Here is a 72,089-nt window from a genome sequence, read left to right as displayed (position 1 = left end):
CTTCTGATTTCCTTCCCCTGAGAGGGAGGACTCTGAAAAGTCACCGATGGTACTTACGGTTTGCTCCTGCTCCCATTGAACACAATGGCAAAACTTACCTTTCCATCAGGGATGAAGGATCAGAAGGCAAACTGAAAGGTCCCAAACTTTATTTTAAATATCTTGCGATTTTTAAGCCAGGGATAATGATGTGGGGGCCTGATTCATGATTTTTGAACACTTGGACTAAGCATATTGAGACTGTTCCTTTCACCATACCTCCTGTACTGGTAAAAATCAAAGGCTGGTTTATCTGTCATGAATCTCCATGATACGCGGATACTCATTTCAGTTCAGAAGTGTGTGCTTAAAAACGAAGAGGGGGGGAGGAAGAGGGAGAGACACACAGAGACAGACACACACACAGCAGGCTGACTCTTCAAACTCTGGGCCTGAACCTACTTCCATTGAATATAGCAGCAAAATGCTCCATGCGGTGTCCTTTGCTGGTCTAAATCCATGGAGCTATGCTGAAGTCAATGGAGCTACAGCAATTCATATTAGCTGAAGATCTGGTGCTGGCTGATTTCAATGGGAGCACGACTGAGCCTTCTGTTTTTAATTCCATTATCAAAAGGCTCATAGCAATTCAGACCCTTGGCCCTTTGCATGTGAGGGAATCCTTAGATGGCATCCAGAGGGAATCCAGCATGAGTTAAATTCAAATAATTTCATCAGCACCAATGAGGCAGGTGTGGATCAGGTCCATGGTATCCAGAGAGAGAGAGAGAGAGAGAGAGAGAGAGAGAGTTGTTTTACTAATGGAACCCTCTCATGAAAGAAACAGCTGTTTTAACTAATTTTGAACTAGTTAACTTTTTTCTCTATTGATCCAATTCTAAAATGCCTTTCATCAGCACATAGGGGTCCAATTCATCTTGAACGGCGTGTGTTACCTGTTTGTCAGAAAAAGGATAAATACTTTGGAGAACCTGCATGGAGGATTCTAACCCCATTCAAAAATACAGCTCACTGTGCTGGATCTCTACACAGCAATGAAGTCATATCAGGAACCTGGCCAGCAGGTGAGCGCGCAGTTTGGACATGCATGGCCAAAAGAGAACACTGGAGGGAAGCCTCAAGCGGTGGCTTCTGTTTTTCTCTTTTCACACCCAAGGAGTTATGACTGTGTGGATGGCTCTACTCTTTTTACCAATTTTGGGGTGTGGATTCTGGTCCCATCAGCTTACTCGTAAATTCTTCAGGTAAAGGCCTTTCCTAAGGCATATTGGTATCTGACACTTCAAAGTCATGTAAAAATCACTGTGGATTTGTACATGGGCTCTGTAGACTCACTTTTGACTCACTGCCCATCCCCAACAACGCACTCTGACCCTGAGTCAGAGACCAACTTGTACCCTATCTGGAGTTTGGCTTATGTTATTGTTTTCACATTATATATAAACAAACTGAAATCTCAGCATAAGCTCGTCCTCTGAGTTGGGACAGTCTGAGTCCCACAAAGAATTTGGCTCCAATCCATAAAGGAATTTTGGTGCCTAAACCCCAGACTGAAGCACCTACATGTGGAATGTAGGCCCCTAAGTCCCAGTTTTGATCAACTATGATCCACAAAACTTCTGTTGAACCTTGTAGCCCCCTAACTCGGACACCTATCTCTCACCTAATCCCCAGAGCAATGCACAAACTGGGGAAAGGTAGGTGGACAAACGCCTGCCTCATGTATGGGGCCTGATCATACAGGTGTGCTCAGAGGCCACCTACTGGATCAGGTCCCATTCAAAATCTAGCTGAGGAGGAGATGGTGGTACCCATCTCATAACATTTACCCATGTGGTTAAAGATCTCCCCTGGGATGTGGGAGATCCAGGAGACTTTTCAGTTGGAAGTGACAGAGGAGAAGAAAGACTTGGGTGTGCTGGTCAATCACAAGATGCTGCCATGAAAAAGGCTAATGCAATCCTAAGATTTCCAGTAAAAGCACCAGTACATGGCACTAGAAAGACCTCATCTGGAATACTGTGTGCGATTCTGGTCTGCCATGTTAAACAAAGATGAATTCAAACTGGAATAGGTGCAGAGAAGGGCTACTAGGATGATCAGAGGAATGCAGATCCTGCTTTACAAAAGGGGATTTAAAGAGCTTGGCTTGTTTAGCCTAACAAAATGAAGGCTGGGGGAAGATATGATTGCTCTCTGTAACTACATGACGGGGCAAACACCAGGGAAGGAGCGGAGTTATTTAAGCTAAGCACCAGTGTGGACACAAGGACAAGTGGACATAAATTGGACAACAAGTTTAGGCTTGAAATTAGATGAAGGTTTCTAACCATCTGTGATGATGTGATTCTGGCAGGACCCAACTGAGAGTGCCAGTTCAGGACCAATTGCTTAAACTGGGCAGTTACAGCCCTAGGCTGGGGGTTTTCCACCTCTAAGGTAAACCAAACCAGCCAGACAAAAAGAGGACCCTGGTTTCACCCCACTGGCTAACCACAAGTCACACAAGCAATGTCCTTAGGCACTCCAGTCTCCCAGTATCACCACCAGTCCCACCTGTCCTGGGGAAGAATGGTTATGAAAACCAACACCCCAATAAAAGAAACAGGTTCTCTCGATCCCAAAGGACCAAGCCCCAGACCCAAGTCAATATACACATCAGATCTTACCCACAAATCATGCTGTTGCCAATCCTTTAGAATCTAAAATCCAAAGGTTTATTCATAAAGGGAAAAAGATAGAGATGAGAGCTAGAATTGGTTACATGGAATCAATTACATACAATAACAACAAAGTTCTTGGTTCAGGCTTGTAGCAGTGACGGAATAAACTGCAGGTTCAAATTAAGTCTCTGGATCCCCCGCTGGGATGGGTCATCAGCTCCTTGTGTAGAGTTTCAGTTGTAGCAAAGTCCCTCCAGAGGTAAGAAGCAGGATTGAAGACAAGATGGAGATGAGGCATCAGCCTTATATAGGCTCTTCCAGGTGTAAGAACACTTCTTTGTTCTTACTGTGGAAAATTACAGCAAAATGGAGTCTGCAGTCACATGGGCAAGTTCCTGCACACCCTACTGAACTACAAGGCGTATCTGCCTCCTCTCAGTGGGTCAATTGTGTAGCTGATGGTCCTTAATGGGCCATCAAGCAGGCTAGGCAGAGCTAACACCCACTTGTCTGGGATTTTTTCCAGAAATATAGCACAAATTTGAAATACAGACAGTATACAGCCAATACTCATAACTTCAACTACAAAATGATACAGACAGCATAATCATAACCAGTAACCCATAACCTGGTCTTAGACACCTTATATGACCCCCTTTACATAAGATTTGGTGCCACTATAGGAGCTGGGTTGCAAACCATGTTCTATATGGTCCCAGTTTATATCAATAACGTCACACCATCAGAGGAGTGAAGTCCTGGAACAGCCTTCCAAGCGGGATCGTGGGGACAAAAAAAACCTAACTGGTTTCAAGAGTGTTTGATAAATGTATGGAGGGGATGGTCTGGTGAGACTGCCTACAATGGCATGTGGCCCATCTGCAACTGCTACTAGCAATTATCCCCAGCAGGCAGTGATGGGACACTAGATGGGGAGGACTCTGATTTACTACAGAAGATTCTTTCCCAGATGTCTGATGGGGATGGATTGCCATAACTGGGGATGGATAGGAATTTTCCCCCATGTCAGGTTGTATGTAGAGACCCTGGGTGGTTGTTGTTTGTTTGCTTGCCTTCCTCTGCAGCATGGGGCATGGGTCACTTGCAGGTTTAAACTAGTGTAAATGGTGGATTCTCTGTAACTTGAAATCAAGATTTGAAGATTTCAGTAACTCCACCAGAGGTTTTGGGTCTATTACAGGAGTTGGTGGGTGAGGTTCTATGGCCTGCAATGTGCAAGAGATCAGGCTAGATGATCCTTTCTGACCTTAAAGTCAATGAGTATATGAGGTTCAACTTCCCCCTCTCTGCCTGATTGGGAGAAAAGATTTGAACAGGGGTCTCCCACCTTTTAGGATAGTGCCATAGCCACTGACCTATGGACTCCCTTAATCTCTCTCATTGAAGCCAATCCACTGTGGATAAATAATGAAAGAGTGATTGGAGCAGGGAGACTGAACCTCTCAGCTTAGTGTCCTAACCACTGGGCTACAGAGACAAAGTCATTTTTTCTCAGTCTCTTTGGCCCAGTGACTATTCCACTGAGAATAAATAGTCACTTGGCCAAAGACAGGGAGATAGCAAGCTAAAAGTTATAAGGTGAGCACCACAAACATCTCCTTAATGGTTTCCTCCACTCCCATTTTGTGTGGAGCAAGGCAAGTACCCATTTATTCCTACAGGAAACTGCAGAGGTGTTCCATTTGTCAAGCACGAAGAAGAGCTAGATGCCTCCCTGCAGCCTGGACTTAGACACCTAGCTCTATGAGAGGGTGGGGCTTAGCACACACTCCTGTCCTCAGCATCTCTGATTGGCCAGCTTAGGCAATGGAGTCTATGGATCACATTCTAAGGCACTTCTCTCTCCCCATGCATTGTATAGGTAGCCTAGGTACCTAACTCAGCTTTGAGCATCACAGCTTTGTTCCAGGGATTTTCTAGGCACCTAAAAGTGGATCTGGGTTGCCAAATTCTACTTTTCTTATTCACTCACATAGTCTCCATTAAGTCAATAGGACTACTCATGTAATTAAAAAAACCCGGATATGGCCATAAATTGCTCCCAAAACAAGAAAAGAGAGAAATAGTCTACACATGTAGGTACTGCACAAAAGAGGCAAAGAGATGAAGAGAAAATTGTGATTCATTATCCTTGTTAAGAGAAACATAATTACTGGTAATATGTTTTTCTAGGCCACTGACATGATGTACCACAGATAATAAGTGCCTAGATGATCTGTTCTTCAGTGCAGAAACTAGTTAAACTGAAAGCTAATTAAGAATGATCATCCTGTGAAAATCATCAATAAGATGATTAAAGCATTCCAGATATTGGTCATCTAGCTGTAGGTATTGAAAGGACTTCATTAAGATTTACCCTTGTGATACTACTTACAAGCAGAATTGGTCACATTAAAAAAAGAACTTTACCCTATCTCTAAAGAAATCTGGAGTGAAACTAAAACTTTAATCAAAGGAGTTTGTTTGTGTTATGGCTTATTTAGAATGAGAGTTCTAAACAAGAGGTATTTTGTTAAGAGTATGTAAAAGGAAAACATTTCACAGGCAAGTTTGAAAAAAGAGGAGTTCAAAATGTCATAGCTAAGAAACATCCCCATTAGGAAAGGATTAGCCTTTGAGACGGTGAAGTTAAAATTAAATATTATTCATCTTCCCTCCTCACTTCAGAGCTCCCAGGTGTAGTTTTATTGATCTTAAGGAGTGGAACAAGATGGGAGCAGGAATATAGGGGAAACATCATCTTTGGGGCAGAAACTCTCCCAAGCCCTGGTCTGCACATCCCCGAACTGGAGAGAAAGTGTAAGGGGATTCATTCACCGCTGTGGCACCTCCTGCTGGCTGTCCTGGGGAGGAGCTCTGTTTGCCAACGCACCCTCTTCTAGTGGTGCCTCACTGCCATCACTTTTGTTCCAGGACCTGCTCCTTTCCAAGGCCTATGGCATCTTCTTCAGCGACACAGCCCTCTGGCCATGCCACACACTGTACTCCCCCCTTCCGGGGGACCTGCAGTCCACAGTTCAGCCACTTCCCTCTGTGGCTACTGCAGCAACTTATCTGGCCACTTTCTCGTGGCCACAGCATCCTCTTTGCCCTTGTCTCAGGGCCTCAGCCTGCAAACCCCAGGAGCCAGCCACGAGCTATCTTGCTCCCCGGTCCCTGCTCGCAGCACTGTTCTGTCCAGGTTGCTGGCAGTTCTCTCAGCCCTCCAGAGACAGAGTCCTTCCTCCCTGGGCTCCCAGCAGAGAACTGCCCTTCTCAGCCTGCAGGTCCCTTTTTCTATGGGCCTGCTTGGCCCTGATTGGCTGCTCTGTTCAGCCCCTCTCCGATTGACTTCCTCCTGTGCAGTCTCCCTAGGGTTCTATTAACCTCTTAGACTCCACTGTAGTGCAGTCACCCCATCACAGACAGAAATAATGATATGTATCAGGACAACAAAACTAGATCAAGACCTTGTATAGGAAATTTCCAAGACTTGGGCCCTGATTTAGCAAAGCACCGAAGAGTATGCTTAACTTAAAGCATGGGAGTTGTTCCAGTTAAATCAACGGGACTTAAGCACATGATTAAGGTTGAAAATGTACTTAAATGCTTGGCTGAACAAAAATGGAGGTAAGCACATGTTAAGTCTGTACTAAAGTGCTTTGCTAGATCAGGACCGAAGTTCTGAATTTCATTAGCCATGGTTGATTTACAAGGTAGGGAAAAGTAGTCTGAGCAGATTCCACATGATCTGGTGCCCTCTCTCATAGGAAAATGGGAGCCTATTTACAAATAAATGATGGTTTAAAACCACAAATCATAGGATACAAATAGCAAACAAACAATAAAAAATACCCACATTATTGTAGGGGATGATGTTGCCATTAATCAAAACTGGAAACCAGAATGATGACTGTCATTCAACCTTGCAAGTGTTTTCTTCCATTAACAACAACAAATGTAATGATCATGGAAATGAATTCAAAGATTATTCTTTGAAAATAATCTGGTTTTGCATTTCCAGGCTATGGAATAACTGTTTTTTACTTGCAAAGGCAGGAGAAAATCACCAGTGGCCACTGATACACATTTCTCTTAAAACAAAACACTTACCTCATGTGCCAGAAAAGCAAGAACTCTTCCTCAGTGTGGTCTCTCTCATATGCAACAATTCAATTCTTTTTATAATAGGACATTTTAGTTCATAGTGTTAACTCTATCAGAATGGTGTACTGTTGCAGTCAAAATAAAGCTTTCTCTATAACTGGCAATTCATAATTTTCTTTTTCTGCTTGCAGAATGTCCAATCAGATCACAATTTTCTTAAAAATTATATGGAAAATGTGTTGACAATATTTTTACCATTATTCATTGCTTCTGAACAGATTGCCGTGAGTATTTGGTACTCATGAGCAGTTTCTTGGTTCTGGCTGTTCTGCATGCAGGGAAGAGCAATTATGTGGGTTGTGCAAGAGTGGCATGAAGAGACATAACTATGCCAACCTACCCCTACTGTAGACAGCACTCCAGCTCTTGGGGAGGTGGATTAACTACAGCAATGGGAAAACCCCTCCCATCACTGTAGTGAGTATCTACACTGAAGTGGCGCAACTGTGCTGCTGTAGCATTTTTAAGTGTAGACATATCCAAAGTCTAGGATTTACAACTGCTTTGGCTTTACTAGGATTATAACACAGGTGAGTTTAATATGAATTAAAAATGTATCTTTTATTCCTAGTGAGGATACACTTTAAAATCCTAGTCTAAACAAGACCTGTGAAGCTCAAACTTATCAAGTGTTACTTATTTAAAGTTACCTCCAGACCACACAAATTTAGAGTTCCATCTCCTTTATTGTCAAATTATTTACATGACTAAGACTCTACCTGAATCACGGGATGATTGTCCAAAAATTGCAGCTGAGTTGCAGACAAGCCATGGAAAATCACAAAAAAGTAATAACAGGCCTTATTATTTGCTGCAATTTTCTGCTGTCAGCCACCCAGAGCTGAGAGTGGGAGTCACCTGGGGCTGAGAGCAGGAGCTCGGCCAGACTGGGGTTCCCACCGCCAAAATTGCAGTGGAAGCCTACTATTGCAGGATCAGCAATTTCCTCAATATTGCAAATTAAGTAGGACCTTATACATGAGAAATTACACACACAAAAATCCTGACATTGAGGTTACAGAAATAGTTATTTTCATTAAAGGAATGAAGCTGACAACATTTTTAAGTTTCCTCCATGAATAATTATTTATGTCCCTCATTTTGGCTCTTTGTCACACATTTGAGCCTTGGCAGGTAGACCAGTTCAGCAGTCTAGCCCATCTCTATTCATAACACACTGTAATGAAAAAATTACTAAACCAAATCTATTCAAGAGAGAGATTTCTCACAGAAGGTTTACATTTTCAAACCATTATCGGATACTGACCCAACCCACTAGCAGGCCTTTAAATGAGCAATGTAAACTACTGATACCACTCTGTCTCCCTGAGTGAGAGCTCAGAGCACCCATTGTCTCAAGGGCAGAGATTCCTCTGAACTGCAAGGATGGCTTCCTTTAGTCTAATAGTACAGATACATGTGCTCTATTCCAAGGCTAGGGGGAATATCGATAGACACCTGGGCTGCTTGACTGGCAAGGGTGGTGCGGGGTGATCTTTAAGGCTTGACTACAAGAAAAAAATGTAAAACTTCCAAAATGGTAAAGCTTTAACCATATCAAAATAGCCAAATAGTTAAATCAGTACAACCCCAGAGTGCAGATATAGTTATTATTCCCACAAGCTGTACCAGCATAAGGCATCTTTATACCAGTATAACTGCACCCACAGTAGGGGGTTGTACTGATTTACTGATTTGGTAAAATGTCACATTCCTCACTGAAATAGTCATATTGGTACCAAAACTGCACACTCCAGATGGAAGGACAGGAAGGGCAGCGGTGATAATAGAAAGGATTTAAGTGTGTGTGCCAGGAAATTAAATAGATAAAACCAACTGGAAATTGAGAGTTTCCTTCACGGTTCTGATTAATATTTTGTATCTGACTGCCATTGTAATTGCTTACTGCATCCTCTGTGTAAAAACCTGGGACAAATGCTGATTTCATTTACATGGATGTGAATCTGGACTAAGTCCTGCGAAGTATATTTCTTCTGCAGCCTTAGAAGGTGCACTGAGCTGTAGAAAGAGGTTGAGCAGGGAGCCCTTGCATCACTCTGCAGGCCTTGAAAGGTGAAAAGCATTTGAAAGAATGCTGTAAGATGTGCACAGGAGCTCTGAGCTCAATCCTTGCACATCTTAGAAGGCACACAGTAGTGGTTCTGCTCTTCTTTGGCCCACAAAGGTCTTCAGAAGAACAGGAAAGCTTCTCTCCTACAAACCTTAAAAGGTGAGGGGACATAGAAAAGGAGCTCCTACAACTGGAAACCTCCTATTTTTATGCAAAAAGCCTGGATATATTATTTGAGAAATAGTATGTGATTACATGATTTAAAGACTATATCACAATCCATATAGACTAGACAGTAGGGTTTTGGTAGCACATACATAATGATCTGGAGGATGGCGTGGATTGCACCCTTGGCATGTTTGCAGATGACACTAAACTGGGAAGAGTTGTAGATACGCTGGAGGGTAGGGATAGGATACTGAGGGACCTAAACAAATTAGAGGATTGGGCCAAAAGAAACCTGATGAGGTTCAACAAGGACACGTTCAGAGTCCTGCACTTAGGACGGAATAATCCCATACACTGCTACAGACTAGGGACCAAGTGGCTAGGCAGCAGTTCTGCAGAAAAGGACCTACGGGTTATAGTGGACAAGAAGCTGGGTATGAGTCGACAGTGTGCCCTTGTTGCCAAGAAGGGTAACAGCATTTTGGGCTGTAAAAGTAGGAACATTGCCAGCAGATCGAGGGACGTGATCATTCCCCTCTATTCAGCATTGGTGAGGCCTCATCTAGAGTACTGTGTCCAGTTTTGGGCCCCACACTACAAGAAGAATGTTGAAAAATTGGAAAGAGTTCAGTGGATGGCAACAAAAATGATTAGGGGGCTGGAGCACATGACTTATGAGGAGAGACTGAGGAAACTGGGATTGTTTAGTCTGCAGAAGAGAAGAAAGAGGAGGAATTTGATAGCTGCTTTCAACTACCTAAAAGGAGGTTCCAACGAGGATGGATCTAGACTGTTCTCTGTGATAGCAGATGGGAGAACAAGGAGTAATGGTCTCAAGTTGCAGTGGGGGAGGTTTAGGTTGAATATTAGGAAAAGCTTTTTCACTAGTTGGGTAGTGAAGCACTGGAATGGGTTACCTAGGGAGGTGGTGGAATCAGGGCCGGTGCAACCATTTAGGCGACCTAGGTGGTTGCCTAGAGTGCTGGCATTTGGAGGGCGCCATTTTCTTTGGCAGCGACCGTGGCAGCTGGATCTTTGGCTGCCCCGGTTGCCGCTGGCATTTAGGCAGATGGAGCTGGGGCAGGGGAGTGCGGGTAGGGCCGCCTGCAGCAAGTAAAGGGGGGGGTGGCACACAGGGGAACTCCCTGCCCCAGCTCATCCCTGCCCCGCCTCCCCCCCGAGCATGTCTTGGCTGCTTCACTTCTTCCGCCTCCCAAGGCATGCGGCGCCTAAGCTGATTGGTGCCACAAGCCTGGCAGGCAGAAGAAGTGAAGCGGTCACAGCGTGCTTGGGGAGGAGGTGGGACAGGAGTGAGCCTCTTCACTTCTCCCACCTCCCAGGTTTGTGGTGCCAATCACCTTAGGCGCCGCAAGCCTGGGAAGTGGGAGGAGTGAAGCAGCGATGGCGTGCGCGGGGTGCTCGTGCTCGTGCGTGGAGTAGGGGTGAGCTGGGGCAGGGGTGGTGCTTCAGGGCAGAGCATGGGGAACTGCCTCAAGAGGTGTGCCTCAGGGCGGAGCGGGGGAGCTGCCATGAGGGGGTGCCTCAGAGTGGGGGTGAGGGGGGGGAGGGCACAAGGTGGAAGTTTCGCCTAGAGCACGAAACATCCTTGCACCGGCCCTGGGTGGAATCTCCTTCCTTAGAGGTATTTAAGGTCAGGCTTGACAAAGCACTGGCTGGGATTAGTCAGTTGGGGATTGGTCCTGCTTTGAGCAGGGGGTTGGACTAGATGATCTCCCGAGGTCCCTTCCAACCCTGATATTCTATGATTCTATGATTCTATGCAATCCTTACTCTGTTAGTCCCTAACCTGGGAGTGCTTAGCCATGTATACTTTCCTTGAATGTAGCTTTTTGCTTGGAACAAAATATTACATCTCAAAACTGGAGCGGCAACAGCAGCAGAAATGGCATCTCATATGCTAAACCAGAATGCATTCCTCAGAAAGCTACAACATTTAAATAAGTCATAGGTGGACATGGATGTGCAGGGGCATCAGCCTTTCCTTCTAGTTGGCTGCTTCCCATCCAGTCATAGCTACCTTCAAATATCAGAAAGCTGCTACATTAAAATATAACAAACTTTAAATATAGAATGAGGAACACTCAATGAGAGAAGAAAGCACGGGTCAGATGGCATGTGCATTCTAATGTTCTTAACAGCCAAGGTTTGTATACTGTTCCATACTTCCATGGTTACTAAAGCAAGGAACTCAAATTAGGCTTGCTTTGTAGACCATACTGAGAAGATAAGTCTAGCTGCTATAGGCTGAAGGCTTAATTTCTCTTACATATTTTCCTATTACACAAAAGTGGATAGCATTGTTCTGATAGAGAGCCTCAGTGGCACATACCCAGAGGTTCATAACTTTTATTCCACAATCATGTTTTTTGCAATTTTGAAGACTTTTATACTTCATGTCAAGTTTCATCTTCTAAGTTTAGCTATTTTTTATTTAGCCTTCACAGAAAAGACAGTGAGGACAATTGCAATGAGAAGAAATGTACCTTTTTCATTCTTACTTAACTCAAAAAAGAATGAGGGTTTGTGCATATTTTCCAAACCAAGATCGAGATGGGAACATTTCAGTCCAAAAGGTGAAAGTTTCAAAATTATGGGTCAGATCCTGAACCCACTGGACAGGCTCACACTGACTTCAGTGGACTTTAGATCAAGCCCTATGACCTCAATTCAGCAAAGCACTTAAGCATGTCCTTAAAGTCAAGCATTTCCATAAGTGCTTTGCTGAATAGGGATGGTTTGATGGACCTAAATAAGCATCTGAAATTGGGAAGATCTATCTGCTCTATGCCTCCAATAGTGTAATATATGAGCACCTCCTTATTTGAATGCCTCGAACTATAACCTTAGCTGTAGCAGCTATTGTCTGCACAACCTATAAGTGTAAAACATATCAACTGACATTAAATGGGTTATTTAACAGAATCAAAATTATAATGTAATTCTACAGTGTTTACAGTATTAATTTACAACTTTTAATAAGCAGTGTTAAAGTTGATGCCCTCTCATCTATAGTCATTTTTCTGTACAGAAAAGTTACCAATCAGTTTATTTACAACTAAATAAATAACTGGTGTGCTCAAGAATGAACAGCAATAACAACTAACAATCAAGTTACCTTTCAATAACATAAATTCTTAGTGTAAGGGAAGTGAAACAAACTTCAGAGAGTCTGTTTCTTTGTTAGTCAGCCTTATGAGAAAGCTCAGATGTGATAATCTCAGCAAGTTACAGTCCCCAGGAAAGATTATAAAACTCCTTCAGGACTAAATCAATCACCAGGCCACAAAGACTCTGCTGAATGCCCCAGGTGTATTTTTGCATTGTTTCATTTAGATAAACCAAAGAGCATGTAATTAGCCCTGTCATGGTATAATTCCCCACTCTGAACCTTAGCGTCCAAAAGATGGGGTACCAGCATGAATTCCTCTAAGCTTAATTACCAGCTTAGTACTTGTAGGGCTGCCACCAACCAGGAATTCCAGTGCCTGGTACACTCTGGTCCCCCCAAAACCTTGCCCAGGGAACCCCAAGACCCAGATCCTCTGGATCTTACCAGAAGGAAAGTAAACCCTTTCCCCCACTGTTGCCTCTCCCAGGCTTCCCCTCCCTGGAAGATTACTGTGATTCAAACTCCTTGAATCACAAAACAGAGAGAAAATTCACCTTCCTCCTTCCTTCTCTCTCCCTCTCCCAGACTCTGCCTGAGAGGAAGTAATCCTGACACAGAGAGAAATTAGCCTCTCTCTCCCCCTTCCCTCCTTTCTCCCCACCAATTCCCTGGTGGATCCAGACCAGTCCCCTGAGGTCTCACCAGAATTAAAAAACAATCAGGTTCTTAAACAAGAAAGCTTTTAATTAAAGAAGGAAAACAGTAAAAATTATTCTTGTAATTTAAGGTGGAATATGTACAGGGTTTTCAGCTATAGACACTGGGAATACCCTCCAGCTAAGTATACAAGTACAAATTAAAATCTTCAGCAAAATACAAATTTGAACTCCTTCAGCCAAATACACAATTAAACTCCTTCCAGCCAAATGCACATTTGCAATAAAGAAAACAAACATAAGCCTAATCTCGCCTTAATTAGCTAGTACATCACTATTTTAAACTTATAAGATCCTGTATCGGAGAGATTGGAGAGAAATCTGGTTGCACGTCTGGTCACTCTCAGAACCCAGAGAGAACAACAATGAAATTCTAACAGCACACACAAAAACTTCCCTCCCTCAAGATTTGAAAGTATCCTGTCCCCTGATTGATCCTCTGGTCAGGTGACAGCCAGGCTCACTGAACTTGTTAACCCTTTACAGTCAAAAGAGATATAAAGTACTTCTGTTCTATTAACTCCTACTATCTGTTTATGACAAACCCAAAGGAAAGAGCGCTTTTAAAATATGTTCACGTGAGTCAGGCAAATGGATTCTTCATTTGCAAATGTACCATCTTCGGGACCCTGGAGGATTGCACACTTTGTCATTAAAAAGGAAGTCTTTGTTGTTGCTTCTGTGCATGTTCCTTACTTTATTGGTGTCACAGTGATATCTGAGGAACAAGAGAAAATTTTATTTGGAAATACACTGGGGGAAACCACTGCAGTAACTTTCAACTCTAAATAATTTCCCTATCATTTGAGGCGATTTTCACTTTTTTCCGTGTGTCTACTGAAATGCAGCAAGAAATGATCAGACATGAAAAGAAACTGGTTTCTTTCCCAGTTGTTGGCCATGTACACAGAGCCTAAACCTTGTGAGGTGCTGAGCATCACCTGCTGGTTATGAAGTACCCTCCATTCCCATTGGTTTCAGTGGGAGGTTAGACAGGATCAGGCCAGCGTTTATTGTTCTCATGGAAGTAAATCACTGCTATTATCCCATTTAAATTAGACAGGGGATTGTCTCTGAGAAGAGAGGTAAATATTTAACTACAGAAAAATTCTGTGCTTTCATGAAAATGCCTGCTTTATTGCATGACAAATGTACACAGGGAGAATGTGAAATTTCATATGGCACTAAACATGACATAAAACAAGCATGGCTGAAAATCTGTCTTTTATGTTTGCGAGATGTAAAAGATTCTTCTCTGCAGAGAATAAGGTTTGATGAAGAGAGCAAACTTTCACAATGAAATCCAAACTTACTCAGTTACAAATCTGGTTTGCCATGGCTGTGTGAACCCTTACAGGAAAACTGAGTTTAGTTTTGAGTGAACTTGGGCTGAATTTCAGGGAATAGGAATTATGCCTTGGAATCAAAACCACTCCATGGTTTTTGTGCTGAAATCAGAAGAAATTGCTGTATAAACAATTTCCTCTGAGATTTTCCATTAGAACCCAGAGCTTGCAGTGAAATTCAAGAGGCAGCATTTAATCATGTACAAAGGAAACAAAAGAAGTTGTTCATGCAGCTGAATTTCACACAGCTCTGTTTATAAGGCACATTAATTTCATTTCCTGAAGGATCACTGTGTTTTCATTATGGATGTTTTTCTGTAACGACTGGCCTACAAAAGAAAACTGCACCCATATAATTTAAGGTGTGAATTTAAACAGACATGTATCAGAGGGGTAGCCGTGTTAGTCTGGATCTGTAAAAAGCGACAAAGTGTTCTGTGGCACCTTATCGACTAACAGACATATTGGAACCTAACTCAGAAACCAATCCATGCAACAAACCTCGATGCCAACTCTGCTCACATATCTATACCAGCGACATCATCACAGGACCTAACCAGATTAGCCACAACATCACCGGTTCATTCACCTGCATATCCACCACTGTAATATATGCCATCATGTGCCAGCAATGCCCCTCTGCTATGTACATCAGCCAAACTGGACAGTCACTATGTAAAAGTCAGATATTAGGAATGGCAATATACAAAAACCTGAAGGAGAACACTTCAATCTCTCTGGAAAACACAATAGCAGATTTAAAGGTAGCCAAAAAAACTTCAGGACCAGACTCCAAAAAGAAACTTCTGAGCTTCAGTTCATTTGCAAATTTGACACCATCAGCTCAGGATTAAACAAAGACTGTGAATGGCTTGCCAACTGCAAAACCAGTTTCTCCTCCCTTGGTGTTCACACCTCAACTGCTAGAAGAGGACCTCATCCTCACTGATTGAACTAACCTTGTTATCTCTAGACTGATTCTTGCCTGCATATTTATACCTGCCTCTGGAAATTTCCATTACATGCATCTGATGAAGTGGGTATTCACTCACGAAAGCTTATGCTCCAATACGTCTGTTAGTTCATGGGTATGTCTACATTATGAAATTAGGTCGAATTTATAGAAGTCGTTTTTTTAGAAATCATTTTTATACAGTCAGTTGTGTGTGTCCCCACACAAAGTGCTCTAAGTTCATTAAGTTGGCAGACTGCGTCCACAGTACCGAGGCTAGCGTCGACTTGCAGAGCGTTGCACTGTGGGTAGCTGTGAGTAGCTATTCCACGGTTCCAGCAGTCTCTGCTGCCCATTGGAATTCTGGGTTGAGATCCCAATGCCTGATGGGGCAAAATCAGTGTCGCGGGTGGTTCTGGGTACATGTCATCAGGCCCCCCTCTCCCTCCCTCCCTCCGTGAAAGCAACGGCAGACAATCGTTTCATGCCTTTTTCCTGGGTTACTTGAGCAGATGCCATACCACGGCAAGCATGGAGTCCGCTCAGCTCACCTTCACCATACGTCTCCTAGGTGCTGATAGATGTGGGACTGCACTGCTACACAGCAGTAGCTCATTGCCTTTTGGCAGCAGATGGTGCATTACTATTGGTAGCCATCATCATCTTATTCCTGTGTACTGTTTTAGCTGACCTTGGTGAGATCAGTCAGGGGAACCTGGACAGACATGGGAGTGACTCAGCCAGGTCATTCCCATCTTCTGCTGAGCACCCAGGAGATGACGATGGCTAGCAGTCGTACTGCACCGTCTTCTGCCGAGCACCCAGGAGATGATGATGGCTAGCAGTCGTACTGCACCATCTGCTGCCAACCTAAGATGTAAAAGATAGATGGATCAAAACAAGAAATTGACCCAATTTGTTTTGTGAAATCAATGGCCTGCTAAACCCAAGGTTTTAAGTTCAATCCTTGAGGGGGCCATTCTGTGTGACAGTTGCTCGTGTTTCTCCTTGATGCAAAACCACCCCTTTTGTTGATTTTAATTCCCTGTAAGCCATGTCATCAGTCGCCTCTCCCTCCATCAGAGCAACAGCAGACAATTGTTTCGCACAAAACCAGGCGAGGAGGCAACGAGAGCATGGTGATGAAAGGGACATGGTCATAGACTTCTCACAGAGTACGGGCTGGGCAATGTGCCCTGGCAATGTGCACATCATGCTGATGAGCTCTGGATGAGCTCTGCAAACACGCTGGCCAAACAGGAAATTAAATTTAAAAGTTTGCGGGCCTTTTCCTGTTTACCTGGCCAGTGCATCTGAGTTGAGTGCGCTGTCCAGAGCGGTCACAATGGAGCACTCTGGGATAGCTCTCGGAGGCCAATACCACACTATCCCAAATTCGACCTGGCAAGGCCGACTTCAGCGCTAATCCCCTTGTCAAAGATGGAGTAAAGAAATCTATTTAAAGAGCCCTTGAAGTCAGAAAAAAGGGCTTCATTGTGTGGCCGGGTCCAGGGTTAAATTGGGGTAATGCTGCTAAATTCAACCTAAAGTCAGAGTGTAGACCAGGCCTTAAATTGGCTGGGAACTGATATAAGCTAAGCCAAAGTAAACAAGTTTTGTATCAAACTAAATGTGGCCGCACAGCCCTTTTGTACCTGTTTAACGATATCTTTTTTAAAAGCCAATTCAAGTTGTATCAGTACAACTGTCTTGAGTAGATGAGGCCTCAGAAACAACTGGGGGGGTGTAAGGAATAACGAAGGGAATATACAGGAATGTGGAATCTCTTATGCCCACGAATGTACACTGGTGTTGGGGTGGAGGGCACTAAGCTTTGTATTAACCTCTCTTTAACAGTGTGCATCCGTCTCTCCTCCTTTCATCTGAAGAATGGGTGAACTCATGTCTACTCCTACTGCCAGCTGTACTCACAATCCCAGACAGATATAGAAGCTTATATATGTTGTTTAGCCTTTTGGCAGATTTATCGTCTGACAGCCAATCAGAGACAAATATGTAAAGATGCTACTGTCATTGTCAGGCTTTTGAATAAGAGGAGCCATGGGGAGAGTCCAAGTGCAACAACATCTGTCGTATTCCAGTTTTACTGACATCACATCTGAGTGTAGGGATACTGGCAGGGCCGGCTCCAGGCTTTTGGTCACCCCAAGCAAAAAAAAAGAAAGAAAAACAAAACAAGCAGCCTGTTGCTGTATTCAGATCCTCTGTGGGTCTCGTTAACTGTCGGAAATTATGCAAAGACATAGGCAGTCTCTACCGTGACTCTTGCTTCTGTTGCTGACAGCATTCCAATTGATGTCATTATTTCTGAAGTGGTTTAGAGCTGCTTTCCTCCAACACTCAGATGAACCTTTCAGTGACAATAAATATTAGATGTTGTCATTTAACATTTTAGTTATGCTGCCTGTGCTGTAGCAGTGGAGCTTGCACTAAGCCACATAACCCTGCTTGATACTGCAGCAGCAGACAGAAAAGTCCTGGCTAGGTTTTTATGTTTAAGATTGAAGATGTACGTTACTCTAAGGAAATGAGCTAAAAGTTGCCCATCATTGATATTACTAGCAATGTGGGAACCCCGGTGTAGCTCGGTCTCTGCTTTCAGTACCCCTGGTCAGAGCAGATACATGCTACAGGACAACTGGGAAGTTTATGAAAACACTATTTCTCCATACATTTCTCTATGTGAAGCTATACTGTAAATCTGCCATTCTTACTAGTTCATAAGTGGTCATGTCATTCATAACTACAATGCACGGCAATCCATCCCCCCATACACATTTCACTGCATGATGTGGCAGTGCCTCATTTACTGCAAAGATTGTACAAGCCCATTCATAAACATACTATTCTTCCTCCTCCTTCATTCCATGCAAGTCCATAACGTGGGAGCACAGAGCATCCCTGATTTGAGCTGCCTCAGGGCATCCTGCCCCAGCTGTGATAGCTGGACTTTCGGGCTGAGTGTATAGACTCAGCAATCTGCTACTATGATAGCTCGGTTCACAGGCAAATGCCTCACAAAGATTATGACCAGCACAGCAAGCCACAATAGTGTGGACAGCATTAATGACAGAGGCATCTACATGTGTCTGTAAACAGCACCAGCAGGATTTCAGTCTGCCAAATGCATATTCAACTACCATTCGGCACCAGATGAGAGTGTAATTGAACCTTCTTTTTCCAGGTCCCCTGAAATCAGGATAGAGCCCTGCATGGGACTATTTTTTTAATCCTGCTCCCTTCCCACCCTGCAGTCAGTTACTATATTATATATAATGGAATTCAGACACAATTTTTACCACTAAAAGAATAAAACAAATCTTGCTTAAACCAAGGGGAAAAAGTACTTTAACTCGTGTTATAATAGACATCAAATCTCCTTCAATCCCTCCCTTAAATTTAACTATTAAAAGTTCTAAATGTTTTGCCGTAAATTACCAGAATCTTTTTTTATTTTTGCCCTCCCAATTCTGCCTGTAACTAAGAACATTTTACCCCCTCCCGCTATTACAGCAGCAGTCCCATGGGACCCATGGGATCCCAGTCCTATTGCAGGACTCTGGATCAGGATGTGGTTTCATAAGCCAAGGCAAAAGGGGGCACATGTGCCCCCCCCCCCGGATAATTGGGGGACAGTAACTCCATTTTTGACAATGTCATGTGGTGGAAATAGTGTCCCAGCCTGTCTATGAATGTAGACTTCTGATCATCAGAACCCTGGCATGCTATTTTTTTCCCATGCAGCCCACTTTGATATCTATATATTGGCCCCTGTGGTCCACAAGGCCCTGCATAGTACTGGAGTAGTACCCTTTGTGGGTTATGTACTCATGTGGTTCTTGAGGGCAACTTATGGGAACGTGAATTCCATCAATGGCCCCAGTGCAGTTTGGCAACCCCATTCTCTGAAAACTAGCATATTGTTTGTGGCCACCACCATTGGCTAAATCACAGTCCTGGTTGCCTCTTAAACCTCCACCCCCACTTTACCTACAGTCGACTTTCCAACCCCAAACTGGTTAGCAGTGGACCTGCAGCACTCTGTGTAGCCAGCGTCCAGACAGTTTTGGACAGCAGATGGGGGCTTTCCAGAGGGGCAGCTGACAAACCAGAATAGTCCATTTTGGGTTTCCCAAAATGGAGTTTTTATTTAAATCCCTTCCAGTGAAAAATGTCACAGTTCTGAGTTTCATCCTGGTTTAGTAGGGAATATTTTTCAAAAATTCAAAAAATGTTGCAGAAAAAGGTATGTATTTTTTGGCCTGCTTTACTCATACTTTGTTCCCCTGTTAATCTGTTAATCCTAGTCTGTGTATTGTGTGATCCTGGGGCTTCTGACGTAAGAATTCTAATTACACTGAGAAAAATCTTTCAATTTACCATTTAAAACTTCTTCTAGCACTATGGTTACACTATGAAATGTCCGACTCTCTAGGTGCTGTGTTTTAGAGCCATGTCATTTTAATCTCTTTCACTTTGTCCTCCCTCTGAAGTAACTGACATTCACGTCATAAACACTCCAACACAAATAAATCCAAATGAAAGCTTTAATGAGAACAAAGAACTTTTAGTATAAAGTTTTTCTTCCTAAATTTAACTGAGACATCTAAAACAAAATCTATTTAAATGCCATATAAACATCTAGAAAATACTATGAAAAGCACAACATTAACTCTGCTGGAACAGCTAACTTTGCTGGGCCAGTTTCAAAAAAGTAAAAACAGAAGTTTACTACAAGGATATGGAAAAATAAAAAAAGAATTGGTCCCAAACAAATCCTGATATTTATTGACAATACATAAATAACTGTCAGTTATTGAATGGGGCTGGAGCCTTTATTTTAAAATAGGGAAATGTTAAACTAAATATGTGTTGCATTTTTGCTTTGGAAGGCAAATTATTTGCTCACGTGCCTTTTTGAGTGTGTCCACAAAGCCAATGTTTCAAATGCAACTACAATGCACATAATTTATTTTGATTATTATACCAAGGGGCTTGCATAGAAGAAGTGATAAACACTTCAGAAATACCACAGAGAGAAAAGTAATTATTCTCCACTTCTTTAATGATTTCTCACATTTTGTTCATGTCTCATGCCGATCATTATGACCCCCTTTATCCTATTCACTACCAATAGATCCCTAAGGTTAAAAATAATCATTGTCCATTGGGAATACAGAAAATCTCTTTTCTACAGCCACCGTGAACAGATTTGGTTAGTGAGAAAGTCATATTTTTTGTTTTCAAATGCTATAATCAAAAAAGGACTTTGAGGATTTTGCTCTCATCCTTCACATATATGTCAATTTAGGGTTGAGGATTTTTGTTGTTTTCTTTTCTTTTTTTTAAAGATAAGCACTTAACCTGCAAAGATTATTGCAGACGTCTTTACCCATTACAGTGCAGTGAATAGTATTACATAACAGCTTATTTTAGACAAGATGAAAGATAATTTCTATTAGGTAACTAAAATATAGTTACTAAATATAACTATTGTCAGCCTCTTATCTGAAAAGCCATTACGTGCTGTATAAAGGCTGTCTTTAAAAAACAAGGAGTATGATCTGGAGAGGTACAGAGTACCCACAACTCCTGACCCAGGCCAGAGGACATGATGTAAACTAACAAATACGGTGAGAGGCCAGATTAGAACCTCAATCCTGCTCTTTTGTACGATGGGCAAAGCTCAGTTCAGGACTGGGGCCTATCGCTGCAGCTTTTTAACATCTGCGTTATATAGCAGAGTAAATCCATGTGGTAAAAATCCTCTTGGCCTTTTTTTTTTTAACATAACACATTATTTTATAGGCATTTTTTACTTCAAAATTCCCTTAATGAACCACTTCATGTTGTGAAATAGTGTCCTTCCTCATGCTGATTTTTATAAAAGCCACTTGATATTGCAGTTAGTGGTAAAAAATGTATATGTATTTGTTTCAGCTGTAAAGCTCAGAAACAATAGTGCTGTACAAAATAATGACATTTACAAAATTAGGGCTCAATCATGCAAACGCATATTCCAGTGAATAATCCTAACTCCCATGAGTCATTCCAGTGACTTGAACAAGCAGTCCTGTGGTCTCAAGGCTACTCATGAGTAAAGGGCTGATGCGACTGAAGAATAAATGAATTGCTCAGATTCTGCCAACTCTTAATTATTCCATTCTCCCTTACAGTGCCATTGAGAACAATGACCAGTGTACTCTGTTCTTCAGCAGATATTTCTCAAGATTGACTATCATGCACCCTGCGAATAGCAGCTATGGGATATATGTTTTATGATGGTTCACTCCTGAAAAAGTAAGTGTAGCAGGATGGATCCCTGCTCCGGCCCTGAAGGGGTTAAAAACAGCCCAGGGAAGGCGCCGGGGCTGGAGAAAGCAGCCTTTTAGGCTGGGCTGATTGGGGAAGTGGCAGCAGCTGGGGCCAAGCACCAAACTGAGCCACAGGCCCTTATAAAAGGGCAGAGAAGCCAGGAGCCCAAAAAGTCTTCCTCTGCCTGTAGAGGGAGAAGGGTCTGGCTGCCAAAAACCAGAGCAGGTACCTAGGGTAAAGCAGTGCTGGGGAAAGGCAGTGGAGCTGGGGACCTCCTACCTGGAAAGCCCCAGGCTGTGGCCTAGAAGTAGGCCAAGAGGTACTGGGGTTGCAGGGTGCAACCCAGGGGTAGGCCAAGGCAGCAGGTCCAAACCCCTTTGCTGATGATGAGAGGCTAACACTGCAGTCTGCCCCAGGGTGTGGGGGCTAGCTAATGACTGGGCAGTTGCCAAGATCCTGAGGCAAAGTGGGGATAGAGTGGGGGGGGGGTGGTTCCCAGGAGGGGGAAACCCTTAAGAGAAAGGGGTTACTGTCAGGGGGCAGAACCCCACGTAGAAGGGGCACTGGGGTCCAGGGAGGGACACGGGGCCAGTAGCGGAAGCCAGAAGGCGGATCACCGGCCTGCAGAGGACGCTCCGAGCTGTGTATAGGAGCTAATTCCCTGAAGCAACCAGCAGGAGGTGCCGCGGGGGTGAGTTTGCCCGGTTACAGTAAGCATATTACTTATAGTGCAACATGATCGTTCACCTGTCTTCCAAAGATATTCAATGACAGCACAAAAATGCCAAGTATAAGACATATTTCCCTTTTTTCAGCCTCCCTTGGCATTGACCAAAGTAAACTGAGCATCCGTTGCAGATCAGGAGAGTTGGAGAGATAAATATCATGCTTTGTTTCAAGTTAGATTTCTGTTGGCTTACGGAAAAACACCTGTTTGATGGGTCTGTTTCTTTAACAAACTTCAGCTGCCATTCCTTACCTTCTCAGTTATGCTATTAAAATACTTTCACTAGCCCAAGGGAAACTCTAAAGATAGTTTCTCAATAATTTATTATAGGTTTCACTTCAGTTCCATAGGAATTTATAAAAGAGGAAAATGTCTAAAGCCATTTTCTCCCTAATGTGGTTGAAGTATAATAAAATATCTTTGGACAACTGTGAAAAGTAAGTGACAATTTTTTTATTTATTTCATTTTATTTATTTTGTTTTCTAAACATGGGCCCATACAGTGCTTTTTAAGTCAGTAATTAAGACCTACAGTGTCAAAAAAAATAAGATCCTCCACAATACGTTCAAAACTACAATTTTCCCATCACCCAACCTGTCATCTTATCCCTTCTTCAGTACTCAGATAAAGTTTCAGAAAACAAACAGAACTTGCAGCATGACCTTTAAGTAACAAATTTTGGTTTTAACAAACTGAATAGCAAATTCTAGAGCCAAGACTCCTTCAGTGAAAAATATCATGACTAAGCCAGGGTGGGTGCTGTTAGCTTGAGTGCTTCAACTGGTCTGACTTGTCTTGGCAACACTGTAGGAGAGAAGTGGTTTCTGAGTAAACCAGGACCAGTCCACTTAAGGATTTGTGACGTTCTGTTCAGGACACCCAGAAATATAAGTCACTGCCCCACTGAGGGAGAACTTTGCTGGAGATTATACTGTGTGTCAGCGCTCTGCTACACCCATCTGTCTGCTTCACCAGCAAACCCCTGAGACACTGCCAGTTTGAATCTTGCCTTGCAGGTGAAATACAGTAAATCCCAGGTCTTGAGTTCCTTCAAGACGTCTCTCTGCAGCGCCCAGTCCCTTTCACTGTGACACTCACAGAAATTATTAAGTTCGCTGCTCCAAACAGACAGTGCACACATCAGTTTGTTAGATTATCTGAAGACTCACACTTCACTTTAATAGACAGCACTGAGATGGTATTGTAATAAAACAAGAATAAGTTTATTAAAGAACAGATTTAAGTGATAATAAGCAAGAGAAAGACACAGGTGTGGTTACAAACAAAACACAAATAACACTTTCTAGTGACTAAAGCTTAATAGATTACATTGTTGGTCTCAGGGACTTTCTCAGCTATAGTCAGTTCCCAGAGACTTCAACACATATGGTTGAAGGATCCACCTTTCACTGATTCCAAGAACTGTCTTCTTTTGTCCATTAAGTGATAGATTACTCTTTTTGCTCCCTCTTATATTCCCCCAGAGTCCATTGTCTTTGTCTCAAGACCCAGGAAGACGTTCTGGGGTGCAGACTTAGACCCCTGGTGAGCTCACTATGCTCCTTTCTTTGTTGCTTGTTTGCTTGCTGGCTTTTTTTACTTTATATGTAAATGTATTTTCATTGTCCTCTGCCTGTAATCAAGGCAGTCACAGGTAAATCCCATTCCTTTGTCCAGGGAAGGCCTAGTGTGTGCTCTGCCTCCCAAACACATTTTAAGAATGTATTTCCAACACACATACATAACTCATGGTACACAACCCATATGTACATCACACAGTGATTTTGGGGGCCAGCATGTAAGCAGTTTAGATAAAATACGTTATGTGACACTTTTCAGATACGTATTATGACAACAGTGTGTTGAGGGTAGTGAGTGTGCCAGGGCTAATATGAGTTACAGTATACTGTGCCCTCTGCCAGTGGGCACTGAGGGGCTCTTAGTGTCGGAGTTTAATAGGTTACCACCTTGAATTGTACCAAAACTAACTTGGCAGCCATTTTATCTAATGTCTTCCTAAGACGGCTGCACAGAGGTTTTTGGAAGTCTGGAGTAAAATCTGAAAATGAGGAGCGCCCCCCCGCCCGACCTCCAAAAAAGAATCACTGGAGGAGGGTGGGGTTGGCGAGTGAGCCTGTCCTGCCCTCACCCCGCAGCAGCAGCTTCTGTCCTTTGGGGCTGGGCCTGGCTCCCTCCTTCATGAGCTGTGACCTGGTGCAAGGAGTCACAGAGCCACTCAGGCGACAGTCTGGCCAAATCTAAGTGGTGTTGTGACCCAGTGCACCAGTTTGCAGTACCACTTACTCATATTTAGCCTGGTCTAGTCATGATGGAGGGGTTACCAGGCCAGACCTGGCTCGTGCTGTGCCAGGCCACAATAGTACCCACTCAATGGGTCTGGGGGCCCTTTCAAATGAGGTCCCAGGGCAAACTGCCCTTTTTGCCCTCCCCCGGCTGATCCTTCTCCCTGAGTTAAATATCACTGGAGAAGCAGGCTGCTGAATTTTGCAGCATCTCAATACATCATACTACTCTAGGCATTAGGGGCCAAATTTTTAAAGGTAGGTAGGCACCTGAAGATGCTGCTGGTGTGCTCAGATAACTGCCTATCATGCTGACCAATAGTATCTCACTATTTCCTTATACTTCCCACCTGTCTGTAGCCATCTGTTGTCTTAGACTTGGACTGTAAGCTCTTTGGGGCAGGGACCGTTATTTTATTCTGAGTTTGTGCAGGACCTAGCACAACAGGGTTCTCACCCATGATTAGAGCTCATAGGTGCTATAGTCATACAAATTGTAAATAAGAACAGAAGAGTGGGATTTTCAAAAGCATCTAAGTTCCTAACTCCTATTTTGGTGAAACCAATGGGCATTAGGCACCTAAATGCTTCTGAAAATCCCACTGGATGCCTATCTGCATCTTCAAGTGCCTAGACTTTTTAAATTCTGACCCTAAGGGCCTACTGTTCAGAGGAGCTGAACATTCACAGCTCCACTTGAGTGCCATGGCAGGTGCAGGAGCTCATCGCCTCACAAAATCAGCCCTTGTGGGTTCACAAAAGGAATTTTTCAGCTACTCAAGACTCTAGCCCCCTTCCTTTAGCTTATGAAGGCGATCACAGCAAGCAGCACTGCAAAGAACTGCTTAACAACATCCATCCCTTCCACTTCTCATGATGCATCACTACACTGCTCCTTAAGGGGGGTTCATCAGGGACTATATCCATTAGCTTAAAGAGAACACAAGAATTAAGAACAGGAATAATACAATCTAGGGCACCAAGCGCTGTAGATAAGATGAAACCAAACAAATTAACTGCTGAACTGAGCTGTTGCCCTTCTGAACGATTTCAACAAAGGGGAGCATTCATTATGTACACATTTTTCAGCAGGGAGTAAAATGTATATGCTGAAATATGTCAATTTGACAGCAGCCCAGTTAATGTGTCAGCAGTGGTAAATTCAATGCATCTACCATATGTAACAGAAAAACCTTATATCTCTGAAAAAATATTATGAGATATATCATGCTGAATTTTCATCACAGCTTTCAAATAATTCATTACACAAGATTAAAACTGAATATACAAGGGTCTGTTTTTCCCTTGATATAGTCCCTGTACTCCTATTAATGCCAATGGGAGTTGTGTGTCCTATGATAACTTGACTTCACTTTAGATTTAACCTCAATATATAAAGTAAACATGCATTATAACTCTTCTAGAAGCATCCAAGTGTCTGGCTGTACGATGATGATGTTATAAATTTGCTTAAAGGACTTTAATCTTTATAGAGGGTGTATTTGCATGACTGGAGTAATGTGTTACAAGCAAATGACAAGAAAGAATAGGAAGAGACGAGGTGGGTGAGGTAATATCTTTTATTGGACAAACTCCTTCTGGAGCTCACTGTAAGCTCAAAAGCTTGTCTCTTTCACCAATAGAAGTTGGTCCAATAAAAGATTTTATCTCACCCACCTTGTTTTTTTCATATGCTGAGACTAACAGGGCTACAACAACACTGCAAACGAGAGAAAAGGCAAACAAGAGAGAGTAACTCCATTAGCTATACAATTTGGGGAAGCGGGCTTATGAATGTATTACAAATCACATGTGCATTCCCAGAGTTTTAGTAAATGCTATAATATTATTGTACCTTATTCAGAAGATGATTCAGATCTCCCACCCACTGGATTTAAAAGACTTTTGCAATCACCTTTCTTTTCAGGATCTAAGCCAAGTTTCAAGCTTTAATACAGTTTAAACTGATTTTGTTAGAATTATATCTAATTGGATATGCCAGATGTTGTCTAAGCAATTCCTCCAGAACAATTTAAACAGGTAAGTACAAAAGAAACTACACTAGAAACAAGTATGTAACCAAGAACGCACAGCAAATTGCATAAGATGTATCTGATTAACAATTAAAAGATAATTTCTTATCTGGTCATTCTTTTTGGCACACCAGTTTCCCAAGGACAGATGGATGGCTGTGTTCTCCCTTGTGGATTGAAATCAGGTAGGAAGACACCAGCCAGAGCAGAACATGCCTTTTGTTCTCCAATATGCTTGCTAACTGCTTCCCCACTCTCCCCAACATCTTAGTCACTACTTCAGTGGTGCAACTTCATTGACCTGACTGTGTGGAGTGATGCTATTATGTATAAGAACAGTGCCACAAGAGTTTTAGTGACACTAGAAAACGTATAAAATGTACCTGTTGCTGAAAACAGGTGTTAGCAATCTGAGCTAACCTTCGAAAATTCTAGACTATAAGCATAAATGGTTCCAAAACATGTTTGGCACCATTTTAGAAACCAGGTTAGAAACAATGTTACAAAATGAGGTCTTAATCCTGGTTTTTCTTGTAGCTGGACTGTTGCCAACACCTGTTCAATTATACCCATGGATGACAGCTATTACCAGTAATAGATATGTTTCATAGTGTAAACCAAGTTTTATAAACCCAAAGTCCACTCTGTCACTGATTGTCACTGGGGGCAGCCAACACCATTCCTCAACATCATAACCAGGGACCGTGTGACAGAATGTGCCAGAGCTGTTTGATTTTGCAGTGTGCACAGAAAGGCACTTATTTTCACAACGTATATCTGTTTGTAGGATGGTTGTAATTACCCCTTTATAGGGCTCGGTGCAGCTGCTCAGTTGCTTGCAGCTTGTTCAGATTACAGTGGCATGATTGTTCAATGGAAAAACTCACTCAGCTTTGTATTTTCTGGATTTCAGTAACAGGGTGGTCTGTGGGAGAGTCAAATCTCAAGTTCTGCACAGGTTAGTTGTTTAGTTGTTCATAGGCTAGTATACAGCATTTTTGGAGGACGATAAACTGATGAATAGAGTGAGATAAAGGGCAGAGATATATGTTCTCTTTAAGGTCATGTGTGCAAGGGCACAGACAGAATTAAAGCTAGTGTAGAAATAATAAAGCACAGCTGGACTTGCTTTTGTACTTGGGGTGTATAAATGGTCAATACCAGTCTGGTTTTTTACCCTGTATTTTGATGTTAATTGCAGGTATTTATGTGGAGCCAAACGACTCCCACCTGTTTGACGTTTGGCAGGAAAAAACCCTCTCCCCCCGCTTCTCTGTGGGCTTCCAGCTATACGTAGGGCAGCGTTAGCATTGCCCAGGGGCAGCTTAATCTACCTGAGGTCAACAGACTGGTGCTTCCAGTTTCAGATGACAGAAAAATTGCTTCTTCCATTGTCTGAAATGGCAAAACTCTCTGACAGACCCTTTGTGCTGAACTTCTTTTAATTTCACCAGGAGATTGTCTGCTGGAGGATTTTTTTAAAGCCAGCCCCAGGAATGATAGTCTGTAATGTCTGTGGCAATGCAATCCTATGGAGAAGAAAATGGCGTAGAAGACTCCACAAAGAAACAGGATGATATCCAGGGTGCTGTGTCTGACACGTAGTGCTTTGTTTGCACACCTGTCCAAACACCTGGAGTTATGTGGATACTCTGTACACCATTTGACCCTATGGCCCTGTCAGTTTGCCATACACCTGTGTGTACAGTTTTGGGACAATGGTAGTAGAAAATATTATTTTCATTTGGCAGCTGATATCAGAGTCTGGTGAAATGCATATCTTTGAGGTGTGGATTCCACAACTGGAAATGGCCAATCGCTTGTGTTAAACCCTTTATGATAAGTTGGATTTGGCCATATTTCTTCTTATGACTTATTTGTATCATTTCTTCAAGACTTAGCCACATCTTTTTGCTGTAGGGCAGTGTTTCCCAAACTTGGGACGCCGCTTGTGTAGGGAAAGCCCCTGGCGGGCCAGGTCAGTTTGTTTACCTGCCCCGTCCGCAGGTCCAGCCAATCGCAGCTCCCACTGGCCGCGGTTCGCTGCTCCAAGCCAATGGGAGCTGCAGGAAGCAGCGCAGGCCGAGGGAAGTGCTGGTCGCTGCTTCCAGTAGCTCCCATCAGCCTGGAGCGGCAAACCGTGGCCAGTGGGAGCCGCGATCGGCCAGACCCGCGGATGGGGCAGCTAAACAAACCCGCCCGCCAGGGGCTTTCCCTACAAAGTGGCATCCCAAGTTTGGGAAACACTGCTGTAGGGCATCGCTCAGTTTGGTGATGGTGGTGAGATGGCTCGGCAGCAAAAGAGCAGCAGTAATCAGCAGATTTTTCAACAGAAGCAAATCTTTATTTGTGTAAATGAAAGCTAGTTATGATATGCAAAAAAACAAACAAAAAGATCCCGCCCCCCAGTTCAACCCTCACTCCTCCCTTCCCACAAACATTCTCTCCTCCCTTCCCTATCTCCAGCTGCCCTTCTTAAAACCCTTCTCCCAAGCACCTGTGGAAAGAAAAATGAAAGTGAAGCTACAGTTAACCCCTTCTATAGTGAGAACCAAGTACCTGCCCTGAACCCAATCATAGGTCAGTGAGAGAAGCCTCCTATTAGGAAAACAGCATGTGTAGGTTGGAATCAAGGTCAATGGAACCCTCTTACTGCAAGGAGTATGGCATTACATATATGTGAACTAAGGTTAGTGGAAAATTAATGAACTAAGTTTGTGTCTTATCTAGCTACATACACACACGCGCACACAGAGGGGAAGCACAGATGAAGAAATCTCATGAGTGTTTTTGCAAGATTTCTGGCAATTAAAAATCAAAACTGGAAATTCTCTCTCTCAAGCATACACACATATTCACTCACACTTCTAGATCTTCAAAAACCAGGCCACCATTTCAATTTATTTATTTGTTTGTTCGATATTGCAAAATCACTGTGAGTGGTGTAAATGGGTTTCAGTTTGTATAATTACTGGATCTCCTTATAAACTTCAGAATAATTGCTCATACGGTAAACATTTAATCTGATTTGTGTGAGCATTGTATCTGGTAGTTCTGCTTGAATCTGCAAAATTAGATATAGAGAGCCAAGGCAGGTGTTCACTGCTTTCAAACTGAGTTCAAGTGTGTTCTACAGAACTTTATAGTAGCCTTGATAGACAGGCACAGTTCGCCTCCTTGCTTACTGGTAGATAGAGACGTTCTCCTACCTGTCAGGATTTTTCCCTAAGACAAATAAAGAAGAGAGAAAATATGACAACTAAATGATAGTCTCAACTAATTTGTTTTATAACAGTGATCACTCAGAGTACTCCAGCAACGGAGTGTGTGGGATGTGATGACAGCAGAAAGTGAGATTTGAGGACATCGAGAAAGCAGTTTGGGAAGTGCTTTTCTTTACCCCTTATAGTGGTTCCAAGACAGGAATGATTACATGGGGAGGTTGATTGATACTGATGCTGGAGGACGATTGACAGACAGAAGGTTTTTAACCATCAGGGGAGTGAGGCTCTGGAACACCCTTCCAATTGGAGCAGTGGAGCAAATGACCCAACTAGTTTTAAAATGGAGCTTGATAAGTTTATGAACAGAATTATATGATGGGGTAGCCTGCAACAGAAGGGAACTGGATTTAATGACCCAAGACATTCCTTCCAGTCCTGTTTCATGTTTCTAACACTGTGTTCCATTCACATATACCCTGCATGAGTGCCTGAAATTTATATTGTAGTGAGTTATATTTATAAGTGTGATGGGGTAAGATTTCCCCACACTAGCCCTGCAAGAGTAGAATTGGGCCAGGTGGGCCCAATCTGTTAATTAGGCTGCAGCAGTGGAGATTTTGGCTGGAGGCAGCTAATTAGGGAACAGGCTCATCTATGCAGGGACAGGGAGGGCCTATAAAGCCAGGTAGCTGCCCACAAAGTGAAGGGTGGCTGAGAAAGGACAGTTATTCCCTAAGAAGAGGGTTCTTGGAGCTGGTACTGCCAGAGAGACAAGGGGAATCAGAAGGGTGGGAAGGAGCAGTCAGAGCAGAAAGAAGCAGCTCAGAATTGCTGAGCTAAAGGTCCCTGGGTTAGAACTCATGATAGAGGGTGGGCCTGAGTTTCCCACCCCTCGTGACTGAGGGAGTGGCACCAAATAGGAAGACTGCCTAGGACTGTTAATGGACTGAACCTTGAAAGAGGAACCCTGTGACCTAGCTTGAGGGGTAAGTCATGAAGCAGACACTGTGGGTTCTGGAGCAAGAGGAACTGCTGATCAGAATCAGAGTAATGGTGTGCAAACTGTGGATGGGGGAGCTGGCCTTGAGCTGATCTCCAAAGTGAGCAGGCAGCAGTGCCCTGCTGGTGGTAAGTGGACCAACCTATGACAATAGGCTTCCTTCTTTTTGTCCTGTTCCTTTACAGCCTCTTTACAGTAAGTAGCTTAAAACATTCCTCCTCCCTCTTCTCTTCCCCCTGCCCCCAAATCCTGCATCATATGTAGATTGTGGCTAGTTTGTAAAAGATACATGGAAGAAACTCATTCCTGGTTTAATTGAATTGATTTAGTGGTGTTGCATCCAGGGGTGAAGTTGGCATTCTAGGTTTATTGGTTTGGTTGTTTGTTTTCTGGGATACTGTATTCTCTTACATAGATGCTACCAATGGCAAAATTTAGCTCTGAATTGATGCACTAAATCACTTGTGCACTGTGGGCCATTTCCTGTTTTTAACACAACTGGGAGTTACTCTAACAAAGCTCACATCACTCACATGTTCATGGAAAACAAAGTCCCTAGGATTGCAAATATGCTCACATCAAATTTGCCTTGTCAATGAATGTGACATCCCCCCCCCCCCACCACCACCACCACCGTTGCTGACCTCTAAAGATTCTTTAAGGTCTCTTCCCAAACCCCCTGTGGTGAGGTAATGAAGCAGACTTTGGAGAGATCTCCTTCTTCTAGCCTGGAAATTGAAGTATGTTGGCTGCTGGGAAACAAGGGAGAAAATAACCTGGAAAATTTCCAGTGAGATTCCAACCAGTATGCAAGATAAATGCAAAAAATGCTTTAGTGACACCAGGCAGACCTGACTCCCAAGAGGCTGATGCGGCAGAGGGAAATATATAAGCATGTATTCTGTGTAGTAAAAAAATAAGGATTATGGTACTGTCTCCAAACCAACCTCGAACCAGTAAAAAGGAATAATGAGTTACTGTGTTTAAAGTCAGATAAGATTTAGCATTTATCAATTTGAAGGGAAATATAGTAAAGGTCAACCAGAGTCTGTTAACAAACAGTAAGAGAATAGTTTCAGTTAGTTAAGGGCTTTCTACATTTAGTATAAAGAAAAAGAAGCAATAAAATAGTGGTATGTCACGATGTCATGGCATTCTCCAACTGTGAAATTGCATAATACAAAGAGCAGGAAAGGCATCAATGGCTTAAAAGAAAGTGGGGGTGAGCTAATAAACCAGGAAAAGAGTGAAGCGTCACATTTTGTGAATTTCATCAGTGTTAAACAATTTACAGTTGTACATGCTTCCTAGAAGATAGTTTCATATTCAAATTGAGGTTTATATTATGTCAGAGCTCTGACGATTTGAAGGAGTTCTTATTGTAACTTAAAAATGCCCTGCCATTAGTTCTGGGAATTGCATCAAAACAGGTACAGGCCCTTGTAGGGGCCAGGATGGTATATTGTCATCTCATTCCAAGATACAGAAATGTAAGACAGTACGTTAGAACAGCCCAGTGAGATGATGCAAATAAACACGTGGTAAGGTGCACTAATACGCATGCTGGCCAGGGGAGGGTTAATCTGTCCTGCCCTGTTGCACCTGTCAGGCATGGAGGGCTAGACCGAGGGCTGGGCTGGCTGAGGCAGAGCTGTACTTTGCAGGCAGATGGAAGATAATGAAACCAGACTAGAAAAATGATGGTGAGTGGTCACAGATCAGGAAAAAGGAAAGGGTGGACATGCCAGAACTAGAAAGAGACTCTCAGAAAGATGAGGAATGAGTAAAGAGAAAAATCCAATTGCTAGAATAATGAAGTCACTAGTCAAGTATGTGAAGATAGGGGAGATAAACCCTCTGAAAGTGGCAGAGTGGGTTAAAAAGGTGCTGGAGACCTAGAAAGTGACAAGGCAGAGCTCTATTAATTGAATGTAAAAGCCAGGAACAAGTGGGGAAGCTATTAAAGATTAAAATGTTAGGAAGACTGAAAGTAAGCAGGCAACTGGCTAAGTATCTGATGGAGATGAGGATCCCTATATGGGGTGCTGATCGAAATGACTGAAAGATGAAGAAAAAAACAGGCATAAGGGGATAAGGTACTAGATGCTAAGCAGCTAATTAGAAAGAGAGGGGAAGGAAAGCCCATCAACAGCTGTGTCATAAATAGATAGCTAAGGGTTAATGTTTCTTTCACCTGTAAAGGGTTAACAAAGAGAACCAAACACCTGACCAGAGGACCAATCAGGAAACCGGATTTTTCAAAGGCTGAGGGAGGAAATGTTTGGCTCTGTGTTTTTTTGTCTGTTCTGTGCTTTCTTAGCTATGAGAGGGTTCTTTCTATCTTCAAGCTGCTAATCTTCAGTTTCAAGTTGTGAGTACAAAGGAAGCAAAAGGATAGTCTTTTAAATTGTTTTGCTGTATTTGCATCTGTGTATCTGGCTGGTGGAGTCTTTATGTGTATTTGGCTATAAGTACTTTAAATTGTATTTTTGGGTAAGGCTGTTTATCCCTTTTCTATTGTTTATTCATTTTCTATAAGTTGAAAGCCCTGTATCTTACCATCTAGATTACAGAGAACTGTTATTCTATTCTTTCTTTCTTTTTTTATTAAAAGTTTTGCTTTTTAAGACCTGTTGATTTTTTGTTTCTAGTTGACCCACCAGGAAATTGGTGGGAGAAAGGAAAGACAGGGGGGAGGGGAAAAACTGCTCTCTGTGTTTAACTCTCCTAGTGTCCCAGGGCGGGAAGAAGCTAAGGGGGAAGAGAGATAGAATCTTTTCTGTTTCCTTGTCTTTGGGTTTGTCTCTTTGTGGAAGAGAGGAGACATGCTTCTTGGTATTGTGATGTAAAGAGGTTGCATCAGTAACTCTCAGGTTAGCCCAGAGAGGAAATTCTGGGTGGGAGAGAGGTGGGGGGAATGGTTTATTTCCCTTTGTTGTAGACTCAGGGCATCTGAGTCTTGGGGGGTTCCCCAGGGAAGGTTTTGGGGAGACCAGAGTGAGCCAAACACTGGAAATTGGCTGGTGGCAGCGATATCAGATCCAAGCTGGTAATTAAGCTTAGAGGGTTCATGCTAGCTTCTCAGGTTATGAACGCTAAGGTTCAAATCTGAGTAGGAAGCTACAACAAGCTGTACTAGTTCCATTTAAAAGAGAAACCTTTCCAGATAGGATAACAATTGGATACCAGATTTTTTTTGGACAAAACCATATACTCCACTTCCATTGAGATGCTTCAGAAACTAAGGGTTTGGACAGGTGGCAAAACATATATAAAAGGGAAAATTAGATGCAGTAAATGTGGAGGGGACCATTCCTGTGATAATTGTGTGGAATGGACAGCATTAAAGTGTAGCAATGGGGCGGAAGCACAATGCAGCCAAGCAAGAGACACAATATGCTATTTGTAACTTTTGTTTTTTGTATGTGGAAGCTACTAAGAGTCATCGAAGACCAAAAGAGGAAGAGGAAAGGAAACTCTAAGGGGGGAGAGAGAAATGCAACAGAATAAATCAAAGATTATAATAAGTGCTAAGGGAAAATAGGAGACGACATTATGTATTGACAAAGTTTATAGCTTTTAAATTAATAAACTGCACAGCAGAGATGGGGGAGGGGAAACAAAAAAAATGAAAATTATAGTTATAGCAGCAAAAAAAGTAAACAGAATGATTCCATGCTCTTTAAGTGAAGGAAATACTGAAAGATAAGTAAAATTTACTGTTAGAATGCACATAGTCTAATAGCACATGGACAGGATGTAAAGAAAAATATCCTAGATAAGGCTACTAAACCTGATTTTATTTGTGTACAAAAATAGAGTTAATATATAATGTACACAACCCCTGTAGACAACTGGAGATTAATGATTTGACAGAGATAGTTGAAGATAAAACAGTCCCATATGTAAGACAGTGAAAACAGAATGTGGGGAGGGGGGAAGGGAAGCAATGATAAGAACAATTCCTTGATAACAATAATTTCATAATACTGAATGATGGTACACCCACTAGGTTTAATGCAGCCAGTAGAAATCTCTCCTGTCCAGACCTGTGAATTGTCAAGTAGTATAGCAAACAAATGCAGCTAGGAAGTCTATAAAGAGGAGGGAATGGGAAGTGATCACTTCTCTGTACTTATGATATCAAGATAAAGACAATATTAAGGATGGAGGAAGGCCTCCTATTTTTGAACATTAAAAAAAGCAAACTGGGAACTGTTGAGAAGCAAATGTAATGAAAATATTCATGAACAATCTAAGTGATGACACTGAAGAGTTTATTAGCACTGTAACTAAGGGAATCATGATGACAGCAAGGTTAGCTATACCCAAATTATTAAGTCGTCATAAAGGTAGAAACCATGTACCATGGTGGAATGAAGAATATAAAAATGCAATTAAGGAATGGAACAAGGCATAAAAGAAAGAGGAGGGAAAATACAATGAATAGTGAGGACTTAATGAAATATAAAAAATAAGGCAATTGCATAAAGGGCTATTAAAAAGCAAAAGAGAGAGCTGGAGACAGTACCGTCAGGAAAATAAAGATACTAAAACAGATATTTAAGCAGATTAGGACAATTAATGGAACATAGAGTAAGAGCAATTCTATACCGGGCTACATTGTAGAAGGCCCAGGGATAAAAAAGCTCTAATGAAGGAAAAAAGCAGAAGTATTCCGTAACATTAGTAATGGTGAAAAGCAGAGTATAGAAATCCACATGAGGAAACAAATTTCATTAAAGAGAATCATGAACTGGAAGAGGTGGGAAGAAGATGAGGATGTGATATTAAATGAAGTTCTCTCACAGAGAAGTATGAGCACCAGGTAAGGATGGCATACTTAATGAAATGTTTAAACACTTGATGAAGGGAGTCTGAAACTACTGCTAAAATACAACTGGTGCGGGGCAGGGAGAGTTGAGCTACCAGTGGAGTGGAAATATGCAGTTGTAGTCCTAATATGGAAACCAGGTAAGCTGCGAACAAGACCTGATGCGTATAGAGCAATTGCCCTTACTTTATGCAGCGGCAGCTCCAGGCACCAGCACTCCAAGCGTGTGCCTTGGGTGGCAAGCCACAAGGGGCACCCTGCCAGGCCCTGTGAGGGCAGCAGTCAGGCAGCCTTCGGCAGCATGCCTGTGGGAGGTCCACCAGTCCCGCGGATTCAGCGGCAATTCAGTGGTGGGTACACCGAAGCCGTGGGACCAGTGGGCCTCCCGCAGGCAAGCCGCCAAAGGCAGCCTGCCTGCCATGCTTGGGGCAGCAAAAAAGCTAGAGCCGCCCCTGACCTTATGTATGGGTAAAGCCATGGAAATAATCACTGGAAGATGAACAGCATACCTAGAGAGAGGAACGTAGACAACATGCAAAGAGGGTTCAGGAGGGGAAGGAGTATATGAGTGATCACATAGTAAGAGGAGAGGTGGAAGCACAAAAAGGTATGAGAGAGACTATATAGAGATAGCATTCCTAAATATTGACAAAGTGTATTGTGCAATAAGCCCTCTTTCCATAAAGTATAAGATTGCATCTGTGGGAAGAATTATATATAGGTGGATAAAGGATTTCTTAAGCAAAAACTGCAGGTCAGAGTTGAGAACCTATTCTGTGATATATACAATCACAAAGGCCACACCTGGGAATTTGTACCCTTAACTATATTTATTTGCCAACCAAGTAGAGACAGTTTAACAATTGCTTTTTAAAATTTTCCTTTTAGTGAATATCGTTCCTTTAGTTTTGAAACTGCATACTTAAAGCTCCATGTTTCCTCATTCTTTGCATTTCCTAAGCGCTAATTTAATTCACTTCACAGTCATTTCCTGGTTTGTGTTTAGCCCACATGGTACAGTCATTTGCAAAGAAAGAAATGTCTGTTCTTGCACTTATCCTATGTTTATCATTACCTTGATTAAGGTAGGGCTTATGACACTCCCCTGTGAAGTGACATTTGATAGAAAGCTAATATAGAAGGATTACATTGAAAATACCTTTACATTTATCTATTTAAGTGCTTTGGGAACCACCTGGGACACAGATAAGAAACCAGTGGTAATCCTCAGAACATTAATAAAACCAATCACTGACACATGTTCAGCATCACTCATGACATGTGGTACCTTCATCATGACCCCTTTGTATGTAAGGCAGATGCTGCTGGTGAAATGCCAGTAGCCTTAAGAATGAAATTATTGGACTTAACCTTTTGGGCAAGTCATAGGAGGCAGGAAAGACTGGAACGCTAAGCAAATATATGAAGAATGCTGAGAATTCAGTGGATAACATGGCGGGAGGAAGGAGGACACCAAAAATGCTTCATGTTAATAGAATTAAAGTATTGACAAAAGAGCTGTGAGACCTAAAAGAAACTAGCATATGGAGCCATGGTAAAATGCATTATAGCTAAAATATCACTCTCTTCCCCCCTGCCCCCCACAACACCACCACTATCAATATAAATGTGGAACTATACAATGAAATTAAAAGAAGGCTTAAATATGGCAAATTAATATATAGGTCATAATTGGGCAAACTTTGCCAAATATTTACAGATGGGTCTAAAGATGAGAACCAACCCTTGGAATAAAAAAATCCATTAGACTATCAAATTTTGTAGCTGTTATGACAGCTGAACTAGGAGGGATAATAAGGAAGTTGTACTAGATACCGACTGTGCAACCCACCTCCATTGTCATCTTGTCAGATTCACTATCAGGACTACTGGCAATCACAATAGGAATTCAGATAGCAGAAATATGATTAATGAAATATTGTCATTAACAACAGAATTGGCACAGACAGTAAACATTGAAATAGCAAGGATCCCAGCATATGCTGAGATGAGAATGCAGACTGAGTAGCAAAGAATGCTATAAAATAAGAAAAAACTGCCATCCTTCTAACTAAACAGGAGTTTAAAAACCTAATAAAAATGAACTGAGGAGTGTCAGAAAGTATTGACCAAAGAATCATGGGGGGGAAGACTTCATGAAGTATGCCCTAGAATCAAAAATACTGACATACTGCAAGAACCTGAGCAAGTGAGGTAGCCCTACTCAAAATACTTAACCGACACTGTGGCTTAAACAGTAACCTGGCCTTCTTTAACAAACACAGGTGGGCTATGAGAGCCATGCACAGTTAAGGAAACAGTTGATCACATGAAAAGATTGTAACGTTGATAGGGGGATTTTCTGTAACAAACTCAGGCATTCAAAAGTGACAAAGATCACAATAAAATATCTAGTAAGAGCCTCAGGAAAATGGGGCACCTTTACGACAGCCATATTACAATTTAAAAAAAAAAAAACAGGAAAAGAGACTGTAACTAGATATCATGAAATCCAACACCTGGCAGATAGTCTGGGAATGTGAATCTGTCATGCCACAAAATACAAGAAGCAGCAGCTCAGAGGACTTGTGCTTGCTCCCTAAAGGAGGGTATCATAGCTTTCCTACTCAGATTTGAACCTTAGCATTCATAACTGAGAAGCTAGCATGAACCCTCTAAGCTTAATTACCAGCTTAGATCTGATCTCGCTGCCACCAACCAGGAATCCCAGTGCCTGGTACACTTTGGTCTCCCCAAAACCTTCCCTGGGGAACCCCCAAGAACCCAAATACCTTGGATTCTTAAAACAAGGAGAAACAACCCATTCCCCCCTCCTTTTACCCCTCCCAGGCTTTCCTCTCTGGGCTAACCTGAGAGTTACTGATGCAACCTCTTTACATCACAATACCAAGAAGCATGTCTCCTGTCTTCTACAAAGAGACAACCAAATACAAGGAAACAGAAAAGATTCTCTCCCTCTTCCCCCTCCCACCAATTCCCTGGTGCTGCAGAGATTCACCCTCCGTAGATCTAACACAAAGAGAATTTCCCTCCCCTTCGTTCCTTAGCCTACTCAGAGAGAAAAAAAACTCAACAAGTCTTAAAAAGAAAACTTTATATAAAAAAGAAAGAAAAAAGACATAAAAATATTCTCTGTATCAAGGTTGACAATAATACAGGTTCAATTGCTTAAAAGAAAAATGAATAAACAGCCTTATTCAAAAAGAGAGAAAATTTAAACATTCCAGCAACTACACACATGTAAATACAAAAAACAATAACAGCCTATTTTTCTACCTTTGTACTTACAACTTGGAAACTGAAGATTAGAAGCTTGAAGATAGAAAAGATTCCCCTCTCATAGCTGAGAGCCAGACAAAGACACAGACCCAAACATTCCCTCCCTCAGCTTTGAAAAATCCGGTTTCCTGATTGGTCCGCTGGTCAGGTGTTTGGTTCTCTTAACCCTTTACAGGTAAAAGAAACATTAACCCTTAGCTATCTGTTTATGACAGAGGGGCTGCCTAGGGCCAGGACCGAACCAGAGACTGCTAGATGCCAGAGCCCCCTTGAGGGAAGGTAGGCCTGCTGTGGGGCTGTCTCTTCCCTTTGTTACCATGTTTAAACTTCTACTCAGAAACTGCTTGTGGTCTGAATGGGACTACTTGAGTTAAGCCCCTTTCCCCACAGAATGACCACCCTTGCTGAACCTGTATCACTTTGCCCCTACTGGTAGGGTGACAAGATGTCCTGATTTTTTAGGGACAGTCCCAAAATTGGGGTTGGTCTTATAGGCTTCTGTTACCCACCCCCTGACCTGATATTTCACACTTGCTGTCTGGTCATACTACCTACTGGAGTCCATGCAGTGATTTATCACAAGCCCAGAAGTGACATGGTCACATATTAACTACATTCTTGTTATCCTAAAAAAGCTGACTAGAAATGGCTGAATGTAGCTGTTACATAGATTGTGATTTCAACTAAAACTTGCTACCTCCGTGTATTAGGATTGTGGGCCAGACCCTGAGCTAATGTAGATAGCTACAGCTCCATTGACTTCACTGTGCCCATTTACACCTGAGGATCTAGTCCACTTTTTGTTTGAAAAATACAAAGCATTGGAACTTGCCATACAAAGTGTGTTTTTTCTACTGTTAATACGTATGCTAGTTAAGCAACATTGGATGGTAGCTACCTTAATTATGCAAAATGCTATACTATGTGTTGCTAGCTGACAGGGAGAATCATGATTATGCCTTATCAGGATTATTTATATAGGATGATCATGCCATGCAATGTATGGCATGCTTTTTATAAATCATGTCATACATCGCTTTGCAAAGTATCCTTCTTTACTTAGTAAGTGTGGTTAGGCTTAATTGTTAATGTTAGCCATTTCTTTAGGACAGCTTATTTATTTTATACTATTCCTCCAACAGCTGCTGAAGGTCTAAGCAGCATAGATGCTTTATTTTGTTATAGGAATCTTACGGCTCCAAATGTCAAAATCAATCAATCATGTGTACCTTAGCTGATTGCTGCTGCTTGTCTCAGGTAGGGATTTTGCAAATGCTCTGAAGAGCTCAGGCAAAAATAGATTCTTGGCTGTCAGAAACTGATGACACATTGATTTTTATAAAGCACCCTCCACAGCTATCAGGAAGATGTGCAAATAACTTAAGATCAAATCAAAAGTAAATAAACAAATAAAATGGTTTGACTTTTTAAAAACTAGAGATTGGTGAAAAAGCTGCTTAAAGCTTTCAAACTTTTCACCAGATAATGCCAAAACCGCCCTTCACTGTTATCTCTCATAATTAACTAACCTGCTGGTGGTGCACAATAGAATAAATGCTTCACCTTATAGCCTACTCTGAAGGTCAATAACCTTGAGCTCTGGGGAAATGTTCAAAGGAGTAAATTGCAGTATGAGTGGGAATCAGGAGATTCTGCTACTGATTTGTTGTGTAACCTTGGGTTTGTCAACATCTCTGCATGTAATCTCCCCGCCCCCACACCCCCAGTCTGCAAAATGAAATTTTCTCTCTCCTAATGCTACCTGCTACCTCCCTAGGTCCAACAAGGGCAAAATTGTAGGAGCATACTATGCCCAATTCAGGGACATAGGACCTTTGACCTTTCCACTGCTCATCTGGAAGCAGACATCACTACATTCTTGGCTGACAGCTCAAGGTATCTGCCTCAAGAATTAGTCCATGCTACACTAGCAGCACGGTAATACCAGCACAGAAAATATCATATTGCCTCTGTATAAATCCATGGTACGCCCGCATCTTGAATACTGTGTGCAGATGTGGTCATCCCATCTCAAAAAATATATATCAGAAAAAGTTTAGGAAAAAGGCAACAAAAATGATTAGGGATATGGAACAGCTTCCATATGAGGAGAGAGTAATAAGACTGGGACTTTTTCATATTGGAGAAGAGATTATTAAGGGGGATATAGTAGAGGTCTACAAAATCATAACTGATGCAGAAAAAGTAAATGTGATGTTTTACTCCTGCTCAACACAAGAACTAGGGGTCACCAAATGAAATTAATAGGCAGTAGGTTTAAAACAAACGGAAGTATTTCTTCACACAATATACAGTCAATCTGTGGAACTCTTTGCCAGAGGATGTTGTGAAGGCCAAAACTGTAACAGGGTTCAAAAAGGAACTAGATAAATTCATGGAGGATAGGTTGTGACGCAGCAGGGAGCAGGGAAGATTGACCTGGGAATGTCTATTTTTACTGGCACTGTCTACATTGGGGATGGGATAACAGGGGATGATACCAGAGCCAGGAGGGGGATGGGGCCAGGGGACACCTTTGCCTGGGAAACTGGACAAAGGCTGGAGGAGGAGCCAGGGGGAAAGAGGCATGAAACAGCTGGAGTGGGTTTTCCAGTCTTGGGGTGGCTGGGGAATCAGAGGGGAGCCCCAAGGTTGGGGGTCTAGGCTCCATATCCCCCAGAAGGACCTGACTAAGGGATCCTGTTTATGCCTACAAGCTCTGGTTTGGACTGTGTTCCTGTCATCTAATAAACCTTCTGTTCTACTGTCTGAGAGTCACGGTGAATCACAGAAAGGCAGGGGTGCAGGGCCTAGTCTCTCCCAAACTCTGTGACATAGGTCCATCAATGGCTATTAGCCAGGATGGGCAGAGATGGTGTCCCTAACCTCTGTTTGCCTGAAGCTGAGAATTGGCAGCTAGGGGATGGATCACTCTATTACCTGTTCTGTTCATTCCCTCTGAAGCACCTGGCTTTGGCCACTGTCAGACAGGACACTGAGCTAGATGGACCTTTGCCATGACCCAGTATGGCCGTTATCTTCTACTGGTAGCCAACAAAGAAGCAAGCTCTTTCTAAGGCAACTTAGAATACCTTACAAAATGTGCAGGTGGAAGGGAATTAAGCTCTCAACCCCACTATTAACTACTCAGCACATTGCAATCTCATCTTTGTCTGATGTGGTACATACCCCATACAGGCTCTGAGGATTGATGTGGGCTGAGGGATGCTACTGAGATGCACCTGGAGCATAAGCCAGGCTTAATTAAAGAAGTCCCAGCTCAGAGAGGAGCTGGGTGGTTAGTTTAAATTGAAGACATTTGAAGCAAAGGGTGCTATAGGGACAGGAAAAGGAACTCTAGTTACTCTCTGGGATTAGAGAGCAAGGATCCTGGAAGGATCCAGAAGGAAGTCCATGGGGATAATTGGTCCTGGGATCTTCTCCTAAGTAGCCAATTCTAGCAAGAGAGACTTGGGGCTGGTCTACACTGAGGGGGGATCAATCTAAGATACTTCGACGTCAGCTACGCTATTCACGTAGCTGAAGTTGCGTATCTTAGATCGAGTTACCTACCATCCTCCCGACACTGGATTGACATCCGCAGCTCCCCCTGTCTACTCCGCTACTGCCGTTTGCGTTGGTGGAGTTCTGGAGTCTACAGGAGCTCGTTTGGGGATCAATATATTGTGTCTAGATGAGACACGATATATCGATCCCTGAGAAATTGATTGCTACGTGCCGATACGGCCGGTAGTGAAGACATAGCCTTGGAGTGGCTGGTGGGGTGGAGCATACTGCAGTGATTAGTACTGCTAATGGGATGGGATCTGAACTTGGGGATGTGGTCAACTGAGGAATAGATAGGGATGAAAGGTCAAACCTGAGAAGGATAGAGGCGGCAGGGGGGTTACATTTGGGATTTTGTTTGGGAGACTCCATGGGAGGGCCCTGTGAGTCCTAAGCCTAGAAAGTTTGTGGCGAGAAGATCTGAAAAAGGGATTATGGTAGGAAGAAGTCCAGGAAGAAAGCAGTGAGGAATTTGACAGAACCAACTGATTGCTGGTTATAGGGTCCCTGGTCTGGAACCCCGTCTAGAGGATGGGGCTGGGTTCACCCACAGGCCTATGGTAATGTAGCATGAGGGCCTGAGTAGGGGACAAGGATGATGAAGAGCCCTGAGAGAAGAGTGTCCGGACCACAGGGCACAAAGGCAGGGCTAAAGACCTTTTATAAGGACATCAGATGGTTATTTGAACTTCCTCTAATCCTGGAAAATGTGATGAAAATATGACCTGGTTGGAGGGTCAAGTTGTGAGACGAGAGACCACTGCAGGCCTGGTATAACTTTAAGCAGGGAGCACTAGAGAGATAATAGCCTGTTACACCATGCTTAGCCACCACCTCTACAGTCTGTGAATGGAAATTTGTTACAGATAATTTGATTGTCAGGCCACTAAAATGGTGACTGACTCTGGGTAGAAGTCTGATCTGCAAACTTCTGCAAACTGTGGGCCTACAGAGGGATTAAGGAAACAGCATTCTAGCATCATGTCTGCAGCAGCTGTGGCTGAGGTGGAACTTTCATTCCGAGACCCTGATTCTGGTTACTTTCTGTGGAAGGTTACATAAAGTTATCCTTTGAGCTGAAGTCTCTCATGTGTGATGCCTGATCATCCTAACTTGTAATCAGGGCCAGCTCTGGCTTTTTTTGTTGCCCCTAGCGCCCCAAAAAAAACCCCTGCGCAGCAGCCAAAACAGCAAAGGGGGCGGGAAACCAACCTGCCGCCTGGCTGGAGCAGCAAAGGAGGGGTGGGAATTCCAGGAAACCTGCCGGTCAGTTGGAGCAATGAAGGAGGCAGGGGGCACATGAAACAAAGCTGCTGGCTGGAGCAGCAAAGTGGGGTGGTAGGGGTGCAAAGCAAACCGCCCAGCTGGCCGGAGCAACGAAAGGAAGAAAAAAACAAAAAAGAGAAAATACCCGCAAGGCAGCGGGAGCGTGGGTGTAGGGGGACTCCCAGCCTTGCAGACCCCAGGCAGCGGAGTGCACACCCCAGCTAGCGAGGGTGGAGAGAAGGTGGGTGACCAGGGCTTTCTTAAGCAGTGCCACCTGCTGGGAGGGCTCCGTGCCACTCCAGTGGGCAGGCAGGGAAGGACGTGGGCTGCCGTGCCGAGCTTGCTGCAGACCTGGCACTGCTCCCAGCAGCTCCCCTCCACACCACCGCCCCCTACAGGGCAGCAGGAGCAGAAAACCAAAAGAGAAAAATCCGCAGAAGCAGCGAAGCGCAAAAACAAAGATTTGGGCGGAATGCCGCCCCTTGGAATCCGCCGCCCCAAGCATCAGCTTTCTTGGCTGGTGCCTGGAGCTGGCCCTGCTTGTAATTCAGGTGTAACTCCACTGAAGACAAGGGATTTAAACAGCAGAAGAGAGGAGAGTCAGGTCCTAGTTTTCTGCCCAGAAATGTAGTAGTAGGAAAACTGAAGAAAATCTGTCTAGAAACTTGTAACAAGACTGTGAAAATCAATGGTTTACAGCCAGTGATAAAAACCTTGTGAGATCAGTTTTGGATCTTGAATTTTCCAGGGGGTTGGATTTAAAACTTCAGGTGTGTGTGTTTGTTCACTGAGAGAAACAGTTTGGGATTGTGGACTAGCCTGCAAACTGTCAAGATAACAGAGAACCAGGGGCTCCAGCTAGTGGCTTGTAATTCTGTGCCTAAGGATGTCATGGTAACAGGGAAGCAGTGCCTACTCTGAGTAATGTCAAATTCAGTATGAGTCAGTCACAAAGGTATTTAGGCACCTACAGATGTAACCAGGTGCTTTAGTGGGATATTCAAAGGTGCTCAAGTGAGAGGTGCCTGATTCCCATTGTTTTTCCGGGGGGTTAAGTGCCTAACCCGCTGCTCTAAATTGTCAATTATCCACTGCTGAGGCCACCCCTGATGTGATAATTAAGCACCCAAATCATAGATTAGATTGTATCTTAAAACAATAGTTCATTCTGTAAGGTGCTCTGGAGGGGGCAGGCTACAGTACCAGCCCCCAGGAAGTACTCTGAATTTCTCCCAGCATCCTCTGGGCGACACACATGCAGCAGCATCACTGCCACCTTGGATACAGTGCAGATTCCACTACACATCAGGAAAACTTTGCTGGCTGGTGCAGCAGGCATGGCAGAGCCTCCCTACTTGCTTTTGGGGGCAGCTAGTGCCATTGCTAATAGTTGCATTCCCTAGCTACATTCCCTAGCTGCACTGGCACAGGAGCATAATGAATGGTTCCTCATACCCTGCTTTTCCTCTCACCTCACACTTCCTCCTTTGTACACATGCACAGCACCATCCACATTCTGGTTCTAAACTGGCCCCCAAAATGTTGCCTGTCTTCCAACCATTCTTCCCTGTACTCTCACCTTAGAGACACAAGCTTCTGAGCTACACAGAGCCCTTTTTCAGGCCCGGGAAATGTACTCAGTGTCACAGCATTACAAGATGGAACAGATTATTTAGCATAAGTAGCTAACACACTTCCAGGGACTGTTCAAGGTGAAACAGCCCATTAATACCTCTCCAGTCATGGAGGGGAGTAAAAAAGGCTGAAGAGGGGGCACTAGTGGGTTATAGACAGTTGTAATAAGACATATATACAATATCTTTATTTAGTCCATGATTTTTAGTGTAGCAAAGTTATGAGTTTAAGCTCTCAACCTTATTTTTTGAAGGTGCTGTACAGGTTTCCTTTGAGGACGAGGACTGAGAGATCAGGTATAGAGTGATCACTTTGTGAAATGTGTTCAATCACTGCTGATATGGTGTCTTTTCTTTTTTTTTGTCTAAGATTCAAGAGTGTAAAGGACATCTAAAGGACATCTGTGCACTATAAGGCATCCCCCTCCCTGTTGTGATAGGCATGTGTAGGACCCATGGATATTGAAAGCTGTGCTGTGAGAGTATTCATCATTGTAGCAGTGGAGAGATGTCTACAGATTTGCATCTGTTGTTCAAGCAGCATCTGATGCCACCTTGAGTTTGTGTCATAGACTGTGGGGAGCTTGCCTCTGATGATATTGAAGAGGTTGGGGAGGGGGTTGAAGGCTAAAAGAGGGGCTTCAGGAAAGATTCCTTTCAGGATGTGGTCTCCACTGAGTACGGGTTGTAATTCTTGGAAGAAGTGAGCTGGAAATGAGCTTTGCCTTGCTATCCTTTAAGCTTTCCTGAAAGATACTTTAACAGCTCATTTTGTGCTTAGACTTTTGAAGGCAATGGGATAGGTTTCATATACAGCATTCTCAAAATGGCTTTGTCATAAACAGATAAGGGTTAATAGAACAGGAGTACTTCATGTCTCTTTTGCCTGTAAAGGGTTAACAAGTTCAGTGAGCCTGGCTGTCACCTGACCAGAGGACCAATCAGGAGACAGGATACTTTCAAATCTTGAGGGAGGGAAGTTTTTGTGTGTGCTATTAGTGTTTGGTGGTTGTTCACTCTGGGGGCTCAGAGGGACCAGACGTGCAACTAGGTTTCTCTCCAATCTCTCTGATACAGGCTCTTATAAGTTCAGAATAGTGAGTACTAGGTAGATAAGGCAAGTTAGGCTTATGTTTATTTTCTTTATTTGCAAATGTGCATTTGGCTGGAAGGAGTTTAATTGTGTATTTGGCTGAAAGAATTAAGGTTGTACTTTTAGCCTGGAGGTATTCCCAGTGTCTATAGCTGAAAGACACTGTACGTATTCCATTTTAAATTACAAAGATATTTTACTGTTTTTCTCTCTTTAATTTAAAAGTTTTCTTGTTTAGAACTGATTGGTTTATTCTGGTGTGAGACCCAGGGACAGGCTGGCATCACCAGGGAATAGTGGAGGGAAACGGGGAGACAGGCTCAATTCTCTCTGGGTCGGATTACTTCTCTCTCAGGAAGAGTCGGTAGGGGAAAGAGAAGGAGGAGCAGGAAGGGGAATGGCCGCGGCGGGGGCGGAGCAGCAGAGGGAGTGTGAATCACAGAACTCCAGAAACCCAGGAGGGAACCTGGGAAGAGGCACAGTGGGCGAAATGGGTTACTTTCCTTGTGTTAAGATCCAGAGGATCTGGGTCTTGGGGTTCCCTAGGCAAGGTTTTGGGGGGACCAGAGTGTACCAGGCACTGGAATTCCTGGTTGGTGGCAGCGCTACAGGTTCTAAGCTGGTAATTAAGCTTAGGGGAATTCATGCTGGTACCCCATCTTTTGGACGCTAAAGTTCAAAGTGAGGATTTATACCATGACAGGCTTAGACTAAGGTAACAGCACGAAAAGTGAGATTTCAGGAAGTAATAAATGGAAAAGTCTCTCAATGAACATGACATAGTTCCTTGTCATTTAAAGTACTGTAACTTCAGATATTAATGAGCTGTTCACAACAATACTGTGATTAGTCTTGGTTCCATTCTACAGAAGAATAATCTGCTTAATGCCTCATACAAAAGGTGTTCCATGATGTTGTTTTTTCATTCACATCAACTGGAGCTTAGACAAGTACTAGATAATAAGACAGTTGTGCATTTTTTTAAGAAAACTTCAGCTATGGTGAAACACAAGTATTTTAAAACTATAACCACTTGAAGTGTGTCAAATAAATAAAGCCTCTTTAACATACTGGATTTGTAGACTTCATTCCTGATTTATGCTGGAAAAAGTATTGATCTCAAATTCTACCAAAATATTTTGTCATGAGTACATTAAAAGTCAATATAGATCACCACAGAAAACTCTAATACCACTCTGAGGCCAAAGAGATGCCTCCAGGGCTGAAAATAACTTACCAGTACACTGAAGTCCTGAGCAGGGGGCAGGGCCTCAACCGGAAGAGGCAGGGGAGCCCCAGGCCCTTTAAATCACCCCCAGAACTACGAGCTGCAGAGGCAGCTGGGAGTCCTGGCACTACAGGGCAATTTTAAAGGGCCTGGGGCTCCAGCTGCTGCTATCACAGCAGAGCCCTGGGCCCTTTAAATTGCAGGTGGAGCACCAGGGGCTCCCAGGTGCCATCGCTACCCCAGGGCTCTGGTCTCTAGTGGTGACTTAAAGGGCCCAGGGCTCCCCGCAGCCACCAGAGCCTTGGGCCCTTTAGATCTCTGCCCGAGCCCCACTGCCAGAGCCCTCAGGGTAACAGTGGCAGCCTAGGGCTCCAGTGGTGATTTAAAGGGCATGGGACTCCCGGCCGCAGCAGAGCCCAGGACCCTTTAAGTCACTGATGGAGCCCCTGGGGCTCCCCCAGCTGCAGCCACTACCCTGGGGCTTGGGGTTCTGGTGGAAATTTAAAGAGCTTGGGGCTCCACTGTGGTAGCAGTTACTGGGAGCCCCTGGCCTTTAAATCACCACGAGAGCCCCGCAGCCGCTGCCCCAGGGCTCCTGCAGCAGGGCTTAGGCAGTGATTTAAAGGGCTCAAGGCTCTGACCGCCACAACCGCCCCCAGTAAATGAAACAAATAAAAGGAAGTTCTCCTCCACACAGTGCACAGTCAACCTGTGGAATTCCTTGCCTGAGGAGTTTGTGAAGGCTAGGACTGTAACAGGGTTTAAAAGAGATCTGGATAAATTCATGGAGGTTAATGGCTATTAGCCAGGATGGGTAAGGAATGGTGTCCCTGGCCTCTGTTTGTCAGAGGGTGGAGATGGATGGCAGAGAGATCACTTGATCATTACCTGTTAGGTTCATTCCCTCTGGGGCACCTGGCATTGGCCACTGTCAGTAGACAGGATACTGGGCTGGATGGACCTTTGGTCTGACCCAGTATGGCCATTCTTATGAGATGTAGTCAGCTCAGGGGCGTCTTAATTAACAGACTTTCCCAGTGCCCAGTGTTCAGCCTTTCCAGGCAATTTGCTACTTGTGTAGTTCTAACTGCTTCTGATCTTCACTCTTTCTTTTTCTGTCCATATTTCCTTTACCCAAAATAAGCAAACAGATAATAACAAACTGGTAACCACTGTCTGTTCTCCAGCCACCATACCCAAAACTCACTTAAAATCACTACCAATATCTCAAAGCAATCAGCTGTGCACAGACTCTGCTTGACTACACCACTGTGGTGGGTTGGATCACAGAAACCCCCTTGGGAACTGCCAACTGATGTTCCAAGACTACTTCTGCCCCTGCTTTCCCTGCCAGCTTGGGACTCCAGCACCCTGTCTCACTGAGCCAGACACGCCTGACTGCTCCAACACAGACCCCAGGGTCTGAACCAGGGCCGGCTCCAGGTTTTTGCCACCCCAAGCTAAAAACAAAACACAACCAAAAAAGGAGTGCCGCCCATTGAAAAGTGCCACCCCAACCACATTCTTGGCACACTGGTGCCTAGAGCAGGCCTTGGTCTGAACCGTGTGCCCCAAAGCTGCAGACTTAACTGAAAGCCACTGAAGAAGTGTTCCTGTCTTTAACACTCAGATGCCCAACTCCCAATGGTGTTCAAACCCCAAATAAATCCATTTTACCCTTTATAAAGTTTAATTGTTTGCCCTCTAACACAGATGAGTTCAGCTGTTTGCCCCTCCCCCCAGGTATTAATACATACTCTGGGTTAATAAGTAAAAACTGATTTTATTAAATACAGAAAGTAAGATTTAAGTTGTTTCAAGTAATAGCAGACAGGACAAAATGAATTACCAAGCAAAACAAAATAAAACATGCAACTCTAAACCTAATACAGTAAGAAAACTCACCCTCAGATGTTTCAAAAAGCTTCTATCACAGACTGGTTGCCTTCCTAGTCTGGGCACAATCTTTTCCCCTGGTACAGCCTTTGCTCCAGCTCAGGTGGTAGCTGGAGGATTTCTCATGATTGCAGCCCCTTTGTTCTGTTCCACCCACTTAGATATTGTTTGCATAGGATGGGAATCCTTTGTTCCTCTCTGGGTTCCCACCCCTCCATCTCAATGGAAAAACACCAGGTTAAAGATAGATTCCAGTTCAGGTGACATGATCACATGTCACTGTAAGACTTCATTATCCCCTTTGTCAGCACACACACATACAGGAAGACTTACAAGTAAAACAGAGCCATCTACAGTCAATCATCCTGGTTGATGGGAGCCATCAAAATTCCAAACCACCATTAATGGCCCACACTTTGCATAATTACAGTAGGACTCCTGAGTTATATTTCATATTTCTAGCTTCAGATACAAGAGTGATACGTTTACACAAATAGGATGATCACACTCAGTAGATTATAAGCTTTGTAACAATACCTTACAAGAGACCTTTTGCATGAAGCATATTTAAGTTACGTTATGTTCACACTCATCAGCATACTGTCATAAAATCAGAGTGCAAAATCTGTAATAAAACTTTTCAATGAATCACTTCTTATAGCTTTAAAACGTCTAGTCCAGCCTAGCACCCAAGACATGGATTTCTAATAGATTCTTGGGTCATGGTTTGAGAAGTAGGTAACCTCTTCCCCCAAAATTACATGTTATAATGAGTATCCCTGTGAAGTCAGACATTAAGTGCCTAGACAATTTTGTCTTCATTCTTCATCTCAGCTAGGAATTTCATTAAATCTTAACTTCAGCACAGTATGGAGGTAGGGGAAAACCAGCAGGGAGAAACTGCATGGAGGCTGTCAAATCACATGTTTAGTCATACATTGCCAAAAGGGCGCACAGTTATTCTTCAACAGGTTCTCGTTAACTCTTAAAGGGCACAAGTACTGCCCAAGAATTGTTCAGGGCAGAAATTTATTATAGCAAAAGCACATGCAGGTCAAAACATAACATAGCAGGGAAAAATAATTGGGGCCAATTTCCAGTGAGCACAGCTGACAGAGATCCAGAATATCAAGAAGCGTGAAAGTAATAGTCTTTCAAGATACATAGCAATGCAAGAGGATTGTTGTTCTGTTACTATACCTGCTCAGGAAGGATGTTGCCGAAGGATGGTGAGTCTGGGTACACAGTACATTTTGCAAAGACTTCATTTTGCTTTATATTTATTTGTGATGGGGCATAAGTTCTATTTCTATGTTTTGGATGAGGGTGGGTACTTAAGTTCTAAGCCAGTAATTGGATCCACCTACTGTTATACCCACATAGAGTCCCATTGGTGCTCTGCCCATGTGGATCTGATTCCAGCTGTGGGGCTTTACAATGCAATGGAGGCATCCAGACGTGAAAGTAAGCTGGTCCAGTCCAGTATCTCATGCTGGACCGGCTTCCCCAGACTGGTGATTTAAAGGGCCTCAGATTCTGGGCAGCAGCCCTCACCCTGGGCCCTTTAAATTGCCACCAGAGCCCCACAGCTCTGTTTCAGTGAATTGCAGACAGATGTGGCCCAAACTCTGTCTGTGCTGAAACTGACTGGTGTGTCTAACTTAGCAAGACAGGAGTGGTGGAGGCAGGAGTGACTCTAGCCATTTCGCCACCCGAAGCACTGCGGCATGCAGCAGGAGGTGCTTTGCCGGTCGCTGGTCCTGTGGCTCCAGTGGACCTCCCGCAGGCATGCCTGCGGAGGGTCCACTGGTCCCATGGCTCTGGTGGACCTCGGAGGGAGCCGTGGACCAGCGGACCCTCCGCAGGCACACCTGCGGGAGGTCCACCAGAGCCACAGGACCAGCAGACCCTCCACAGGCACGGGAGGTCCACCAGAGCTGCCTGTCGCCCTCCCTGCGACTGGCAGAGCGCCCCCTGCGGCATGCCACCCCAAGCACGCGCTTGATGTGGTGGGGCCTGGAGCCGCCCCTGGGTGGAGGGGTGCCTGTTCTAGCAGGATGGGGTGTTCTGTGGTATCCCAGCTCATCGAGTAATGGTCTAAAGGAAAGACAAATGGAAAGTCATGTGCAATTTGCCTAGGAAAAGGCTGCCCTTGGAGAAGAGAAGGCTGCCCACCAGCAAACCATGGACTTAAGACAAAGCAAATTGAGACCCAGAAGGACAAATGGTCTCTAATTGAGTGGAAGAGGTGCATAAAGACACGTATCCTGGAACTGGAAGAGTGGGTTCTGGTGACTGCTGAGGTGGGAACAAATCTCAAGGACTCTGTAGCTGGAATCAAGCCCAACTTAAGTGGAAGGCTGGTGGGGGGAGGGGAGGGATTTTGCTGGCCAGTGAAAGGTCTGTCATAACTGGTAGCTGTGAGCCCACAGCTGGATCAGGGTCTGTTTCCCTTTTGTGGGACAGAAGTGTCTGCCCCAGAGGGGAGCCCAAAAACAAATTTTAGGTATACTGCCTCCGCCATGGTCAGTGTCCAAGTCTCTGGCAGTAAGTTCATGAGGAGGGCATGACATTGCACTCTGTATGATTTTTATGAAAGTATGCTGATGAGTGGGAACATAATGTAACTTGCCTTTTGCATGAAGCATATTTATCTTGTAAGATATCATTACAAAGTCAGGGCTGGTATTATGGAAGGTGGCTGAAGCAGATGGCAAGGCGGCAAGAAGAGGGGTTGTAGCTACCTGGGTGTACTCCCTGGTGGCAGAGGGAATGGCACCTCCAGAGATGGTGGAGTGAACAGGTCTGGGGGGAAAAGGGAGGCTGCAGCTGTTGGCGGGGCCTCAGCAGGAGAGAACCACCTCCATGGGAGTTTTTGCCTTCTGGGTGGAGCCGTTGCCCTCCTTTGTCCCCTGGTCCTTCCCAAGGGCCAAGAGTGGTCTCTGAAACAGAGGTGGCAGATGTCATGACGGCAGCGAAGTCTCAGGAGTCCCTATATGTACCTGCTACCTCCAGCACCTCAGTGGCAGTGATGGCAGTCAACCCAGCAGCAGCGGTCAAGGCAGCCATCGCAGTAACTAGGGGGGTGTGAGTGATTGCTGGACCCAGACTAGGAAGGAGTCTAGTCTGTGAAATAAGCTTATTGGGATATCTCTGAGGGTGAGATTTACCTGCATTTAGTTTCCTACTGTATTAGGCTTAAACTTGCATGTTTTTGTTTTGTTTTTTCTTGGTAATTTACTTATTACTTGGAATCACTTAAATCCTAATTTTTATTTATGAACCCAGAGCAAGTAAATAATATCTGAGATAGCAAACAGCTGTTCATATCTCTATTAGTGTTATAGAAGGTGAACAATTTGAGTTTACCCTGTATAAGCTTTGTACAGAGTAAAACAGATTTATTTGGGGTTTGGACCCCATTGGGATATCTGGGTGCTGGAGACAGGTGCACTTCTGAAGTTGTTTTCAGTTAAGCCTGAAGCTTTTGGGGGAGGTGGTTCAGACCTGGATCTGTGTGTGCAGCAGGTTAGTGTGTCTGAATCAACAACACAGGGTACTGAAGTCCCAAGCTGCCAGGGAAAACAGGCTCTGAGATGGTTTAAGCACATCAGGTGGCAGTCCCAAGGGGGTCTCTGTGATGGGTTTGGTCATACAATCCTTCTACTACTTAGGTGATCCAGAGAACCTTAGCAGTGGGGATGAATCTTATGATCATTGCCACGTGCAGCTATCTGTAGCAATCAAATGTTGACTCAGCATGCTGGCCTCTTATCCAGGCTTGCATGCTAAAGCCCATTCCTCACATCACAAACCATAAAGACTTGGGATTTGGAAAGACCTGACAAGACACCACTATCTGCTGCCCACAATTGATGGCACCTTTTCAAAGCCTGGTTCAGTAGTTTTGGGTTTTTGCAGATATGTAATTTGTCTGATAGCTTCTTTACCACCACCATGCTGCTTATGCAAGTTGTACTGGCCTCTACAGGTGCTATGATACCTTTGCTCTGCAAACTTTCGGGCTGCTGGCATATTGGATTACACAGTGCCACTAGAATTTACCTTTGTGGAAAGCACATAGATTTCACCCTTAGGGGGAATCTACTTTGAGCTGAAGCTTTCTTTCCAAGTGTAGGCCAAAACCTAATGGTAAGAAATTGTCTCAAGTAAACTATACTCCATTTTGCTTGTTTTGCTTTATATTCCATTTTGCTAGCCTTGAATTAGTAAGAAGAAATTGTTTTGTTCTTTGCTGATTGTGTTAATGATTGTTCTTAAAAGGATAGTGTTATGGCTGTAATTGTGTGTTTTTGTTTTTGTTTTTTACTGTTTGGTATGTGAGTGAAGAATGTATGGCAACTAACTGAGAAAAGACAGCCGGGCTGGATGGTCAAGAAGGGAGTGGAGGAGACAAGAGGCACCAACTTGATTATCAATCACCGGGATGGCAGATTGATGACCCTAAACCAAAGACATACACCCCCAAGACAAGACAAGACAAGATAGAGCAGAGCCAGAGGGACGAGATAAGAAACAGCTTCAGATAACTCCCAGTAACAACCCAAATAATACTGATTGGAGCAACCTTGACTACCTCATGATTAACAGTTCCGATGTGACACAGCGAGGTCCAGAGACTTGTATGGGAACTTTTTACTGTAAAAGAAGGGTGTATTGCCATGGGACTTGGCATTCATTCTGCATCAACATCAGAGCTTCAAACATGTTCGACAGGGGCCCAGCTCCCCTCCCTGTTGTGCAGTTTCAGCTGGCCACTGGAACTGACTAAGTAACACTAATGACTGGTAACTATAAAATCCAGCTGCAGATTTTTTTTGCGGGGGTGGGGGGTGTCTGTAAATGGAAGCGCATGCTGATTTTAATGCTTAAATTGTACTCTTAAATGCAGCATATTGCCTTATCCCTCTTTAAAAAAGATTCTGTGTGCTGCTTATAAACATATTTTTGGTGGAGAATTGCAAGGGGGGAAACAAGGAGAGACACTGTGTTTATTGTAAGAGTCTGCATAAACTGATCATTATAGAATTTGGTGTGCCCACCCTCGGTTGTAGCAAGCCGAGTAAAACAAGAGGTGAACTTAGTTTCTCGCTCTAACCCTGAACTCTGAAGGATATAGGAGTGTAATGGAAAATACTGTCTGTGAGACCCAACTCTGAAAAATATAGAAGTGTGGACAAATAGTGGTAGCACCTGTGTGTGTAAAAATAAAAACAAAAATTTAAAAGAAGCAATCTAAAGACAATACCTCCAAGGGGGGAGGACAAGGATCACTACCTTTTGTTCAAGAGATTACTCCTTTTAAACCGATCTTGCTGTATTAAACCAAACTCTGAAGGATGTAGGAGTGTGGGCAGTGTAGTAATTTTTTTGAGTGATATTGTTGTGATTTCACAATTTTGAAAGAAATGCTTAAGAAAAGGGACCAGGGCGTGTGGGGGCTAGTTGAGGAGCCCGCGCTCCTTGCTAAATTAGTAGTGGAACAAAGCCTGTGTCCATGGAAAGGGACGGTTCAGCAAGGAAAGTGGGATCAGGCCCAGGCAAGCAAGCAGGCAGGCAACAGATAAAGAGATTGGAGAAGTTGCTGGGATCCCTGAGGGGGCACAGTGGAAGGAGTAAGAGAAGGAGTGAGTACAGGCATGAGGAATTCAAATCCCTAGGACAATACTTGAAATGGTGATGTCTGAGCTGATGATTTAAGGGGCAGGAGGAAGGCTAACTCTGCAAAGGCAGGAGAGAAATAAGGAGCTGAATGTTCTAAAAATGTTAGAGGCAAAGAAACAATCTGATTTAAATCATTTAACTATGAACAATGCAATGAAATCTACTAAGGAACATAAGGGTTTTATGTTGGAATTTAAGTGCTCCCAAATGTATAAAAGGGAATGCAATCTATTTATAGCTGTGTAAAATAATTAAAGCAGTGCAACGGATGTTTAAAAATAAAAATGTAAAATTTTAAGAACCTAAACTAAGACTCTTGGTTTGTAAAACCCTGTTTGGTAGGTTTAAGATGAATTGGTTTTGTGTTTAAATAATGCCACTGAAAATTCATTTGAATCTTTCATTCAGGTTGCAAAACTGACACTTTTTGCCAGACACAGGTAACCAGTGTGTTTTGGCTTTGATATTTAGCATTTAACCCTTAAGGTACCACAATGCTTTATGAAGTTTAATATGGTTTTTAAATAAAGACTGTAGTCATTGATGTAATAAGGGGCAGTCAAGAGCTGCAGTAATAATACACCTCCACCCCGATATAACACTGTCCTCGGGAGCCAAAAAACATTACCACGTTATAGGTGAAACCGTGTTATATGGAACTTGCTTTGATCTGCCGGAATGCACAGCGCCCCGCGCCGCACTTTACCATGTTGTATCCGAATTCATGTTATGTTGGGTTGCGTTATATAGGGGTAGAGGTGTAATATAAAAATGAAAGACACCACCCTCTGGAGGAACAGGAGGGGTAAGATGCATAAAGAATCAAGGTTAGAAACACTGAGCCTTAAGGTGGCTCTAAGTAATCAGACTACGTACTTTTGTTAAAGTGATGAACTGAGCATTAAAGAAAGACATTGTAGTAATGCTTCTCAGCTATTACCTGTAAATAAACTTAAAGCTTAGCACAGCAAAAAACTATTACAAATCTGGTTTGCTGTATAAAAAGGAAAACTGAGGTACATCACCCCATAACTGCACATGGGATGATCCACCCTAAACCCTTTAAAGGTGGAAGCCATTAAAACATGGCCTACCCAGAAAACAAAAACACAGGAAAGTATGGGGGTAATTCCTCTGTTTTGCCTGCAATTAGCAAGGAAATTGCTTAAAAACACTCCCCCCCGCCCCCCCAAAAAAAACCCCAATAATCTGCTGCCTTCCCCACCCCTATGGAGAGGTAGAAAAATGTTTTTCTTGTCTTTCAGAATTTCAGGGGGGGGAAATGGTACCAGCTGAGGAGCAACTGAGAATACCATGGATCTGCTGTTGCAACAAAAATTGTGTTACAATGCTAGCAACAAGACAAGTATCTTGGGAGGAGGGTTAAGTGCATTTGGGGGCAGGAAATGAGGAACATAAATTTTAACCACAAAATAAAATTTACCAAGGAAAAGAATATGTATAAAAACATTGATTACTGAGGGGGAAAATATCAGTACTAACTGGCAAATCTTAATCAACTTCCAGCCTCCATGCCCAGCTAAGTGTACCTGGGTATAGTAATTGGGGGAGAGGGCAGGCAAGCAGACCAGGGAAAAGACACTGATAGAAATACCAGCCCCCACCAATGTACTCTTCTTAAGAGTCTTGTTGGGTGGATTCAATTTCCTGCAGCCATGTATTTACAAGTATGCTGAGATTACACTTCCTTTATGGAAACTATTAAAGAGACTCATTTGGAATGGGAGCTGGAACAGGCCACAGCTCCACATTTACTCTTTCCTGACAAGTCAAAGCCACTTGTTATCCAGCTGGCTGTTAATGACACAGCAATAGCAGCTACTCTACTGCAAAATGAAAAAGGAAAGCTGGTGCCAGTAGCCTGTGAATCAAGAAAACTACAAGGCGCAAAATTAAATTTTGATCCTTGTGAATGTGAATACCTAGCAGCTGTCTAGGCAGTACAACCTTTTGAGTCGCTCACAGGCACAGTGCCCATTACTAATCAAAGTACCCACACTCCCCTTGTCAGGCAAACTGATGGGAGGTAAGGTTTCTAATACCCGCATGACCCTCATTCTAGTTAACAGAGGAGTCCCTACTGAAACAGTGTCCACACCAGACATGCTGATGCATGCTTTAATTGAAAAAGTAAATCACTCTGGAACAGAGGATTGCTTTAGTGCCAGGAAAAACATGTTTGATTTACTGATGGGAGTTCACTGGTAATCAAAGGGAAAAGATTGATTAAATATGCCACTATTAACCTAGAAGAGGAGGTTATTCAGGCCCATTTGGCCTATGGGTCAGTACAGCATGCTGAATTTCATGCTCTATACCAAGTTTTAAAAGAGTATGGAGGCTCCCCCAACACCTGCGTATGTCTATGCCGATAGTGATTTTGTGTGAAAGGGATACACTATTGGATGTATGACTGGTAAAGGAATGGGTGAAAAGCAGCTCATGGAAAGGATACAGAAGTGGTAGGCAAGTATGAGACCCCCAAGGTTATAGATGCAGACACTAGGGGAGCATTTGTGGGGGGAAGTGTTTAACATGATAATGCATGCCTTGAAAATTAAGCACAAGTTTCACATCCCATACAAACCCCAGTTCTAAGGACAGGTGGAGAGAATAAATTGCACCATTAAGGAAGCACTGTGGGAAATGGTGGACTGCACTGTTAAGAACTGGCCTGAAAAGCTGCCCCTGATTCTAGCTACCATCCGCAGCAGTAACAGGCTGAGGACAAAAATCCAGTCATACCAAATCCTGTTTGGGCATCTGATGTGGTTAATGATTAATCCTGAATGCCTCACTAAAGAGCACCCTACAGCAACTCAGCATGACTACTTTCAGTAGCTTAAACAATTGCAAGAAGACAAAACTACCTTACAGTACAGGGTGAATCAAGCCATTGAATAAATGACTCTGAAACTGTACAAGCAGAAAGCCACCAATTCTGATCTATGGGAAACAGGTGACCAGGTAATGTATTTATAACCCTTCTGCTTCTGAGTTCAGTATCTAGGGGTTCCATTTCAATAACACAATCCAAAACCAACTCTAGCCCCTACATAGTGACCTGGGACAATTACATACCCCTTCCCCCATGGGAGCATCTAAGAGGCAATACTTCCCCTCTCGCAAGCATGGAGTCTGAGTGTAGCAAAATCCTTTTAATAAAGGAGGGAAACAATATTGGATTATGTTGGGGAAACACCACAGACAGGATTCACAAACCATGAGCAATATACTCAGCCCCAAGTAAGTTTGGCAATGTCCTTTTTCTCTCAGGTTCTTAAGTCCAGCAACCCAAAAAATCACCCAAAGTCCCACACCCCAAAAGTCTGTGGCCCTGGTCAGCGCAGCCCCAGATTTCAAAAGTTTATCTGCAGAGTTTTACCTCCCAGCCGGGGGGGTGCATGGGGGTGTGAAGAGGCACCTTAGGTGGTCTGAGGCCGATCTCTCTGTGGGATTCTGCTGCAGCCTTAACCATGAGCCGCTCCGTCAGACACTCTGCTCCACCAGCCATCCCATGAGCCACTCCAGCCATTTTGCAAACTACTTTGCTCCACCAGCTTCTCAGCAACATATCTTCCGCCCTCAGCACTCAATGATTTTAGCTCTTTAATTGTTTCAGCTGGTACACCATTGGCCCAAAGTGAATTCAGGTCTGTAGCCTGTAACAAGACTTCTAATGGAATTAAAATTAGCTCTGATGTTCTACAGTAGAGAGAAAGAGGTGCAATTAGCATTTGGGGGGCCCCCAGGCTGGATAGAGGAACACTCATACCACCAGCTACAAATGTCTATCCCCAACCCCTTTCTATTCACTTGGTTTTGGAACCCATGTCCTTTGTCTAGCAAGAGCTACTTAGTTGAGGGTGAGTCCCTCTGTCATAAAACAGCTCCACTGTCCTTGAATCACATAATCAGGGTAACAACACTTTATTCTTCCTGCCCCAATAACAGAGAAACCGGGGATCCCACAGCAGCCAAAGTGACCACCTGGGCTGCTGTGGGCTCATGCTAGGTGGGATGGGTATACCTATGCAAACAAGATCAGCCTCTAAAGTTCTTTTCCCCAACTCGCCACAATTCACCACCAGATGTCAGGGTAGAGCTCATCCTGACTCTGCTTACATATTTAAAGCTAGGAAAAAGGGATCACACCCTGGATTCTAAGTGGACAGGTCCGTATTCCATAGCTGACCGTCTTAGCCCTACTAGTGTACCATATTGAAAAAGATAGAAAACTCAAATGGGTTCATGGGTCACAGATAGAATTGTTTTCTTAATCTGTTTGTGTTTAATCATTACAGGTATTGAACATGAATTAGAAGTATATACCTGCCAATAATCATGTGAATTCCTGCACCCCGATAGAAATTGTCTCACACCCTACCTGATCCTAAGGAAGTCCTGCCAGGAATCCGCTAAGGGCTAGATGTTGTTTTGGGGGATATTTATAAGCTTTTCAGGTTCAGGGTTAACATACGCACACTGGGGATAAAATGGTTTAATTGGAAAGTGGAACGGCGTTCAGGAAATCCCATGCATAACAATACCCTGTATGGGCCCTTCACACAATTTACAAGCCTGGGTTAATATAACCAATAAGGAGTGTGACTGTGTGATTAACATGGCTCTGTAGGGGTTTTCAATCATAGATTTTAATCCTTTTTGTGAACCCAGTGAACTCAATTCATACACCTTTCCACCATTCATTCCAGGACCATCAGAGGTGTGCACGATTACAGTGGGGTGAACAAAACAATTTTTGTGGGCAACATAACAATGCTGCTGTTAAATGATCCTCCAATCATGGAAAGATCCTACCCACATTGATTAAAAAATCAGCCACCAATTAAGGCATACATGGCACCCATGATAACAACATTACACATCAGTTAATTGGACAAAAAATAATTTAACCACCACATGGCCCAAATGTGCACCATTACAGCAGCCCCTTATTCAATCTTGATATAGCTCCTTGAAACAAAAATGTTCTTCCTTTTGTGGGAAGAGAGATCTAGCCAGTACTATACTGGGGGGCATAGGAGCCGGAACAGGAATATTAAATTCAGTGGATCAGAAAGCATTAAAAACTAAGGTCAGTGTGGTAGAAGCTTTGCACCACACAAGGGCAAGAACATCAAATCACTGAGCTGGTACAAACAGGGATGAATATGTTAAATCTACAGTGGCACACTTGGGACCAGATCAATCATACATTTTGGACTTACTATGCCACCATGCGAGACCTAACTGATAAAACAGCTGTTAGCCATTGTTTTAACAGAAAGAGAGGTAGATTTGATTCGAGCCAAGGATATGTCTGCCTTAACCCCCCCCCCCCCCCTCCCTTTTCAGCAGACCTAGAAATAATATTTTCCTCCCTTATGTTTCAGAATGGTATAAGCCTATGGAAAACACGAACACCCTAACAGGATACATCACTATCCAGGTGATACAGGTTCACCCTACCAGGCACCTGAACAGCCTGTGGTCTTTCCTAGCACTCCCAAACCTCCAGGGAAAGCAGATTTGGGCCCCATGATTGGCAGGAATGTATTTAAATGAGAAAGGAGACATTGATCACTGTGGGTGTGAAAAATGGACTACCTGACAGTGGGTATGTCCCACCTTGCCGATTTTGTTCCATGCAAAATAAAAATTTAGGAACGTGCTATTGGGATGAATTGGATAATAGCACCATCAAAGTACTATTGGATTGGAAAAAAATGTGTGGCAGGAAAAGTACACTCCAAGGCCACCTGTACAACAATGTATGTGTAATGTAACAATATTGCAAATCTCCACCATGACTTACTATTTTCTGGTTCGTGAACATAAGGATGTTAACCTAGTAGACGCCAATAATGCCCTAAGTTTTAATTTTATTTTGGGGGTTAATTGGACCACCTCTTACCAATGGCTATCAGGGAATAAGCAAATTAGTCAATTAACTGCAACAACACAGACAAAAGTGCTAACACAAAGTCTGGCTATTTTGCACCAATGATCTGAAATTCTAAAAGTATCCACACAAGCTCCACAAATGGTGATGCACCCTTGGTATGACATTTTTAGAGGCTGGTCCCCCTCATGGACATCAGTTTTAAATATTATGATTCATTCCATTATTGTTTTCTTTGTACTAACTGAAATAATGTCTGTAATAATGTATTTTGTGTGCTGTTGGATAAAGAGAATGTACCTCCAATTAAAACCACAAGCCCAAATTGCTTTGCAATACATTGCCTTAAAGCAATTACATAAGATATGACCCGTTTAATATATCACTATTAAAGGGTCAAAAGGGGAACAATGTAGGCCAAAAGTCTAATAGGAAGAAATTGTCTCAAGTAAATTATACTCCATTTTGCTTATTTTGCTTTATACTCCATTTTGCTAGGCTTGAATTAGTAAGAAGAAATTGTTTTGTTTATTCTTTGCTGATTATGTTAATGATTGTTCTCAAAAATATAGAAGTGTTATGGCTGTAATTATTGCCTTATTTACTGTTTGGTGTGGGAGTGAAGACTGTATGGTAATTAACTGAGAAAAGACAGCCAGGCCGGATGGTCAAGAAGGGAGTGGAGAGGCACCAACTTTATTATCAATCACCCGGATGGCAGATTGACGACCTAAAGCAAAGACATACACCCCAAAGACAAGACAAGATAGAGCGGAGCCAGAGGGATGAGATAAGAAACAGCTGCCGATAACTCCCAGTAACAACCCAAATAATACTGATTGGAGCAACCTTGACTACCTTATGATTAACAGCTCCGGTGTGACACAGCAAGGTCCAGAGACTTTTATAGTAATAAGTTCCCATACAAGAAGGGTGTATTGCCATGGGACTTTGGGTTTGTTCTGCATCAACAGCAGAGCTTTGAACACATTCGACAGAGGCCCAGCTCCCCTCCCTTTGGTGCAGTTTCATCTGGCCACTGGAACTGACTGAGTAACAAGAACATAAGAACGGCCATACCGGGTCAGACCAAAGGTCCATCTAGCCCAGTATCTCTCTACCGACAATGGCCAATGCCAGGTGCCCCAGAGGGAGTGAAGCTAACAGGCGATGATCAAGTGATCTCTCTCCTGCCATCCATCTCCATCCTCTGATGAACAGAGGCTAGAGACACCATTCCTTACCCTTCCCCATTTATGGACTTAGCCACCATGAATTTATCCAGTTCCCTTTTAAACTAAGGACTGGTAACTATAAAATCCAGCTGCAGAAACTTTCGGGAGGCGGGGGGGGCGGGGGGTCTATCTGTGAATGGAAGTATATCCTGATTTTAATGCTTAAATTGTATTCTCAGTAAACACAGCATATTGCCTTATCCCCTTTTAATAAAGATTGCTTGTGCTTCTTATAAGCATAACAGAAGCACCTATCACCTTTGAAAACATCCCCATTTTTTGTAAAAGTTGTTTCCATTGTTCCTGGGGGACACTTTTTTTTGCTTCATGCACTGCAGCTTTAAATTTCTGATGATGCACCCAGCTCAGATTTGTGGCTTTTATGGCTGCATTCCCTAAAAGGGGCCTGTGATTTGCCATCCACCACTTCAAACTTCATTTAGTACTATCTGTTATTTTTTGGGTTAGTTATTTATGAGGTCACATTTTCCCATAGGCTGCATTATTCTCTCATTGCACATTATTAGATTATTTGCTTTTGGTAATGTGTGTGTCTCAGTCCAATTCAGACTGAGTATCACATTGCAGGAGGCCTTGCTATCCAGCTGAAATCATGCAGTGCGTGTCCCCATTAGCTTTGTGGTTATATTGTCCCCTTGATGCTTCCCTGTCCCAATGGCCGGAACCTGATATTCTCTTGGACTCAACGAGAGAGTTATGATATCATCACTGTTGTCTGACATGCCATCACAAGTCTGACTGAATATTTCTGAGACCTTCTGCTCTTGCCCACACTGGTAAATTGAACCATTTTAACACATTCCTTGCAACGCTGCTCCAGTGCAGGGCACTTCTCCTTCACCCGCTCATGCTGTCTGCCACAGTAAATTCATCTCACTATGGATGTGGAACCCTGGCCACCTGCTCTACTTTGCTGTTGTCTCACGGTGTGTACTGCTGGGGCTGTTGCGCCTCCTAGGACTTTCATCTTTTCTCTTGAGGCTTCTGCTGCATGCCTCTTTTCTAAGCATCTGTCTGATGTGAGATCGCCTTCCTGGAATAGCTGCTGCCACAGGTTGTGATCCCAAGTGCCACAGACTATCCTGTCCCAAATCAGGGAGTCTATCATGTCTCCAGAATGGCAAGTAGCAGCCAGTGTGCATAAGACAGTAACATGGGGGTCTCTCACCTCCCCATACAGATTGGTCTCTAGTGATTTTTTAAAAAATGATCACTCCACATTTCATTCTGCTTTGAAAAGAAATTGATCCCCAAGGCTACTAGGACTGCTGTGAGACTTGAGACAGTGGTGAGCTTCAGAGAGCTGCAAACCTTTCTGTCTTGTTCCCCAGTAAGGTAAACTCAGTGTTACTTTCCTGCTGTGATTATCGTGCACAGCCAGATCTGTGTACAGCTTGAACTCCTCCTTCCATCAGATCTTTCACTGCAGTAGGTTTGTGTCTGTAAAATCCACGGCTCTGGGGCTTCCCACCAAGTTCCATGGCTCATGCTGCCAGCTGCTGCACTGCAGAGAACTCTCAGTTCAGCTGCTGCCACCATGTTTCATTCACAAAGTGTGAAGCTGAGTGCAATTTAAGTTGAACAAGTGAAACTTTATTAAACGCTGTGGCTCCCTCTGCCCATGTGGCTGAGTTGTTTTCAGTCTAACTCCCCACATTTCCTGTTCAACTAATGAATAACATTCCCTCCAGGGAACACTGGCTCTCTGACTCCAGTTCTACTGATCATGACACAGTATGTGTCATTGTACACTGTCAGAATGTATTGCATCACAGTCACTGTTGTATAGGTGCAATACTGTGCACACTGGAAAGATTGCCACTGTAGACAGATCTAATCCACTCTTGGAGAAAAGGAGCCTTGATTACAAAATATTGACTGTCCATTAGGCCCTTCATTTCTGGGTTTTACTTTGTTTAGGATATCCTAGGAATTGATCAGTGTTCGTTCTGAAAATCGAAAAAAGGTGGAAAAAATCAGTGAAAAAGAGCTTCATTTTTCTAGGAAAATTTTGGGGTTAATATTGTGGGACAGGAGGATAGAAAAAACTATGAGTACTGAAAATAAAATCCCATAGCATTATAGTGTACTCTCTATTAAATTAAAAAAAAGGTTTTGTTATGCCTGATCAAAGGTGCTTCAGTGTAAATTCCAAAGGTCCTGGGTATCCTAGGCTCACATCAGTCTTTTTTTTTTCAGTGTCTTTTTTCCAAGGCTCAGTAAGAATTGCTGCTTCAATGAGGTTTTCAGTGCACACAATTGAAGCACTACAGGGCAGTGAAATTCCACTCTGTCTCAGAAAAGGCTTCTTCCAGAAATCACAATAGGTTGCTACCACCTGAAGGACACCAGAAAAGAACAGACAAGAACTAAGGCTTAAACATAACCCCCATCCCAAAATCACCTTTCCTGTCACAAAGGAGGAATGCAGGGGCTAACAGCCACGGAAAAGCAGGGTAGAGAGAAGAGGAAGAGAAGGAGGGTGGGAGCTGTGAAAGGAAGGGGGCTGAATGAATAGGGAAATAATCCTGCCTTTGATACCCACCACCATTCCTATAGATCCTGGTTATGCGGGAAGATGGGGTGCTCACCACGCATGTTGGGCAATGGGCAGAAGCAGAGTGGCCAGAGGCAGCTCCAGACACCAGCACACCAAGCGCATGCCTGGGGCGGCAAGCCACTGCGGGGGGGCTCTGCCGGTCGCCATGAGGGCGGCAGGCAGGCTGCCTTCAGCGGCATGTCTGCGGAGGGTCCACTGGTCCGGTGGCTTTGGCAGACCTCCTGCAGGTGTGCAACCAAATCTGCAGGACAAGGGACCTCCCGCAGGCAAGCTGCCGAAGGCAGCCTGCCTGCCATGCTTGGGTGGCAAAATACCTAGAGCCGCCCCTGAGAGTGGCGGGGAAGTGGATGGGGCTCTGTGCCCTGTAGAAACATTTGGAGACCTTGTGCTCTGTATGGAGGCTTTATCTACTCTCCCCTCTTCAGGAACAGATGGTGGTAGTGAGCTCCATACCTGAGTGTAGAGCTTCAAGCCACGGGACTTACAGATGTAAGAGAAATTTGTACATCTAATAAAACTTACTGCATTGGTACAGACAATCGGCATTCTTAGTGCCTGCTTCAGTAACCTATCTTGCCGGGAACAGATTCTGAGTAATTCACTTTAACTGACTAGTCTATTTATTTATCTGTTGATGAATGTGAATGCAAATGCAGAAATTGCTGCCAGCTGAGCACTCAGATGGGCAGAAAAGCTACCTTAGAGACTGTTACAGAAATAAGACACAGCAAAGTTAGTCTCGTTTGCAACAAAGTTCATTGTATTATGAATTTATAATAAAATGTACATTCAAATGCCTATTCATGGAGAAATGTGTATTCAAACTGACATTTTTCACTTCTCCTGTAACAAACAGGAAACCTCTCTTAGTTCTGGGCTGACTTATTTGTAGTGCAGTAATGCCACAGGCCCTCCTCCCTGGGACTGGGCTCCACTTCTGGCAACCTTCTCCTAGCTTCCCCTTGAAACAGGGTACGCCTAGCCTTCTTTGCTGGGTTTGTGCCTCACTGGATTCCCTTGGGACAGGGTTCCACAACCCTCCTTGGGCTGTATAGTAATCCATAATGGTGTCTCTTCCTCCTGTGGAACTATGCCTCAAGGGCCTTACCTTGAAAGAGAGAGTGGCTGCCTGGACCCCCACTGCCCTTAAAGGGGACAGATCACCTCGTTATCTATCACACATAGATATTTATTTGTTCATCATGTGGAACCTGGTTTTAATATACAAAATTATGCAGTTGATACAGACTGTCAGGTTTATTCAGGCTTGTTGTTAAATGCTCTTCCAAAAGAATGGATATGTTAGAATAAGAAGAATGACAATTGTAACAATTCAAAATGTGAGCCAACCTGGTCCACATCTTCATCCCATTAAAGTCAATGAAAATTTTGCTTTTGACTTCAGTGGAAGTTTAAGACATTGGCTGCATGCAAACCAAGTAGATTATCAATCCTATGTGTAAGAAAATCTGTTGCCAAAATGACTGTATTTTAAATTAGCCTAAGGAGCAAGGCTGGTGCAACCATTTAGGCAACCTAGGTGGTCGCCTAGGGCGCTGGGATTTGGGAGACGCCATTTTCTTCGGAAGCAGCTGTGGCAGCTGGATCTTCGGCCACCCCGGTCACCACCGGCATTTAGGCAGAGGGAGCTGGGGCAAGGGAGCGTGGGGAGGGCCGCCTGCAGCAAGTAAAGGAGGGGCTGGCACGCAGGGGAAGTCCCTGCCTCACCTCACCCCTGCCCCGCCTCCTCCCCCAGCACACCATGGCTGCTTCACTTCTCCTGCCTACCAGGCTTGTGGCGCCTAAGCTGATTGGCACTGCAAGCCTAGGAGGCGGGAGAAGTGAAGCAGCCACGGCGTGCTCGGGGTGCTCGTGCTCCTGTGTGGAGCAGGAGTGAGTTGAGGCGGGGGTGTGCCTTAGGGTGGAGGGTGTGGGGTGGGGACCTGCTGCAAGGGGGGGCACCTCAGGGCAGAGTGGGAGAGCTGCTGTGGGGGGGGGGTGCCTCAGGGCTGGGAAGTAGGTGTGGGGGGGGGCAAGTGGAAGTTTCGCCTAGGGTGCGAAACATCCTTGCACCGGCCCTGCCAAGGAGTAAAAGAATTTTCTAATATTGCTGGGAAGATCCTGAGTAAAAGCCAATGCTGATTTGAGATGAGCATCAAAACACTTTAAAAACATGATACCATGCAATTTTTCCCATAACTAATTGGCTGACGTTATTTCGGTGCTTAATTAAGTTTTCTAAAGCTTACTTCAGCTAACATTGTCATTCCAAAACTATTTGCTTTAAAAATGTCTCCTTATACCCATTCAATTATATAGTGTATTTTTAACAAATGTAAATGCATTCTAGTACTCAAGGGGTAATCAAATTCAGAATAAAATATCTGAAATAGAATTATTATGCAATTAACACTTCTAAAGGATTTGGATCAAAGGTTAATTGTCAACATAACACCAATATGATTAAAGTGAATAAATAGATACAATTTTGTACTTGGGTAAGTATTAAGCCATTCTCTAAAACTGTAAATAATTTATTTAGGTCAAACTGATACACTAAAATATATTCTTCACCATCACTCAAAGCCAGCCCTCGCTATTGTAAGTGGGTCCTTAGAATAGGGTCTATAATCAAAAATATCTGCTTTTCCGCTGCTTCTAGTAACATTGTTCTAGCTAATTAGAATAGTAAATCTGAACACAGGCTGTGTCCATGCAGGGCTCTGGCCCTGAATCAACAGAAAACTTATGCTTGTGAGTAGTCCCATTGACACCAGTGTAATGACATGCTTAGTTGCTCTGTCAGATTGGGGTTAGACTGCTGAGTATCTTGCAGGATCGAGCCCCAAAACACTTAAATGATTAGCTGAATTGAACCTATATTTTGTAATATTGAACTCAATTATGAAGGCAGAAATCCCAGAGTTGTTCCAGATATATACTGGAGTAAATGAGGATCAGAAATTGCCACTTACTTTTTCCAAACATTCTTGCATAGGTATATAAAATCTCTTGATCATGTTTAAGACATTTCCAGCTCAACATCTTCCTGAATGGATACAGGCTGGGCCATGACTCAAAGCCTCCATGTGTAGGTGCACCTTGACTTTTAAGGAACACCTTACCAAGATCTTGCAGAAAATAAAACAAGAAACAGCTTGATCAGCAAATTAGTTGGTTCTACGTGGAGAGCAAATGCACAAACAGTAAGAAACTCTGGTCTTGTCTTGTGCTATTCTGTAGCAGATTACTGGTTCCTGATGTGGATCAGCTCTTTTCACACAGGATAAAGAGCCACTCAGATGAATGAAACCGTGCATATATTAACAGGTACTTAGAGATCAACCAACTGGCCTGGGTGGTGTGGCTGTCCAGTATTGTTCCTCCTGACATCAGGTGCCAAATCACCTTGCAGAATCTGTTCCTTAAGGGACAAGACACATCATATCTACCTCTGTTTAAGGATGTGTTTAATCCACCGAGCTACCGTCTCAGTTCAAGAAAGCCAGGTTGGGCTATTCCCTTAAGGAACTTGTCACTCCAGGGGTCAAGAATAAGCCTTAGCCATAGCCCATGCCTATCTTGTGACAGATCCAACAGTTCAGCCCCCTGGTTTTGACCTTTCATGCTATCTATGGGTAAAGCTCAATCACTTCAGATATGGAATGACACGACATGCTGCTAACGACTAAAGTGGGGTCTTGCTGACTCCCCTTTTTGCTACTGTGGACTGTTAGAAGATGTAAGCTACATACTTGTAGGTTGCACCCCTTGCCAAGTGCTGCCTGGTTCTCCTGAACTTAACCATTTAATAGCTCAGGGAAGATCATTGTGCAAGACACTTACGATCAAGTCAAATGTGTTAGTTGATGTAGCTGCAATTGCTAGATAAAAGCTATCCATAGTCCTACTAGGTGACACCAATACTGCACCAGATACCTCTGGAACTAGGTTGAGTTAGACTTGTTCCATTGATTACAGCAGGGTCAGGATACCTCCCATAGTAAGCAAATCAACCTGTGGTCTTAGAGAGGCAGGTTAGCAGCAGGGTGACCAGACAGCAAGTGTGAAAAATCAGGACAGGAGGTGAGGGGTAATAGGTGCCGATATAAGACAAAGCCCCAAATATCGGGACTGTCCCTATAAAATCTGGACATCTGGTCACCCTAGTTAGCAGGTCCTGTACTGAGCAAAGACTCAGAAAAAGACTCCCCTCTTCTGCATGGATCAAAGGGCACAAAATTATTACGTCTTCTTACCCCTGCTCCTCACACAGTAGGAGCTGGAAGGAAGATTCCCTACACTGAGTGTTCTCATAGGGGCAGGCCAACACTCTTGAAAAGTTCATATCCAGAGGTTACCAAAGTGTGGTACATGTGCCACAGTTTTACCTCAACAATTTTTTAAGATGTTACCTGAAGAAATAAAGGTTGGGAACCACTGAGCAGACATTCAACCAAATTGAAATGCATTTAAGCAAACAGCTAGTTTACCTTACAGCTGTGACTTTAACACATACACTGAAGACAGTGTTCAGATTATCCCCTAACAAAGGCCCCAATGACAAAATATTGAGAATGCCTGTTGCTTTTTGTAAAATACTTGCATGTACACAGTTTTGGCTAAGTAGGAAGTTGACATGTTTGACCCTACCTAACAAATATTTTGGTTCCCAAGTTTCACTTTATTCCAACACAGAAATGAGAAAAAGTTTAATTCTAATTTTTAACATTTTCTCATATTCCTGGAGTAGGAAATTCTCTGCGTGCCACATCACCTCTCACTGCTAGGTTATACAAAAGTTTCACAACAAAAATGTAATGATATAACGTGGAAGCTGTTTGGTTGTGAGCTATCAATAAACCCTCAATGAGCTGTGGCTGGGATCCCCAATCCTACCACAGAACACAGAACTTCCTGTTAGTACAGTGAGTTCTAGGGTGTCTTGGATCCAGGATAAGATGAAGGGTAATAGGAAACCAAAGCAGCAGAATCAACAGGAGCCTTTCTCAGTTCTGAAGAAAGGCCACCCCCTCAAGCCCAATAAATATCTACTACCAAGAAGGATTTCGGCTGTCTGCCTCTGCAAACATTGGAGCAGGCTCCTCCTAAAGAAGAAGGCCACTGATCTTCTCCATGGGGAAGCCTGATCTTACTGGAGCAGATTGTCAGCTGCAGGACATCAGCAGAGCTCCACTGGTGTCAATGGAGTTACTTGTTTACATCTGAGAATTTGTCTCGTTGAAAGAGCAGCAGGTTTCTGTGCGACACTCATCCCCACAGGACCCAACCATGCTCCAGGAAATTTAGTTAAACTCCCTGGTTTCCCTTTAGGCTTTGGACAGGCAGTCATTTTACCTTGCAGGATTAGGAATCAACCTGCCAAAAAGCTGCACTAAGATCCAAGTGAACAGAAAATGGGAGATGTTACACAATGTTAGCGGCAGCTACAGCCCTCGTAGGTGAAGAGAAGTGGATGGTATTCTGTGTGCAGCACAGCATTTTCACTCCTCAGTCAACCAAAAGAATCACTTAAGCAACACAAGATGTCCCCCACCCCCTGGACTGAACTTTTTATCTCCACATAGTGTCCCTGCCCTAGAAAACATGTCCAGGCCTGGGAACTGAACACAGCCTACTGCTGCACAAGGCTGGCTCTCGGTCTGTAGTATCAGTTCTTCTGGAACAGATCATAACAGCTGCTGTGCATTATTAAAATAATTATTGCCATGTTTGGAGTAAACCATCGGTAGAATTCTAGATTCTTCATCCTGCTTGGAAACAATGTACTTACTGTTCAAAGTCCAAACTTGTGATTTCTTCAATCTTTCTGCGTCAATATGAGATCACAGCACATTATCTGACTTGTGGAATTGCTTTATGCTTCAAGTTCAGTATGTGGTTTTGAAATACTCCTCTTTGCTAAATCAGGAAAGAAGATTTGATTAAGTAACCAAAGGCACTAGTCTGTTATGAGGATTCAGATTGTAAATATGCCAAGTTTCAGTTTTCAAACTTGAGCCATCTTTGCAATAGCCTTTGTGATACAGCAATTTCCTGTAATATCGAGTACAAACCTTACTGAATTGTTAAACCTCATTGAATTAAGTATTTTACGAGTTCTATTTATGTATTATTGAGGCATTGTATATAATGTCTTTAGGTAGGGAGATGTGACTAATGTAACTCCTGGGAAGCATTATGAACTTCAAAGGACTCTTAAACAATGTGCTGGATGGAAATGAACTTTTAGTAAAGTGTGTTTGATAAGGAATAGTTGGGAGGAGGGGAATACAAATTCCCACCTTCATACCCAATCTTTTGAAGCTATGCCCTGAGAAGACGACTGTCTGCTGATTATCTGTTCCTATTCCCCCCAAGATCAAAAGCCCAAACTGTATAAGGGAGTGTCTCAGATTCATGGGGGTTCTTATTGGGAGCAAAAAGTGTTACCACAAAAGTTTTCAGAACTAAATCCTACCAGAACCCTTGTTTGAGTTGGGGAGATCTCTGGTAAACTTATTAGCATGTGTGTTGGTTTTTATTGTGTTCTCTGTAATGCTTACACCTTAAGACTAAATGTCTTTGCTCAGAAATGTCTTTGCTTAGTAACTTCTAACTGAGGGTTATTACATTATGTATAGCCTCTGAGAAAGCAAAACAGGCCTGCTTCGATAGTGTGACTTGTTGGGGAACTCACAGTGTAGGCAAGAAACTGTGCATCCTGGAAAAATCCCAGTCAGAAGGGGGAGATGTGGGTCTCCACCCAGGAGAGGTGACAACTGAGGAGCCAGAACGACAGGCTGTCAAAGGACCACAGAGAGGAAATACTGATGCAGTTGCCCTGAACTGCAACAGTCTTGCTCAAAAGAGGGTGGTTAGAGTTTGTTTACAATGAGATAAGTGTTTGGAATTATTTTTACTCTTCTCAACTTCAAAATGGTGGTGGGATTTTGTCAAACTTTTCAGAAAAAAAATTCACTGGCAGGAAGTAATTGTGCATGGAA

The 72,089-nt window shown here is 43.4% G+C and overlaps 1 long non-coding RNA gene across 1 annotated transcript; it reads right to left on the bottom strand.

Moving 5' to 3' along the window:
• Positions 1-64,708: 64,708 nt before the first annotated feature.
• On the bottom strand, positions 64,709-70,966 carry LOC116831158 (uncharacterized). Its single transcript, XR_004375145.2, has 3 exons — positions 70,877-70,966; positions 68,058-68,213; positions 64,709-64,860 (listed from the first exon to the last, which is right to left on the bottom strand). It is a non-coding gene; the product is annotated as an uncharacterized LOC116831158 (long non-coding RNA).
• Between the last annotated feature and the right edge of the window lie 1,123 nt (positions 70,967-72,089).

Source organism: Chelonoidis abingdonii, chromosome 1, assembly GCF_003597395.2.
Source record: "Chelonoidis abingdonii isolate Lonesome George chromosome 1, CheloAbing_2.0, whole genome shotgun sequence".
NCBI classification, from domain to species: Eukaryota; Metazoa; Chordata; order Testudines; family Testudinidae; genus Chelonoidis; species Chelonoidis abingdonii.
Note: the sequence above shows the minus strand (reverse complement) of the source record. Positions and strands in the feature narration are given on the sequence as shown.